The sequence below is a fragment of the Lynx rufus genome, unplaced genomic scaffold, assembly GCF_022079265.1.
Source record: "Lynx rufus isolate CCGP_SWC_20201006 ecotype Redwood Valley unplaced genomic scaffold, mLynRuf1.p SCAF_7, whole genome shotgun sequence".
NCBI lineage: Eukaryota > Metazoa > Chordata > Mammalia > Carnivora > Felidae > Lynx > Lynx rufus.
Window position 1 is genome coordinate 42,154,022 of NW_025814889.1, and position 72,089 is coordinate 42,226,110.

Genomic DNA, 72,089 nt, shown 5'->3' on the forward strand with positions numbered 1-72,089 from the left:
TTAAAATTCCTCAAGCAAAACTTGATAGAAATAATTACCATCATTAATTACCACCAAGTTAATTCCAAAGAATAAACCAGGGGAAAGGGAGACTAATAACTAGAGTGGAGAAATCCAATAAACACCACCTCAACCAAATAATCAAGGGTTACATCCCCTGCAATGACATGTATATATCATGTATCCCCTTGGTATTTCAGGATGAATAAGGCGACTCACTTCTTATTTTCTAAATACCGGTATAGTTAATATACAATGTTATATTACTTTCAGGCGTATAACAGAGTAATTCAACAATTCTATACATTCCTTAGTGCCCACATGATAAATGTACTCTTCATCCCCCTTCACCTACCTCATCTATCCCTTGCCTCATCTTCCCTCTGCTAACCACCGTTTTGTTCTCTATAGTTAAGAGTCTGTTTTTTGGTTTGACTCTTTTTTTCTTTGCTCACTTTTTTTGTTTCATAAATTCCACATATGAGTGAAATCGTGTGGTATTTTTCTTTCTCTAACTAACTTATTTCATTCATCATTATAACTTCTAGATCCATCCATGTGGTTGCAAGTGGCAAGAGTTCATTTTTTATGACTAATATTCCACTGTGTGTGTGTGTGTGTGTGTGTGTGTGTGTGTGTCAGGAAGGGACAGAGAGAGAGAGAGAGACCTCTTCTTTACCCATTTATCTATCGATAGACACTTGGGCTGCTTCCTTAGTTTGCCTATAGTATATAGTCCTGCAATAAACATAGGGGTGCGTGCATCTTTTTGAATTTATGTTTCCTTATTCTTTGGGTAAATACCCAGTAGTGGAATTGCTGAATCATATAGTAATTCTATTTTTAATTTTTTGAGGAACCTCCATATTGTCTTCCATAGTGGCTGCAACAGCTTGCACTCCCACCAACAGTGCACGAGGGTTTCTTTTGTCCACATCCTTGCCAACACTAGTTGTGTCTTGTGTTTTTGATTTTAGCCATTCTGACAGGTGTGAGGTGATATCTCCTTGTGGTTTTGGTTTTAATTTCCCTGATGATTAGTGATGTTGAGCATCTTTTCATGTGTCTGTTGGCCATCTGGATGTCTTCTTTGGAAAAATGTCTGTTCATGTCTTTTGCCCATTTTTAATTGGATTATTTGGGTCTGTGTGTGTGTGTGTGTTGAGTTGTATAAGTACTTTAAATATTTTAGATACTGGGGCACCTGGGTAGCTCAGTCAGTTAAACTTCCAACTCTTGATTTGGCTCAGGTCATGATCTCATGGTTTGTGAGATTGAGACTCACCTTGGGCTCTGTGCTGACAGTGCGGAGCCTGCTTGGGATTCTTTCTCTCCCTCTCTCTCTGCTCCTCTCGCACTTGCTCTCTCTCTCTCTCTCAAATAAATAAATAAACATTACTAAAATAAATGTTTTGGACACTAACCCTTATCAGATATGTCATTTGCAAATATACTCCCATTCAGTAGGTTGCCTTTTAGTTTTCTTGATTATTTCCTTTGCTTTGTAGAAGCTTTTTATTTTAATGTAATCCCAATAGTACATTTTTGCTTTTGTTTCCCTTGCCTCAGGAGACATATCTAGAAAAATGTTACAGCCAAGTCAAGGAAATTACTGCCTGTGTTCTCTTCCAGGATTTTTATGGCTTCAGATATCACATGGTAGGTCTTTAATCCGGTTTGGATTTATTTTTCTGCATGGTGTAAGATAGTAGTCCAGTTCCATCCTTTTGCATGTAGCCTTCCAGTTTTCCCAATTCCATTTGTTGAAGAGACTACACTTTTCTCATTGCATATTCTTGCCTCCTTTGGCAAAGATCGATTGACCAAATAATTGTGGGTTTATTTCTGGACTCTCTATTCTGTTCCATTGATCTATAGGTCTCTTTTTTTGTGTGCTGGGATCATACTGTTTGGATTACTATAGCTTTGTAGTATATCCTGAAATCTGGGATTGTGATACCTCCAGTTTAGTTCTTCTTTTAAAGATTGCTTTGGGGGCACCTGGGTGGCGCAGTCGGTTAAGCGTCCGACTTCAGCCAGGTCACGATCTCGCGGTCCGTGAGTTCGAGCCCCGCATCAGGCTCTGGGCTGATGGCTCGGAGCCTGGAGTCTGTTTCCGATTCTGTGTCTCCCTCTCTCTCTGCCCCTCCCCTGTTCATGCTCTGTCTCTCTCTGTCCCAAAAATAAATAAACGTTGAAAAAAAAAATTTTTAAAGATTGCTTTGGCTATTTGGGGTCTTTTGTGGTTCCATACAAATTTTAAGATTATTTGTTCTAGTTCTATAAAAAACACCTGTGGTATTTTGATAGGGATTGCCTTGAACGTATGGATTGCTATAGGTAGTATGGACACCTGAGCAATATTTGTTCCTCCAATCCATGAGGATTCCATTTCTTTGTATCATCTTCAATTTCCTTCATCAATGTCTTATAGTTTTCAGAGTACAGGTCTTCCACTTCCTTAGTTTATTCCTAGGTATTTTATTATTTTTTTAAGTTTATTTCTTTATTTACTTAGAGAGTGTGAGTGAATGGTGGGAAGGGACAGAGGGAGAGGGAGAGAGAATCCCACACAGACTTTGCGCTGCACAGTGCAGAGCTCAACACAGGGCTTGATTTCATGAACTGTGAGATCGTGACCTGAGCCAAGATAAAGAGTTGGATGCTTAACCAACTGAGGTACCCAGGTGCCCCTTTATTATTGGTGTAATTATAATTGGTGTAATTGTAAATGGGATCGTTTCTTAATTTCTCTTTCTGCTACTTTATTATTAGTGTGTAGAACACAACAGATTTCTGTATGATTTTGTATCCTGCAACCTTGATGAATTCATGTATCAGTTCTAGTGGCTTTTTTTGTAGACTCTTTAGGGTTTTCTGTGTATAGTATCATATTATCTGCAAATAGTGAAAGCTTTATTCCTTCCTCACCAATTTGGATGACTTTTATTTCTTTTCCTTATATGATGCTGTGGCTAGGACTTCCAGTACTATGTTGAATAAAAATGGCGAGGGTGTACGTCCTTGTCTTGTTCCTGATCTTAAGAGAAAAGCTCTCAGTTTTTCACCATTGTGTATGATGTTAGCTGTGGGTTTACATATATCATCATGAAAAATAACATTTTATTATGTTGATATATATTCTCTATAAACCTACTTTGTTGAGGGTTTTTTTTTATCATGAATGGATATTTTTCTTTGTCAAATGTTTTTTCTGTATCTATTGAGATGATTATCTGATTTTTATTCTTTCTTTTATTGGTGTGGTGTATCACGTTGATTTGTAAATATTGAACCATGCTTGCATCCCATAAAAAAAGTCCCACTCGATTGTGACAAATTATTCTTTTAACGTATTGTTAGATTTGGCTTGCTAATATTTTGTTGAGGATTTTTGCATCTATGTTCATCAGAGATATTGGCCCACAGTTCTCTTGTGTGTGTGTGTGTGTGTGTGTATGTGTGTGTGTGTGTTTTCTTTATCTGGTTTTGGTGTCAGGATAATGCTGGCCTCAAAGGATGATTGGAAATGTTCCTTTATCTTCTATGTTTTGGAAGAATTTGAGAAGAATAGGTATTAACTCCTTAAATGTTTGGTAGAATTCACTTGTGAAGCCATCTGGTCTTGGATTTTTGTTTCTTGGGAGTTTTTTGATTGCTGATTCAACTTCATTGCTGGTAGTTGGTCTGTTCAAATATTCTATTTTTTCTTGATTCAGTTTTGGGAGGTATATGTTTCTAGAAATTGATTCATTTCTAAATTGTCCAGTTTGTTGTCATATATTTTTTCATAATATTCTCTTATTATCTTTTATATTTCTGTGGCATTGTTTTTTGTTTGTTTATTTGTTTTCAGCTCTGATTTAATTTGAGTCCTCTCTGTTTTTGGGTGTATTTTTTGATGATGAGTCTGGCAAAAGGTTTAATCAATTTTGTTGATCTTTTCAAAGAACTAGCTCCTGTTTTCATTGATCTGTTCTATTGTTTTTTGGTTTTTTTTAGTTTCTATTTCATTTCTTTTTGCTCTGTGCTTTATTATTTTCTTCCTGCTGCTTCCCAAAGATTTTTAACTACTTTGTTTTCATTTTTATCTGTTTCCATGTATTTTTTATTTCCTCTTTGATTTCTTGGCTTACCCATTTGTTGTGTAGTAGCATGTTACTTGACCTCCATGTGTTTGTGGTCTTTCCAGATTTTTTCTTGCGGTTGATTTCTAGTTTTATGGCATTGTGGTCAAAAAAGATGCATGGTATGACTTCAATCTTTTTTAATTTGCTGAGACTTGTTTTGTGGACTGATATGTGATCTATTCTGGATAACGTTCCATGTGCACTTGAAAATAACGTGTATTCTACTGTTTGGGGGATGGGTTGTTCTGAATATGTCTGTCAAATCCATCTTGACCCAATGTCAAAGTCATTGTTTCCTTGTTGATTTTCTGTTTAGATGATCTGTTCAGTGATGTAAGTGGGGTGTTAAAATCCCCTACTGTTATTGTATTACTATCGATTATTTCCTTTATGTTTGTTATTAGCTGCTTTATGTATTTGATTGCTGTCATGTCAGGTGCATAAATACTTACAATTGTTATATCTTCTTGTTGGACTGTCCATTTGTGATTATAGAGTGTTCCTCTTTCTCTCGTATTATAATCTGTTTTAAAGTCTATTTTGTACAATATAAGTATTGCCGCCTCAGCTTTCTTTTCACTTTTATTTGCATGATAAATGCTTGTCTACCCTTTCACTTGCAATCAGCACGTGTCACTAGGTCTGAAATGACTCTCTTGTAGGCAGCATATGGATGTGGCTTGTTTTTTTTTAAATCATTCGGTCACCCTATGCCTTTTGATTGGAGCATTTAGTCCCATCTACAATCAAAGTAATTATTGATAGGTATGTATGTACTTATTGCCATTGGTTACTTGTTTTGTGGTTGTTTTTGTAGTTCTTCTCTGTTTCTTTCTCCTCTTGCTCTCTTCTGTTTGCTGGCTTTCTTTAGTGATATACTTGGATTCCTTTCTCTTTATTTTTTGCATATCTGTTAGTGGTTTTTGATTTGTGGTTACGACTCAGTTTGTATATAACATCGTATGCATATAGCAGTCTATGTTAAGTTGATGGTCGCTTAAGTTTGAATTTATTCTCTACTTCTCTCCCCACCATGTTTTAGGTATATTTTGTCATACTTCACATCATTTTATTTTGTGAATCTCTCGACTGATTTTTACAGATATACTTAACTTTACTACTTTTTCCTACTTGTGGTCTTTCTTTTCTGCTGAAAGAGTGTCCTTTAACATTTCTTGTGGGGCTAGTTTAGTGGTGATGAATTCTTTTAGCTTTTGTTTGTCTGGGAAACTTTATTTCTCCTTCTGTTCTGAATGATAGCCTTTCTGAATAGAGTATTCTTGGCTGCAGGTTTTTTCTTTCCTCTCTTTGAACATATCATGCCACTACCTTCTGGCCTGCAAACTTTGTGCTGAAAAATCATCTGGTAGCCTTGTGGGATTTCCTTTGTATATAACTTCTTTCTTGTCTCTTGCTGCTTTTAAAATTTAAAGCTTATTATTTTTTAAGGTGATTTAAGTGGCCGAGTAATATAGACATGAAAGATGAGAACATTTGAGACTCTCAAGAAAGTTAGACTTGGAGCAGAGAGACATAGGCAAAACTTTTGGTAATATAGATTTGGTCTTCTTTTCTGTTGAGGTGACCAGACTCTATTCTTGCCCTGTTTCATCAAAGTATCTAGGTTCTCTACAAATAGTATCACAAATTATGTGTAAGTGGGTATAAGACTATGAAAGTTGGAAATGTCTTCACTCCATATAAACTAAATTTCACTTTGAAAGTCAGTATATATCATATGATGGTTAAAAGCATGGCCTCAAGAACCAAAGTACTCGGCCTCAAATTTCAGCCCTATCACTTATTAGTTGCATATCTTTAGGCAAGTCATTTAACTGCTCTTTCAGTTTTCCCAAATCTAAAATGTGTATTAAAAAGTATGTAACTTGTCAGATTATTGTGAGGATTAAGTTGTTAACTAATGTAAAACATTAAAAGCAGTCCCGGCTGCATAGTAAGTACCACGTGTTAACTACTCTTACATGGAGTAGAATTTCACCATCCAGGGACATGTTGAGCAACAAAGGGGGCAGGACACATTACTATTAATACTCTCTCAAACAATTGCAATAACTCTAAAAGTACAATCTCAATTTTCATTTACCTCCTACTAGTGTATTAATAAGGAGGTGTTTTGTTTTAATTTTTTTAATGTTTACTTATTTTTGAGAGAGAGACAGAATCCGAGTGGGGGAGGGGCAGAGAGAGAGGGAGACACAGAATCCGAAGCAGGCTCCAGGCTCTGAGCTGTCAGCACAGAGCTCGATGTGGGGCTTGAACTTATGAACTGTGAGATCATGACCTGAGCTGAAGTCAGACACTTAACTGACTGAGCCACCCGAGTGCCCCTAAGGAGGTGTTTTAACAACTGATGTCTCATACATAATTTTGGTAAAATAAATCTAAATATAGGAAGAAACTCTTTTCGTATTATATATTATTCTAAAATATGTACATAAATATTTACGTTAATTATTACATAGGTGGGGCTCCTACAAGTGTATACTATAATTTGACATAGATATATACATTTATATATGTGTGTGTGTGTATATATATATATATATAAATTTCTTTTATTCACATATACAGTAATGGGGGAACAGTACATGACATATAATTGGGTATTTAATGTGCAATGCCTGCCCAAAAGTAGATACTTAGTAAATATTGTTTATTAAAAGATTAAATGATTAAATGATTTAATTAATTTATGTCCAATATATGTTTGAAATTGACAAGAGGAATGAAAACAATAGGAAGTGACCCAAATTTCATGATTCTACAAGATAGTGGCTTTGAAGCCCTAAATGCTAGAACAGAGTGTACTCAATACCAGAATACTGAGAAAGGATTAAAAATCTATTTGCAACTAACACTGGAATATTTAACAACAGACTCTAAGCTTAGTGTTGAGCTGTTATAAATCTTTCTTTAGATTTATCTTCTATGTTAATATGTAATATGGATACGTGATTTTTGGTAAAATATAAATTTTCCTTGTGATAACTTACACTTATATAGAAAAGACATAATTTGTATATTCATTTCAGTTTTAGTTACACTGTCTTAAGGAACAAGGAAGTGAACCATTCAGTCTTTGTACCTTTACTGGGTGTTGCTGTGCATATTTTATCAGGGACCAGAATTACATATTAGGAACCAATTAGGAACCAATAAGATTCATGTCTTGTAGAGATAACAATGGATTATTAACCTTTCGATAATCATTAACTTTCCCTTTCTTAAAAAAAGAGCTAAGAACTAATACATGAAATAATCAAAGTTGCAGGATATAAAATCAATGTACAAAAATCGGTTGCATTTCTATACACCAATAATGAAGCAGCAGAAAGAGAAAGCAAGGAATTGATCCCATTTATAAAAACAATAATATACCTAGGAATAAACCTAACCAAAGAAAGAAAAGATCTTCACTCCAAAAACTAAAGAATATTATGAAACAAATTAAAGAGGACACGAAGAAATGGGAAACATTCCATGCTCATGGATTGCAAGGGCAAATATCATTAAAATGTCTATACTGCCCAAAACAATCTACATATTTAATGCAATACCTATCAAAATACCACCAGAATTTTTCACAGAGCTAGAACAAACAATCCCAAAATTTGTATGGAACCACAAAAGACCCCAAATAGCCAAGGCAATCCTGAAAAAGAAAAACAAAGCTGGAGACATCACAATTCTGGACTTCAAACTACATAACAAAGCTGTAGTCATCAAGACAGTATGGTACTGGCACAAAACAGACACACAGATCAATGGAACAGAATAGAAAATCCAGATAGTTAGCCTTGTCGGAACGAAGGGTAAAAAAAAAAAAAAAAAAGAAAAGAAAATCCAGATGGGGACTCACAACTATATGGCCAAATCATCTTAAAAAAAGCAGGGAAGAATATCCAATGGAAAAAAGACAGTCTCTTCAGTAAATGATACCGGGAAAACTGGACAGCGACATGCAGAAGAATAAAACTGGACCACTTTCTCACACAATACACAAAAATAAATTCAAAATGGATGAAAGACGTAAATGTAAGACAGGAAACCATCAAAGTCCTAGAGGAGAACACAGGCAGCACCCCTTTTGACCTTGGCTACAGCAACTTCTTATTAGACACATCACTGAAGGCAAGGGAAACAAAAGCAAAAATGAACTATTGGCACGTCATGAAGATAAAAATCTTCCACACAGTGAAGGAAGTAATCTACAAAACTAAAAAGCAGCCTATGGAATGGGAGAAGATATTTGCAAATGACATATCTGATAAAGGGTTAGAATCCATAATCTAGAAAGAACTTATCAAATTCAACACTCAAAAACCAAATAATCCAATTAAAAATGGGCAGAACAGGTATTTCTCTAAAGAAGACGTACATATTACCAATAGACATGTAAAAAGATGCTCAACATCACTCATCATCAGGGAAATGCAAATCAAAAACCACAGTGAGGTACCACCTCACACCTGTCAGGATGGCTAACATTAACAACACAAGACACAACAGGTGTTGGCAAGGATGTGGAGAAAGGGGAACCTTTTTGCACTGCTGGTGGGAATGCAAACTGGTGCACCCACTCTGGAAAACAGTACAAAGGTTCCTCAAAAAGTTAACAATAGAAGCACCCTATGACCCAGCAATTGCACTAATAGGTATTTACCCAAATGATACAAAAGTACTGATTTGAAGGGGTACATGCACCCAAATGTTTATAGCATCATTATTAACAATAGCCAAACTATGAAGAGAGCCCAAATGTCAATTGACTGATGAATGGATAAAGAAGATGTGGTATCAATAGACAATGGAATATTACTCAGCCATCAAAAGGAATGAAATCTTGCCATTTACAACGATGTGGTTGGAACTAGAGTGTATTATGCTAAGTGAAATAAGTCAATAGAAAAAGACAAATAGAATATGATTCCACTCATATGTGGAATTTAGGAAACAAAACAGATGAACATATGGGAAGGGGGAAAAAAAGAGAGAGGGAATTATGTATAAATGATGAATCACTGAATTCTACTTCTGAAATCAATATTACACTATATGTTAACTAACTACAATTTAAATAAAAATTTGAAAAAAAAACTAAAGAAAAACAAATTTGTTTTGATTTGGTAATAAGAAGAAAATTATTATTTAAACCAAACTGGAAAAAACATATATGCAAATGAAAACATTTTCAAATGAAAAGACATTATGTTACATTTATCAAACCCCTAAAAAAATCAGAAAGCCTACTCAGAAATTCATAAAATCAAGACCAGGAAGTTAAGACAAATTCAAATTAGCAATATTCCTTTTTATTTAATCCCTTTGACAGTCTTATAAACAGCTTTGAATAGTTACATTCACCAATTTAATTTTTACAAATTCAGCAGCCTTCTTTGGGATACGAGGAGATACAGGAACGTACTGTAATCTTCAGTGGACGAGGGGGATTCTTGCTCTATTCAATAGTTCAGGTCTTCTTCATCAAGGTGTCTTAAAGGCTGAACACAAGCCATACATGGAAAAACTGTTATTTTCCTCTTCATACACACTTGTAAGGAATTCCATTATAATGTAATCTAATGTGTTCTATTACCACACGCATGTGTGCGTGCACAAAACACACACACACACACAAACTCACATGTATTAAACAGCATGCTACTTTCCTGAACAGAAAACTTAAATGCAGTGATCTGCAAACTTCAGTGTGCCCAAGAATGATGCCTTTTTCATAAAACTATGATGTATACCAAAATACCATTTTTACAAGCATCCCCATGTAATTCTGAAACAGTGCTTCAGCAGTGATTACGCTTTAAGGAAAAAGTAGTTTAATGATTATTCATTACATCAGAATAATATTCCTATGTTCAAGATTATAAATCAAAAGGCATTTGTAGTCTTAATCTAATAATGTTATTAGATTTTAATGTTTCTCTATACATATATACACATACATGTAATCTTATAGATGTAAACATATTTAATTATATTTGATAACATGAGCACATAAATGGAATGATATTGCACGTTTGTGGATGATTTTTCCTTTTTCAACTGGCTGCACCATAATTTTCTAGCCACTACGTCACTGTCATTCACTTTTTCCAGCTTTTTGCCATTATTAACAATGCTGTGGAAAGGAATCATTATATGTGAGCTCTTACATACTAGTGGCTTTATCTGCATGGATGAAGTTCTCAGTGGGAGAAGTTCTGTATGAAAGGATGTGAAGCGTTTAAAAAATGATTAAGAGACATTTTTTAGGTTGCTTTCGGCAAAAGCTACCACACCTCTCATTTCCAATAGCAGTGTCTAAAATTTTCTCTGTATTCCCACCAGCAATATTGGCGCTGTTTTAAATTTTTGGTGGCCTGTTTTATATAAAGTGATATCTCAGTGTTAATTGTAATTGGAACCTCCCAGACATACTGGTGAACTAGAGCATTTGTAAATGTCTAGGTGTCACTCAAAATTCATTCTGTGTGAGTTGTGTTTTCATAGCTTTGCCGAGTGATCTATCACATGCTATCCTTTAACAATTGTTAAGATATATGTATATAGATAGAGAGATCTCTCTATCTACTCTCTCTCTCTCTCTGTGTATATGTATACTACATATACTACATATATATATATATATATATATATATATATATATAGTTACACCTTGGTTTGCAAGCATAATTCGTTTTAGAAACATGCTTGTAATCCAAAGCACTCGTAGATCAAAGCGAATTTCATGAACCATTGGCTCATTGTGACCATGTGACTTTCGGCATCGCGTACTACTCATTGCAAGACATCGCTTGTTTATCAAGTTAAAACTTATTAGAAATGTTTGCTCAGCATAAGAGACTGTTAAAAACTGAGAACAAACTGAGGGTTGATGGGGGGTGGGAGGGAGGGGAGGGTGGGTGATGGGTATTGAGGAGGGCACCTTTTGGGATGAGCACTGGGTGTTGTATGGAAACCAATTTGTCAATAAATTTCATATATATAAAAAAAAAAGAATACACATCAGAATGAGCACTGAGAAATGTATGGAAGTGTTGAATCACTATATTGTACACCTGAAACTAACATAACACTGTATGTTAATAATGCTGGAATTAAAATAAAAATTTAATTTAAAAAAAAAAAAAGAAATGTTTGCTCATCTTGCGGAACACTCGCAGAACAAGTAACTTGCAATCCAAGGTTTTACTGTATATATATTTATCCTTTTAATGCTATATATAATTTATTAGCTTCTATGTGTATATATGTACATAAATGATTTGACACCTACATTTTTATACTTTTAAGAGTTCCGACTTTAATCCTGTGTCTCAGTCTGTATTTATTTCCACAACAAAACCATACTTTTGCTATATATAATTTCTAAATGTATAGTCCCCCCAAAATAGTTTTTTTTAAAGATAGAAATATCTCCACTATCTCATTTCACCATTTTTCTTTTTGATGTATAACTTAACAAATTTCTTGTCTATTCACTCTTTTCCCTTGTTACACTTCCTGCATGAAAAGCAAATTATAAAATGTAAACCTGATTGTGTCTTGCCCCAGCTTCATTTTTCAAAGTTCACTGCCTCCCTAACAGGAGCAGGCAAAGCCGCCCATTATAGGGGTCTATGCAACCTTTCTGCTTTGATTCTCACCACTTCCTCTCTCTCTCAGGTAGCCTGCAAGATTTGCATTAAACGATCCTGTCTTTGTCAACAGTATCTTTTAGTTATGTGTCTTCAGTGCTCAGAACACCATTTGTCACCATAAATACGTTCAATACATATGTTTTTTAAGATTTTTATTGTTAAGTAATCTCTACACCGAACATGGGGCACAAACTAACAACCCTGAGATCAAGAGTTGCATGCTCTACCGAATGAGCGGGCCAGATGCCCCTGTTCAATACATATTTTGGAAGGAAAAACTTCTTATTGCTCCCCAAAGATGTGGTTCTTTTTTATGCCTCCATATTTTGTACATGCTATGTCCTTGCCCTAAAGTTGTCGATCTTTCAATCATCTGATATTTCCCTTGAGTATCACATCTTCCTCAGAATCTCAAACTTTCTTAGGAAAACTTTCTGTATTCTTACAGGCATCTTATACTACCTTTACCATAACATGCATTATACAAGTGTTGACATAAGTCTTTTCTCTTTCCCCAAATGACCCTTATAATATCTTGAAAAGATTTTTTCATACTAATTTACACAGTTCTTCCTTAGCTCTATGATCTACCATTGTTATTGCTTAGAATATACAACTAAGAGTTGGCCAAGAGTCACATCGGGGCGCCTGAGTGGCTCAGTCGGTTGAGTGACCGACTTCGGCTCAGGTCATGACCTCATGGTTTGTGAGTTCGAGTCCTGTGTCAGGCTCTGTGCTGACAGCTCAGAGCCTGGAGCCTGCTTCTGATTCTCTGTCTCCCTCTGTCTCTGCCCCTCCCCCACTCATGCTCTGTCTCTGTCTCAGAAATAAATAAACATAAAAAAAATGAGTCACATCTGTAAAGAGCTGTTATATATTCTGAAAGTGGATATACATATATATTAATATATATGGAAACATGTGTATATATATTCTTTTTTCCTAATACCAGAGGAGTTCTCAACTTTCAAAAAAAAAAAAATGTACCTGTTTTGAACAACATTGAATAAATTCTCCTCACTCACCTCCCTGGGTTATAATTCCCATTTTCCTTTTCAGTGCACCTCAGAATGGTCTTCTTTTTCATCCAGAAACAGGAAGAGATTTAGACACAGAAATTAGCCCAGCATCACTAAAATCATCTGACTCATTGGGATTTTCTGAAAGGAAGAAAATAATTACTGGGAAATAAATCAGACCTCCCCTCAAGTGCCTTAGCAGCTCTTTGAACATCTAAACACATTGCCCACAATTAGGAAGGCAACCAAGTGTGATTTAATGGGCACAGAAAGTCTTTCCCAGGCCTTGTACATGTTTTCCTGACACAGCTGCAGCAAATACCAAGTCCCTGGGATTGCAGAAGTGATGTGGGCCCTTGTCAGATGGTAAGGAATACTGAGAAGGTGTTGAGCGTTTGTGGAGAAAGTGGGTGTTGAGAGATTTCTTCCAACCCAGCAGAATTCTGCTGCCCAGAGACAGAATTCATGCACTGTCGCTAAGCAGAAGTTGGAGGACAAAGAAAGAAGAATCATGTAATGGGAAATCAGAATAATCCTGTGAATAGTGATGGCTTCTATGGGATAAAGATACAGAAATATTAAGCTTTCAGACTTTTAGGGGGAAATATAATAAGTAGCAAGTAAGAGAAAGGAAAGCAGCAGGAGGTAAGAAGGCAAGAAATTATGAGAGACGTGACGAGTGAAACCACCCTTTAGAAGATTAGTTTCTGTTTCAAGAAAATGAGGTCCAAGTCATAATATGCTTCTTGCATGGTTCCCTGTCCCTCCATCAGACATAATCATAGATCTCTAAGCCAGATCGCATGGTTGCAATTCTTATGTTCTCCAAGAGTAATCTGTCGTTCATTTCTGCCTCTCTTCCTTATGTGCATCATAACTTCCTATTCCATGTTCGAGATTCCTCCCCCTGCTGTGCACAGTGGAATGCCTCCACTGTAATTGTAGCTACCCGTCTGAACCCCAGGGCTACAGACCCTCAAAGAACCCTCAAAGAACCCACAGACCTGAGGCAGTCAGCACGTCCAGATCATCGGCTTTCAGACAAGAATTCATCTCCCGGTATTGAATTTGGTGGACAGAATTCTCTCCTCTCAAGGAAACTGACAACAGAGGCCCTAGGTTAGGGATCAGCTCGTAATAAAAGTCGCCCTCCTTACCAGTGCTTTTCCGCAGCAATGCAAACATACTGAATCTTTACCCATGCCCTTGTCTTGTTTCTATCCGTTCTACTACCAAGCTTTTCCCTTACAAGGCCATGATTAAAGTCAATAGGAGGAGGCGAAACCTCCCCTATTGCCATCGTCTGACTTCCCAGTTTCTTCCCCTAAGGCAGGCAGTGGTCTTCTCTAACTCATAAGAGCTTAAAAAAAAAAATCTCTCTAAAATCTCTCCTCTTCTCTCCATTCTCACTAAAGCCCCTGTCATTTTCCATCTGAACGATTTCGAAATGCTACCCTGGTCAATAACGTGGTCTTCCTTCAACCCCTCATACATCCTGTCATCAAACAGAACTTTCTGAAAAACAGCTTGACTACTTCCCCCCCTCACACACACACACATAGTATTCTTTGACTATTAATCTTCTTACCATGGAGTACACGACTACATACTCTGTTCCTCCTCCTTCTACCGACTTACCGGCAGCTTCTCTCCTGCAACCTAACTTTTACTTCCCCTCAAAACAGCATATATGCCCATCCTTTAAGCTTCTCCACCCTTGTACATATTTTTTCTCTTTCCCTATAAAGCACCTGACCCAGTTCTTTGAACTTGATTTTCAGAATGAGCCTCTTAGAAGCCTCCGATTCTCCCCTTGCCCCTCCAGTTAATTACTGCCTTTTCTGTGCCACTTTTTTCCTTATCCATCTTAGTGTGCACTATCACACTGCACCTTATTTGTCTGCATGAATATCTCTTCTACTAGACTTGAGATGCCATGGAGACAAAAACACTTGACTATCGATGTCTGTATCTCCAGAGCCTAGCACGTTGCTTCACTGAACAGTAAAATTAATAAGAACTACATAGTGACAGCAAATAAGTATTTGGGCAAGAAAGGATTCCTCCTAAGCCATATAAGCATATTCATCCCAAACTATTGATTCTAGAATGTCCCAATTAGCATACAGACAGAGTGCAGAAATCATCAAACAGCCCAAACCCCTGTCTCCTCTGAAATCTTGTTCCCTCTTTTTGAGAAGCTGCCTAAATCTCTTCTAGATTCCATCCTTTTGGCTGTTTTATACTTGAGTCTAATATGCATATCCTTGTGTCTACTATGGATATATACTGAGATAATACGTATTTTATCCCAAGAAGCTTCAATCCCATAGAGACATGAGAAAGACGATAATTTGGCTGATACCTGTGAGCCGCTGTCGCCGTCTTCGCTTCTGAATCCACAAGAGGAGAGCAACGAGACAGGCCAACAGAATGAGGCCAAGGATCCCAAATACGACAAGCGATGAGCGACCTAAGGGCAAGGAAGTATCACAAGAGACGATCGTGTCTTAGCTGGAGGACCCAGATCTCTAGTACCATCCTTCTCTGAAATACAGGATTGCCGAAGTACACCTCAGATCCTCAGAACTACCTCTGACCTAAAGTCTCTTGGCAGAAAAGATTCTAAATAACACAGGCAATTGGACCCAGGCTCATAAACCCCACGATATACCTGCAGCCGTTGATGATCTCTGGGCCACGGCGATTTCTGCAGGAGAAAAGAGAAGACTCACTTTGGGGAGTAATATGTAGAACAAATATTTCTATTTCCTATGTGAGCCTTTGGTGCCCGGCAACCAAGTAAATTACTCCTTCCCACCTAATACCAGGGTCCCCTTGTTTTCATTCCTTCCATACAGAGATACATATAGTTACATGCTCTTCCTTTGGTGAAGCCAATGTACAACCACAAACGTTTTCTTCATTCCTTCAGATTGGAAGCATCATGATTCTCTTCCTACTAGATTCCCTGGGTTGATGCGTCTAGTCTTTGCACAGTGCGCTTCACTGCCCACCCCCTTTTTGCTGCCAGGGATTCCACGCTTAGTCCAGGCTCCAGATACTCACCTGAGCACCTCACAGCAGCATCTTCTTTGTGCCCACAGTCGCTGTGCCCCCAGGCTTTGGCAGGACAATCCCACAAGGAAGATTCATTTCCTTTGCACTTGACTTCATTGAGCCATATGGGCCCCGTCCCCTGACCACATGCTGCCTCTTTTAGGGCCTCTAAAGCTGGGCCACAGCCCAACTGTCGACACACCACCTGCGCATCTTCAAGGTCCCAGGAGTCATCACACACCGTCCCCCAGGAACCTCCATGCCAGAGCTCCACGCGTCCGGAACAATTAGAGCTTCCTTCCTGCAGTCTTATCTTGTCTGAAAAGTCAGAGACACCCAGATCATTTCTGAGAACACAAAAACTTCCAAGAGGTCACAGGCGAAAAGAGAGATTTTAAATTCTTTTTAAATCTCTATTTGAATACTTTACTTATTTAATCTGCATTTAAAAATATATTTTAACAAAACCTATCCTTTTTGAAACTCTGTGTCTTTTCAGCAAACTGGGTGCATTTCATGCCTGCCACTCAGGAAATGTGAAATGAACAAAATGAACATTGCATAATGTTAATTTCTCTCAAGGAGAAAGGGTTTAGGAGACAGGTACATAAAAAAAAAAAAAATCTCTTCCAGTTTAAGTAGATAGAGAATGGCAAAATACCTCAGCCCTGGTCTTTTTGACGGCTTCCCTTCTTACATGAGTAGAGCAAGAAAATATTTGAAAGAAAAGTGGGAAAGGGAAGGTAGACTGTTCACGAGTCAAATACTGAATTATATATTCCGTGCTCCTCATTCATTCTCAGAGAAAGCAACCGAATAAACTTTCAAGAAGACCACAGGGCGTGTCACGCTTTTTGGAAAAATAATCCCCGATCCTGAATACCTATCGGCCAAATGAAATGAAACCGATTACACCATCCGGGTAGAATTGTCACCAGAGGTCATTCAGGCCTACTTCATGAGATCTGAAGAGGCGAGTGGGAATTAGAAAATAGAGTTTTCATCCAGGCTGGCAGGTACTCACTAGCACACGTGATCCAGGTCTCCTCTGAAGGGCTGGCCGGTCTCTGTTTCCATGGAGAAGACGGGCACTGCCATAATGTGTCGGGTCCTTTCGGACACTGAATGTTGTCCACCCACATGTGCCTGGACGACGTGTCCAGAGATGCAGGGCTGATGGTCCCTCTGTCCGCACAGCCCAGTTGTCTGCATACCACCGCCACAGTAGTTGCCGACATATTACTCTTGCCAACGCTGCCCCACGCTCCATTGTAGAAAACTTCCAGACGCCCCGCACAGGGGTCTCTGCTGGTTTCATCCGTCAGTCTCAGAGACATGAACTCTGGGGTGAAACACAAGAGTTAGTAGTTTCACGTTTTCTCTGAAGGCTCAGAAGACTCCCTCCCTTTACTCTAAGGCGAGCACGGCTTTAAAAATAGGTAGGAAATGTCAACTACCAGTAATTCTTTCGTAACTTCTGGATGCTTCAGTCGATTTTGGTAAAATACAGTATTTTCTAGACTAAATACAGTATAGTTAGGTATACGGCTTACGGTTTTTCTAGTATGGAGTTTTGTACTTAAGGAACTCTTTAGAATGCCTCCGACGATTCGAAATTGATTTCTCAGTCTTAATCAAGAGCTCAGAGACGTCTCTATCCGTTACACAGTTTGGATTTTTCTCCCTAAATGACTGCAATGTTAGCCCGAAGACTTTATTTCATTAGCGTTCTTTTTGCAGCTCTCTTGGCAAATTTTAGGGAGACACTCAGGCACTACAGCGATGTTGTGTACATGACCCTGAAATGAAATATTTCCTTTTCTGACTCTTCACAGTCGGCTGTGTATGTCCTCTACCAGGTTATGTCATTAAACGCGTATAGGACTTTTCACTTCCCTAAGTGAGTCATAGTTTTGTTTTCCCCAATACATTACAACAGACTCCGTTTTTCTACTTCACAGTAGTTTCTAAGGCTCGCCATGTATATGCAACAAAGGCAGTGGCCTCTTATGATAATTTTTGCTCCTGTGACAAGTAAAGTTCATTTGACTATCATGAAAAATTACTTGGGTATATAATAATTATCTTTTGCTCTGTAGAACGGAGTGCTGGGTGTATTTCTTCCTGTCCCTTTTAATCAATTTCTTTAGACAGTGATAGGAAGCTCCATATATACTTATAAAAGGGCTTCTCGATAATAGTTTTGGGGTCATGTTCATGATGGGCAAGCTTATTTCTGTATTCTTCGATTCTGAGGTTATACTACCTTGCCTCTGAACCTACTTTTCAGGATTCCCTCAGATTAATATCCCTCACTAAACTTTGCTCCCCCCCGTCCTTTCTTATGTAATTGTGACCAGAGCTTATGTGCAGAACTCACCCGAGCAGATAACCCCTGCATCTTCCTTATGCCTGCAGTTATGGTGTCCCCAGCCGTGTGAACGACACTGCCAAATATGAGTTTCTTTTCCATTACAGTTCACCTCGTCCAGCAAGATGGGCCCCGTTCCTTCCCCAAAATGAGCAGAGCCAGTTGCGTTAATGGCCACTCCGCAGCCCAGCTGCTTGCACACCACGTGGGCGTCACTCAGGTCCCAGCTGTCATCACAGATTGTGCCCCAGGAGCCCTGGTGGTAGATCTCTATTCTCCCAGCACAGCGACCGCTTCCATTTGCCAGGCGAAGTTGACCGCTCCCTGGAAAGGGAAAATAAAGTATTAATAAAACACATTCTTAAGGATTGAGATCATTTTTTATAGCTTGGTCACTCATTCTCACCTATGCAAGCAACAGCACTGGGGTCTGGAATGGTCGGTCTCGTTGGGTCCGGAGATGATGAATTGCACGGGGATAGTGTCTGACTTTGATTTCCTGCAAACACCAAACTGCTCAGTTATACAAGATACAAAAAGGGTAAGGAAGGGAGGGGACAGATGAGCTGAGAACAAATAGGAAGGTGGTGGGCCAACGGGCGGGGGGGGAATGAATCAGGTGCTTTGAAAAAGCCAGCACATGGTAGGCGCTGGGTGATGATGAGGTCTGTGAAAATTAAGTTTACTTTCTTTCTAAAAAGACACAGGAGAGGGGCGCCTGGGTGGCTCAGTCGGTTAAGCGTCCGACTTCCGCTCAGGTCATGATCTCGCGGTCTGTGAGTTTGAGCCCCACATCGGGCTCTGGGCTGACAGCTCAGAGCCTGGAGCGTGCTTCTGATTCTGTGTCTCCCTCCCTCCCTGCCCCTTCCCTGCTTGTGATCTCTCTCTCTCTCTCAAAAATAAAATAAAAACATAAAAAATATATATTTTTAAAAAAAATTTTTTTTTCAACGTTTATTTATTTTTGGGACAGAGAGAGACAGAGCATGAACGGGGGAGGGGCAGAGAGAGAGGGAGACACAGAATCGGAAACAGGCTCCAGGCTCCGAGCCATCAGCCCAGAGCCTGATGCGGGGCTCGAACTCAGGGACCGCGAGATCGTGACCTGGCTGAAGTCGGACGCTCAACCGACTGCGCCACCCAGGCGCCCCAAAAAATATATTTTTTAAAAGACACAGGAGATTAATATTCTGGCACACTTCTCATGATCCTTTGAAATAGTTCATGCCCTGTTATTTTTGTCCTTTTCCCCTACAGGTACACCTGCCTCTAAGGCACGCAGCCACGGGAAAAGCTCGTCACCAGCTGTCCATCCTCTTACCTGAGCAGATTACAGAGGCCACTTGCCCTGCAGAACAGAGCGATGCACCCAGAGCAGTTACCGGACAATCTCCCATGTGCTGCTCGGTCCCGGTGCAGTGAAACATGTGCCGCCAGATCTGACCACTTCCTTTCCCAAACTGTGCTCCTCTTGGAGTAGAAAGGGCAACTCCACATTTGAGCTGCTGGCAAAAAACGTGGGCATCTTCCATGTCCCAGTGAGAGTTGCAGAGGGATCCCCAGGTCCCAAGTATCTTGAGCTCCACTCTTCCCTCACATGGGGACTTGCCATTCACCAAGCGGATCTCCGTGTATCCTGGAAGGAGACGGGACTTTTAAAAAGATGTCTGTGATGACCTCATCCCACCCTCTTGGCAGTATGGGAACAAACTGAACATGTCCTCTGGGTCTCACTCGAGCAGACGACTCCAACATCCCTGCTGTGGCTGCAAGTCCCATCTGGACGGGAGGCTACTGAGCAGAGTGAAAGATGGGACTCGTGTCCCTCACACTGGAATTCTTCAGCCCAGATCTGTCCGTTGCCTTCTCCAAAATGAGCTCCCCCTAAGATTGAGGTGACTGTTCCACATTGTAATTCTCTGCACAGCACACTGGCAGCTTCCAGAGAGAAGTCAGAATCGCAGACGGTGCCCCATGTGTCGCCATGTTTCACTTCAACACGACCGGAGCAGGGAATATCCCCTCCAACTAGTCTGGGTTCCCTGTGGGCTGAAAAATAATGGTATTTCAGTGAGAAATGACATCACTCCCAGATTTTCCTTCATGATGGGGGTAGAAAAGGGAGGCTAGGGTGTTTAATGATTTTACCATACTTGTCCCCCTTGGCTGTTCTGCCTACAGTTGGGCATAGTGAATTCTAGATCTCCCCATTCCTCATTGGACCAATGTACCTGAGAGAAGTTTTAGAACTTTGTCTCTTGGAATCAACCATTCCCAGAAGCATGATAGCTCTTTCCTTTCAATATTTTATATACATTATTCATAACACTGGAGACCATAGATACTGTGTATCTTCTTTTTGTATTATTTAGCGTATACTCAGTTCTCTACCCACTGCAGTCTGGTGGTGGCCTGATCTCTCTGAATGGTTCTATGTAAAGTGTTGCAATACACTTCCTGTTTTCAAACTGATCGTGGGATTTCTTCTTCCCTTTGCTATATGTTACACTTGACACATGAGATACTCCTTTCTCCTGTTTTCTTTCCTGCCTGACCTGCTTTATCAGAACCTTTCACGCATTCCCTGGCCAAGGTTCTATCCTCGATTCTCTCACCTTCCCTTAACTGCCCATACATATGTTTTCATCCGTATGTTTCTCTTTAAATTTATGTTCATAAACATATCTTCTTGGACATCAGAACATAATGGGTTCAAAAGTGAATGAATTACTGCACTGACAGGAACACAGTTAAGTATTCTTTGCTCAATTAATGCGATCCAAACCAAGTTAGAATCACTGAAGGGGCACCTGGGTGGCTCAGTTGGTTAAGTGTCTGACTCTTGATTTTGGCTCAGGTCACGATCTCATGGTTCATGAGTTTAAGCCCAGTGTTCAGTCTACTTGGAATTCTCTGTCTCCCTCTCTCTCTGCCCCTCCCTGCTCACTCTCTCTCTCTTTCAAAATAAATAAATAAACTTAAAAAAAAAAAGAGAGCATCACCTAAAATCCAACCACTTCTTTATCTAATTTATCTCATAAACAATGGTCACAGTGATAGTACTGAACATTAAACGAGAGCCTTCCTATGTAGCACTTTACTAAGTACTGAACAAACACCACTCCATATAATCCTTAAGGATTAATCCCTAAGGGGATAATTATTAATATCATCCCAATTTTACAAACAACGTAACTGAAACAGAGACGTGTAGTAATTTGCGACAGTCACGTAAGGAGCTAGTGAAAGGCCAGGATTTGATCCAGGCAGTATGTTCCAGAGCCTAGAATATGGACCCTCACGGTATGCTGCACACGTGGAAAATCATTGAGGTCTGTCAGTCCTCCACATCTGTTGCTACTACTTTGACATAATTTGTTATCATGTCACGTAGACCTTTGCAATGGCTTCCTGAATAATCTCCTTTTTCCGAGCCCTCTTTCTAATACATTTATGCCACGATCACAGGTGCGTTCTAACATTTCAAGTATTTTCACATGATTTCTTTGTCTTCAAGACCATGTTTCTTTGCTACTTATACAACAGTTTATCCTTTCAACAAATAGTGTTAAGTCCCTACAATGTTTTAGGCATTTGTGTGGCCTAAACAGTCGGTCACAGTTCAGTCCGTCAGTGCGAATAAATACTATTACTACCTACTACTACTAATCATAACCACAGCAGTTAACACGTGTTGATCACTCCCTGGGTAATTCCTGTGAAGTAAGTAGCATTAATTACTAATCACTTTTCTTTTGAGGGAATGGAAGTACAGAGAGCTTTGGGAGATTCCCTAATGGCAGCCATCTGCTAAAATTAAAGAGAGATGATAAATACCAATTTCTTCACAAACTTTAAAATACTTTATGATGTCACCTTGAAGTCTTTCATATCTATTACTCTATCAATCATACCTGTTGCCCCAGCCTTAAAGAAGCCTGGTCATGCCACGCTTCTGTGCCTCTGCAGAAACTTCTCCGTCTGTATTTCCCAACCTATGTACCTGGGAAAAAGCTACTTCTTTTCAAGGCTGCTCAGTTTCTTACCGATCGCCCTCACCCCCAAGAACACACAGTTTAGCAGAAGATATACGTATACATGTTCATAGAATGATGGGTCCAAAACTAAAAATATATCTTAGTACAAAACTAGCAAATGAAGGTGTCATCAGCTCTGTTTGGGGACCGGTAGGAAAACTATAGAGCGTGCCATAAGTCAGAACTGAGTTTTGAAATAAGAAGATACGAATTTAACAAGTAAACAGTGTGCGAATCTGCATCTAAAAGATACAGTCATGAAACAGCATGGTGTAATTGAGGAATTATGAATAATTCAGTATGAGTGGGATTTAAAAACGTAAAGAAAAGATACACCAGAAATTAAGCTAAAGAAATGGAGCTCAGGCTTTAAGGATTCTCTTTGCCAAGTTGAGGAGTCCAATCATCAAGGTAGGAGTTTCTTTTGGCACACTCAAAACCGATTCAAATTATTTGGGAGATACAAACTATTCCCTTTATTTTTTTTATTTAAAAAAAAATTTTTTTTAACGTTTATTTTTGAGACAGAGAGAGACAGAGCATGAACGGGGGAGGGTCAGAGAGAGAGGGAGACACAGAATCTGAAACAGGCTCCAGGCTCTGAGCTGTCAGCACAGAGCCCGACACAGGGCTTGAACTCACTGACTGCGAGATCATGACCTGAGCCGAAGTCGGCCGCTTAACCGACTGAGCCACCTAGGCGCCCCTTAATTTATTTATTTATTTATTTTTTTTTTTTAAATTTTTTTTTTCAACGTTTATTTATTTTTGGGACAGAGAGAGACAGAGCATGAACGGGGGAGGGGCAGAGAGAGAAGGAGACACAGAATCGGAAACAGGCTCCAGGCTCTGAGCCATCAGCCCAGAGCCTGACGCGGGGCTCGAACTCACAGACCGCGAGATCGTGACCTGGCTGAAGTCGGACGCTTAACCGACTGCGCCACCCAGGCGCCCCTTAAAGAAAGGAAGTGTATTTGAAATTGGACCTTCTAAAGAGCATACTTCTTTTAGAAATGCCTGCTGTCAAAGATCACTAATTCTTGTGACCCGTTGACATCACTCTCAGTGTGACACAGATATCCTAACAGCACTTGCCAATTTCCTAAAATGTTTCAGATCTGACTATATTCTGTATTGTGGCAGTATAAAACACCCCAACATGTTAAAATTTCACCACTTATCCATTAAATCTGTACAAGGCGAGTTTCTATCCTAATGTGAGTGGAAGAACATGTTGCTTTCTAAACACAGTTCCCAAGTATAAAGCAAATAGTGGTTCTACGCCACAAATAATGAGAGACTCTGGAGCTGAGTCCTTAATTTCCTCTTGTTAAATCATTACCTGAGTGTGAAATTCCTCTAAGGTATCATTAGCTGGTATTCATCTGATCCCATCCCACTTTTGGACAGACCTAAACCTTTAAATAAAATCAGTTTCCTAGATTGAGCCAAATTCAGCTTTTTTTTTTTTTTTTCAACGTTTATTTATTTTTGGGACAGAGAGAGACAGAGCATGAACGGGGGAGGGGCAGAGAGAGAGGGAGACACAGAATCGGAAACAGGCTCCAGGCTCTGAGCCATCAGCCCAGAGCCTGACGCGGGGCTTGAACTCACAGACCGCGAGATCGTGACCTGGCTGAAGTCGGACGCTCAACCGACTGCGCCACCCAGGCGCCCCAAATTCAGCTTTCTTATAACCTCTTGCTCTCTCACCTGGATCCATCTCGAACAAAATAAAATAACAACGAATGCAAAAACAAACCAAAACATGAAACGAAACGAAACAATTTTCTCTTTCATGGCGAAAACTTGCTAAGCAAGTCCCTTCTTTAAATATCCTCTTTTCCTTTTTCCTAAAATTTTGAATTCTGGACAAAGGGAAATTCTCCCATGCTGAAATGACTTGGAGATTCCATTCTAGCTTTTTTCCCCCATAAATCTGATAGTAACACATTGATCTACACCATGAGTTGGCTTCCTTATATTATTTATCTGCATACAAGGTTAGAATATTCAAGGTTTACTCCTTTAAGAGATTTCTTATCTGCTGAACCTGTGATTGCATTTTAACATAAAAGCCGTTAATTGGATTTTTGTGCCTGAATTTAGCTCCTTTGATCAATAATTTAAACTTTCCCCTGGCATAAGTAACTGAATCTGTATTCAAATGAAAACATGTAGAACAAATATCAGAAAGAATTTGTTAGAAATACTTCCTTTTGTGTAATAATAGGTAAATGCACAATATGATTTTAAGAAGCATTAATACATTTTTATCATTTATTCCTTTCCAGACTCTGAAGAAGTTTAAATCACTCTAGTATCAAAACTATTTCTCCTATAGCACACAAACCGCTGTCGCAGACAAAATGTTTAGGATTCAAAGTAGTTTTGTAGCAAAATTTCCTAGACCTGTTTGTGACTGCTTTGCTAAACTGTGCATCAGAGATAAATTGTTGCTTTATCTATCTAGTCTTCCTACCCTGTTGAGTTCTTTGGCCCTTTTCAGCCCTAAAGCCCTGTGCTCTACAAAACTAAGAACTCTTAAGCATGTAAACAGATAATGGAATTTGTAGTTTGAACTTGGCAGGCAGAGACATAGTGTTTCCATGATGTTCCCCCTGGAAATCTTCTGGAAGAATCAAGAAATCAAGACACAAAATTACAAATTCTGTTTCTAGCAAAACCAGAAGAGAGCTAAAGACCTATGCCCCCAAGCCAGTAGAAGAGGTTGCAAAAGCTACATGATTATGACAAAAGAATTTACAAAAGAGAGCAGTGAACACACCTGGCACCGAGCAAAAAGAAAGGAAGAAAGAAAGAAAGAAAGAAAGAAGAAAGAAAGAAAGAAGAAAGAAAGAAAGAAAGAAGAAAGAAAGAAAGAGAAAGAAAGAAAAAAGAAGAAAGAAAGAGAAAGAAAGAAAGAAAGAGAAAGAAAGAGAAAGAAAAAAGAAGAAAGAAAGAAGGAAGAAAGAGAAAGAAAGAAAAAAGAAAGAAAGAGAAAGAAAGAAGAAAGAAAGAAAGAGAAAGAAAGAAAAAAGAAGAAAGAAGAAAGAAAGAGAAAGAAAGAGAAAGAAAAAAGAAGAAAGAAAGAAGGAAGAAAGAGAAAGAAAGAAAGAAAGAAGAAAGAGAAAGAAAGAAAGAAAGAAAAAAAAGAAGAAAGAAAGAAAGAAGAAAGAAAGAGAAAGAAAGAAAGAAAGAAAGAAAGAAAGAAAGAAAGAAAGAAAGTCCTGGAAACAAAGAGGTCCACTTCACGCTGCAAATTTATGCTACTCAGGATTTTTATCACATGCAGTTGCATAGAACCTTAACTAATTCAGAATATGTTACCGTAAGTGAGGTAAATTTTGGATGCAGTTGAATGGAATCGATGGACAAAATATATAATAACCCAGATGTTATAGGCTGGAAAGCTAATGTCTTGTTATCCTAGGGGAGATATTTGGACAAATGTCACCTTGAAAAGAAAACCACATCCTTGCTGAAGCCGAAAACTCAGAGAACGTAATCAGAGAACAACAAAAAACAAAAAAACAAACAAACAAAAAAAAAACAAAATCAGAATGTTGGCATGACATAAATCCTCCTTGCCACTTTTTCCGCATTTTATGGGAGAGATAAACTCAAGACTAGACGTAGCCAGACAGCAAGGCAGAAACAGAAAGAAAAATACCAATTTTGTGAAGGAGGCATGCTCTCATTGCAGCTACTAATGCATAATTAATTGACGGACCTATCATTTGGAACTTGCAAGATTGGGAAAAAAAAAAACCCAAATAAACCCTAAGTATCCTGTCCCCCAAACTGAGGTGGTGATAAAACTGTAGGCTTAGCAGAAAATAGAATTGATTCTCCACATACATAGACAATGAGCCTATCAGCAAAGATAAGATTTAAGTCCTGTTTTTCCTCCCAGACCCCTGGTTTCAAATGACCTTAGGGCAGTGGCCAATAAATCAAGGGGAACGGGCTGCTCACAGCATAGTTCAAAGTTTGTAAATATATTCCTTGACTGTGGGTATTTCACGTAGCATTAGATGAAAGAAAACAGACCAGAAGCATACTAAGTTTGGGGAGAGTTGTTTTGCTGACTTTGAGGACAGCTGACCTCTGTGAACGATAACCCATAAAGCAATCCAAGGGCCCCTGAGCCAATATCAGCAGAAAGCGGATTGTGAAAGGTGTTCAGCCTTCAAACCGCACTCAGCAATGACCGTGGAGAGCTCCAGTAGGAGAGACTGCAGAGAAGAGCACCTGGGCCCTGGAAGGACAGTGGACAGAGGACAACTTTTCAGAGGGCAGAACCTGACCTATGAGATTCGCTTACCAGGGAACTCAGTGAGTTGCAGGGCAACTCATTCTTCTTGACCAATAAGGTTTAGTAATTACTGCAGCAAAACAACTCTCGCTATTTCTTGGTGACCACAGAACCACCCAAACAGCCTTAAGCTGCTTACCTACTTGACTTATTTAAAAATTTTTTAATGTTTATTTTGAGAAAGCGGGGGAGGGGCAGAAAGAGAGAGGGAGACACAGAATCCAAAGCAGGCTCCAGGCTCTGAGCTGTCAGCACAGGGCCCGACTCGGGGCTCGAACTTACACACTGCGAGGTCATGACCTGAGCCAAAGTCGGACGCTTGACCAGCTGAGCCACCCAGGTGCCACCTATTTGACTTATTTTAATGAAAAAAAAGTAAACTTTTCTTTAGCCACTCTTATTTGGCTTTCTTTCGGCCAAGTTGGATGGTGCCCAACTTAATTCTAATTAATATAAAATACAATTATAGGAAAATATTTAGAAGAAAATTATCAGGGGCGCCTGGTGACTCAGTCGGTGGAGTGTCCAATGCTTGGTTTTGGCTCAGGACAAGATCTCATGGTTCATGAGTTTGAACCGCATGTTGGGCTCTGTGCTGACATCTCAGAGCCTGGATGGAGTCTGCTTCGGATTCTGTGTCTCCCTCTCTCTCTGTCCCTCCCCTGCTCCCTCTCTCTCTCTCTCAAAAATAAACATAAAAGAATTTAAAAATTAAATAGAAGAAAATAATCAGACATACGAGTATGCTTACACATGCTCAAACACAGGCAAAGTCCCCCCAAAAAGTTATATAGAGAAATATAGTTCATAGTTAGTTGTAGCATAATGCATGATGACAATAAATATTATGTATACATCATATGACAACATAAAAATGCATAATATGACTAAAGTTAAAGTCAAATATATCTCCCATCTCTAAAAAGTAATCCAATCAGAGTTTTTTTGGAAAATAAATCATTCTATGATGAATACAAGTGATGCACCTAGAACAAAATGATTCATAAAGGTTGAAAATAAATAAAGCAATAGTTGTGGTAATAACATCAGACAAGTCTGATGTTCAACCATAGAAAAGGGGAGGGGTGCCTGGGTGGCTCAGCCAGTTAAGCGTCCAACTTTGGCTCAGGCCATGATCTCATGGTTCATGGGTTTGAGTCCCACGTGGGGTTCTGGGCTGACAGCTCAGTGCCTGGAGCCTGCTTCGGATTCTGTGTCTCCCTCTCCCTCTGCCCCTCCCCCACTCGTGCTCTGTCTCTGTCTCAGAAATAAATAAACATAAAAAAAATGAGTCACATCTGTAAAGAGCTGTTATATATTCTGAAAGTGGATATACATATATATTAATATATATGGAAACATGTGTATATATATATATTTATATTAATAAATAGGAAAAAATCAACATTAGTCAAGCCCTGAACTCAAGAAGTTAAGTTAGTAGGAAATCAGAAAGGAATTATAGAAAGAAAAGCAACCTGTAATGACTTAGAAAACAAAAATAGGATTAATTAAAAAAAATCTAAATGCTAGTTCATTAAAAAAAAAACGCTAAATAAACCACACTCACTTTCTCTAATAAAAGAAATTAAAAGCATAAATAAAATCATATAATAATAAATGATCAGAAGAGAAATGTCTTGGATAGAGAAGTAATTTCAGAAAAGTCTCTAAATATTGATACAAAATTGTGGTCAAAATACTTTATGAAGTGAATACTAAGGCACAGAACAATTTACCTAATATGCCACCATTTGAACAACAAAATGGGGTGAAACTTATACATGGATTTGTTTGTATTTACATAAAATATCTCCTAAAGAATATATAAATACCCCAACCACATGACTTGTTTGTGTACAGTAGAATTGGACAGCTGGGGATAGCATTTGGGAAGAGCTTACACTTTAATTTTGAAGTGTAAACCATGTGAATATATATTAAAAAAAAATTTTTTTTAATGTTTATTTTTGAGAGAGAGAGACAGAGAGACAGAGTCTGAGCAGGGGAGGGGCAGAGAGACAGAGGGAGACACAGAATCTGAAACAGGCTTCAGGCTCTGAGCTGTCAGCACAGAGCCTAATGCGGGGCTGAATCTTGAACTCAAGAACTGTGAGATCATGATCTGACCTGAAGTTGTACCCTTGACCAACTGAGCCGCCCAGGCACCCTACAGAAATCTTTTTTAAAAATGAAAAGAAGCATGATTGAAAAGCAGATATGTATACTCAAATTTGCATCTTAAAAATTGTCTTTTTACAGTCAGAGGATAATTTCTATGTAAGTAGAAGTAGACAATTCTACCTTGTAACATCAGGGAATGCACCCAGGGGCACAACTAGGTTAGGATGTATCTGGAATAAAGCCATTGGTTCATGGACATACAGCACCGTATGACTTGATCTCCATGTGTTCAATGGTTTTGCTCTTACATTGCTTTCTCTGAAGTCTTTCTTTTACCATATCTGCAATATGTTACCTTACAGTTGTTAAAAAGGCACCACTTTTCAACAATGTTAGCATTCGTATAAATGTGATTAGCATAAAATACTAGAGATTATCCATAAGCCAGGCCAACTCACAGCTCATTTTGGAACATTTAAAAGAGGTTGCAGGGAAACACACAAAAATATTCAGAAAGAAGAAAATCCTTCTTTTACTTTTTAAAATCACATACTTTTCACATACTTTTAAAAATCATTTGGTTGACATTCCCATGAAAGACACTTTTAAGGTCTACCTTAAAAATTTTGATCCTTCTTAATTTTTCATATTTCTACGGATTTAAAAATGACTCAATTGTTTTGTTTTGTTTCTTAACCAAAAAACAAAGGAAAAGAAGAGAGAGAGAGAGAGAGAGAGAGGAAAACCAAGAAACAGACTCTTAACTATAGAGAACAAATGAATGGTTACCAGAGAGGAGGTGGGCAGGGGGATGGGTTAAATGGATGATGGGTATTAAGGAGGGCACTTGTGATGAGCACCAGGTGTTGTATGTAAGTATTTTTTTTAATGTTTTAATTTATTTTTGAGAGAGAGAGACAGAGACTGAGAATGAGTGGGGGAGGGGCAGAGAGAGAGGGAGACACAGAGTCAGAAGCAGGCTCCAGGCTCTGAGCTGTCAGCACAGAATCCAACGTGGGGCTCAAACTTGAACTCGTGAACTGTGAGATCATGACCTGAGCCAAAGTTGGACACTTAACTGACTGAGCCACCCAGGCATACCTGTGAGTATTGAATCACTGATTTGTACATTTGAAACTAATATTACACTGTATGTTAACTAATCAGAATTTAAATCAAAACAGAAGCAAAAAAAAGAAAAAGAAACAAAAAGAAAAATTACTGAAAAGCTAAAATGGACAAAAAGCAAACACAAAAATAAAACAAAACAAACCTGCGACCAAGGTACAAAATGAATGACAAGTTTCTCTGAAATTTGCACAATGGGATAGATATTTTCTGGTTGCTTGAGTGATGTCTAGTCCTAGGGACCGATGTCTCTCATCAGTTTCAAGGCTGTTACTGGAAATTTACACTCTTGGAATTCACGTTCTTCACATGTTGCTAGAAAGTCTTACCTGAGCAAGTAACTTTAGCTTCCTCGTAGTGATCACAGCTAAGTCCACCCCATTGCCAATTCTTGCAGTCCCAGAAAGAAGTTTCATTTCCATTACAGCTGCCTAAGAACAGCCATGTTGTTGTTGCCTTGGTTTTGGAATAACTCTGATAGGATGTTTTGAGAGCAGATCCACATCCCAGCTGCCGGCAAACCACATCAGCTTCTTTCAGTCCCCAGTTTCTGTCACACACTTTCCCTACCAGTTTCTGAATTTCCACCTCCACTGTCCCAGCACAGCGGCTGCCTCCACCTACAAGTCTTAGCTCCAGATCTGTTCCATCTGCAAAAGAAGCACACACTTAGGCCACAGATACACATGGGGGTTAGCTCCCAAAGGATATATTCTTTACCTTGCTCCTTCCCAGATACTGAGGCATTTGGAAATTATGGCTTATCCATCCCCTGGCTTTTTTAATGGCCAGTAGAGGCCATGACTTTGGTTAAAAACAGGATTATAGGTTCAAAGTTTAAGAAAAATTGTCAATGGGGGGCGCCTGGGTGGCTCAGTCAGTTGAGGGTCTGACCTTGGCTCAAGTCATGATCTCACGGTTTGTGAGTTCGAGCCCTGCATCGGACACTCTGAGGTCAACATAGAGCCTGCTTTGGATCTTCTGTCCCCCTCTCTGCCTCTCCCCAGCTTGTTCTATAAATAAATAAATAAATAAATGAAAAAAAAAAAAAAGAAAAAATTGTCAATGGCAGCATGTCAGAGATATTTGAAAAAGACATAACATTTTGTGTCTCGGAGCTCCAGGGAGATTTAGAATCTTAAATGTGGTCCCTAAGAGCAGCCTGAATAATTACTGCACAAAATAGTCAGACAACCCTCCAAACCAGCCAAATAAAGACTATGTTTAAGATTACTCACGACTGTGAAAGAATCCCCAACAAGGACATTGGCAGACATTTCTATCGCTCACGTCTCCCCCGCATGCCTACTCCTAAAGAACACAAGTCCTTCCTTCTCTGTTTTTTCTCTTAACTTACCGGAACATGTGACACCAGCGTCTTCATTATGGTTGCAATAATGCTTTCCCCATTCATGGTGTCTGCACTGCCAGAGGGCAGACTCGTGTCCGTGGCAGGAAACACTGTCAAGCCAAATGTGTCCACTTCCTTCACTGGCATTAACTCGACCAATGGCGGTGATGGCAGTTGGGCATCCCAGGTGCTTACATGTCACAGCAGCATCACTGCTATCCCAGCCATCATCACACACTGTCCCCCATTCCCCTTGGAATCTCACTTCTAATCTTCCTGAACATGCAGTGACTCCTCCCACCAGTCTCAGGCTCAGATCCGCTCCATCTGTAAGAGGGACACAAAACAAATCAGTGATAAAGAAACAAGAATAAGGGGCAAATATAAATAGAGACAGAAAAGAGTGATATAATGCCACTAAAAATCACTGGATGTGAAGAAGGAGTGCCTTGGGCAAGAAGACAGGACTTTTCAGAATAGCCAGTATCACAAAGACAAGAAGAAACAAGTGTTGGCAAGGATGTGGAGAAAAGGGGACCCTTGTGCACCGTTGGTGGGAATGCAAACTGGTCCACTGTGGAAAACAGTACGGAGGTTCCTCAAAAAACAAAAAGAACTACCCTATGATTCAGTAATTGCACTACTAGGTATTATCCCCAAAATACAAAAACTCTGATTCAAAAGGACACGTGAACCCCTATGTTTATTGCAGTATTATTTATAATAGCCAAATTATGGAAGCAGCCCAAGTGTCCATTGATAGATGGACCTGATAGATGGACCAGCTCCTCAGTCCAAAAGTGAGCAAAGAGAAAAGGGACCTCATCATGACTACTTTCACCTTCCCCCCAATCAATATCCTCAAAGAACAGAACGTGATTCTGAGTGGTATCTTACAATAAAACAATAAACCACCTTTTCCTCTGGTGGTTTTAGCATTTGCTGCCACAATGCTGTTTATTATGATTCCTCAGCATTGAGAAGAAATGTACTGGTCGAGGACCTAGAAGGATTTTGGTGGGTAAATGGTAATGGGAGGTACCATTGTGGTTTTTTTCTCTCCCATATCCCTTTCGCTTTCTTCAGCTAACAAAATCTATCTTCTCTGTAGGAGTCCCATTTTTTATGGTTCGAACAATAGATGGTCATGTTTTTCAACAACAACAAAAAAGCCAATTTAAGAAGGAAAAAACCAAAACCCCCATGGCATTGGTTCAGTGTTTGGATCCAGCCATACATGAAGCCAACTGTACCTCGTGGATTCCCCAGTTTCCTGAGTCAGTATTCTCTTTCCTTAAAGTTGGTTTGATTTGAGTTTCCTCATTTGAAAAAAAAAAGGGGGGGGTCGGGAGGGGGGAGGTATCTGGTGAATACAGGGACATCTTCACTCTATTATATTTCTAAATGTTCTCTGGGGTTCAAGACCTACTAGGTCTGCCTCCACATAAGAACTCAAGTGACAAAAGGAGAGTGTCATTCCTGTACACGCAAATCCAATGTCCCTTTGCCCTGAGTAAACATGGAACATGAAAGTCTCCAGATAGACACAGAACCTATTTGTACCGTAGCACTAGCATCAAGGAGGTCTTAATAGGAAACCAAATTAATTTTTATCATTTGATTCTGTGAATTTGAACTAATATTTGGGAAGGGGTGGGTTTTAATGTGGCTAAACCCTCTGCAGGTAGAGGACGATAAGGGGTGTGATTTCTTTTCAAAACTCATCCACAAAGCACAAGTTGCTAATTAAGCTGGTTTTTTTCCCTTAATTCTTTTTCTTCTTTTTTTTTTTTTTTTGGCAGGGGTGGGGGGTGGTACAGGGGAAGAGGGAGGATGATTGGATTATTCTCTAAACACCTCCTTCTAGCTTCATGACTTGGATCTCGGGTTCACTGTTCATCCTTCCCCGCTAACGCAGGGAGCCTCATTTCAGCTGCGGTAAAAACTCCACAGGTATCAGATCAGGAACCAGAAATTAGGCAATAAAGTGATCAAGGAAGCAGGCTTCATTATGGTTTTAAGAGTTCAAGCTTTTGAGACTCTCACCCCCTTTCTTTTGTCCTCTCATGAAGAACAGAACAGACCCGGATCAGTCCTTACCTAAGCAAATCACTCCAACATCCTCAGCGTGATCACAGTTATGCTTTCCCCATCCTTCATGTTTGCAGTTCCAGAGAGCTGACTCATTTCCACTGCATACGAGATCATCAAACCAGATTGGTCCCGAACCTTCTCCAAAATTAGCTGAACCAGAGAAACTGACAGCACTTCCACATTCAAGTTGTTTACAAACCACAGAAGCATGATCTATGTTGAAGTTATCATCACACACTGTTCCCCACTGTCCTTGGAACTTGACCTCTATTCTTCCAGAACACTGGTTGCCTCCATTCATCAGCCGCATCTCCAAATTGGACCCATCTGGAGCAGAGAAAAGAACCAGAGTTCAGAAGTGATTTGAGGAAATGAGCTTCCTCTGGATACTTGAGATTTGATGCTGTTTTTGAAAATAGTGCCTCATTTTGCATGCTGCCCATCTTTACACAGTGGGGAATTTTAATCTTTTAAAGATCAACCGACAACTAGGATTTTCATCTATACCTACTTACCAAGGAGGATGCTCTACAGATTAAAATCTGCTTTCTGTTTTGTTTTGTTTCCCTCCAGGATTAAGACAGAACACACACTCTTTTATGTAGAAATAGACAAATTTGACTCCAAACACCTATTTAAAAGACTAGAAACAATAAAATTGGTCCATACAACAAAGTAGCAAAAAATGGCAAGCTGGTCATTTGTTGAACATTTGAAATCTTGATTTTAATCTTGCTTTATCAGCAACAGTTGAGAGCATGAAGATTAGAAACAGGAAAAAGTGAAAAATAAAAATGCATGAGCATACACAACGGTTTGCGAAAGCATCCTCTGGTATACCAAATTAATAAAAGTTGAGGAAAAATAAATCAAAATAATTCATTTCCTACCAATATCCTGTTTGAATCAAAGCTTTTTTACCCCCTTCCCCAACGCATCTGGTACCATTTTTAGCAAAGAACAGCTTTCTCATAAAGAAAATTCTCTCTATACACTCTTCCCTAGATTTTTCTGTGAGAACTAAAATACCCAAGAAAAGGAGATTTGGGATGAAATTCGGGGACATCCGAAAAACAAAATCTGTGCTTAAACAAACTGTTTAGATCCGCTTTTTTTTTTTTTTTTGAGAAAGTAACCCACTTTTAAAAGCTCTAAATACCAGGCAAAGACCTCTGCTTAGCAGGATTTTTTTATCCTGACAATTTATAGTAAGAAAAATAATAATTCGCAATTAAAATAAGCATGTGGTGTCCCGGATGTATCATATATGCTAACTTCTTCACAACATTAGGCATTATATATTATTTCCACTACCCCTCCTTCACAGATTCTCAATTTGCCTAATTGTCACAGGAAACAAAACAAAACAGAAAGCAAATTTTAATCTGTAAAACATCGTCTTTGGCAAGCAGGTGTAGATGAAAATCCTAGTTGTTAGTTGGTCTTTAAAAGATTAAAATCCCCCACTATGTAAGGATCCTAATTGTCCATTATCCCTACTTAGAACATTCTCAATTTGCCTAATTGTCACAGGATCCCACACCCAGAAGAGAGTAGAGTCAGGATGTGAAAAGAAAAAGCAGTCTAACACCAGCGTTTATTGTCTTCACTGTTATACTCTGTTGTCCCAGTGCGTGTGATAATAGCAAAATCTCCCAAGAGGCAGAGCATTGAGGATTGAGCATTAGTCAGGGTGGGGAAATCTCAGAAATACGGGTTCTGAAAACTTGTGAAACTAGGGAGTCATTGAGTGGCTAGGCGTGCACCAGTTGGAGCTTTAGCTGTGTAAACTTCCAAAAGCAAATTTGATTAGTTCTATCCTTAAGTATAAAAAACTGAAAACAAGAGTTAAAAGCTGCACTGGGGTCTCAGCTTAAACACTCAGCTCTGTATTGCAATATAGTGAGAGCCTGGCAAAATTTATTATGATTTTTAACTTTGCTGTAGATGCTCGATGTAGATGTTACTATTGTTGTTCCGAATCTTCCCCCATAATGATTAATGATAGCAGACAAGGAGGAGGAGGGGGGGGGAGGGAAGAAGAGAAGGAAGGAAGGAAGGAAGGAAGGAAGGAAGGAAGGAAGGAAGGAAAAGAAAGAGAACTGAGTTGTCAAGTAATGAGAAACAGTGAGCTATGCAGAAACTAAAGTTAATTTTTACCACTTACTATACCAGTAGCTCCACATGTTTTAAGCACTGAGTTTCCAGAAACTGAAGCTCAGAAAGGTTTAACAAAATAACATTAACGAGTGTCTGAGTTGGAATTTTGTCCCTCACTTTTCTAGATCCTAGCCTGTCTTGCTCACGTACACCACAATGTCTGCATAGGGATTAGTCCTTTTTAAAACCAGTCCCATGGAGGAGATGGTCTCTAAGAAAGAGGCTAGGAGGTGAGAGAGTTGATAAAAGCCAGTGAAATGAGCAAGGAGAAATGGGAAGCCCAGGAATCTGAATTGGGTCATAAATATGACCTTGGGATCTGTCAGCAGAAAGGTCTGACCCATAACTTTCTGAGTTATTGTACGGTCAACTGAGATAAAATTTACCAAATGTTTTGTAAATTAAAACCACCATGTAAATGAAATGAACAGCACTGTGCACCGGAGAAAGCAATAGTACTTTGCAAAACATCCTTCCTCCAGGATTAGCGCTAGGAATATTTATTTCTTGATCCAATAAGTCGATTAGCAGTTAATGGACAAAAAGGTGAATGCATGAAAGCAGCGTGTCACTGAGAAAGGGGACAAGGAATGAACTTAGATATCATGATATTTTTATGTAAGGAGTAGAAACTCATAGGAGGTTTACTGACCATAAAATTAAAACTGGTCACTTCCTTGTCGATTGCAGTATTCAGAATCTTTTGATTTTTTTTTTTAGGGGGTTTGTCATGCATTTTCTGGTCTATTGGCAATGGATTGGGTAGTTTTATACATGGACTGGAGGACTTACAGCGAACTGGCCCCTTTTCGTTTTCAACCCATCTACATATTGGTTCCTCCCACAAAGCATTTCATGTCAAGGTTTTGACTTTTTAAAAATGTTTATTTATTTATTTTGAGAGAGAGAGTGTGTGTGCATGCGTGCAAGCTGAGGAGGGGCAGAGATTGAGAGAGAGAGAGAGAGAGGATCCCAAGCAGGCTCCCCTGTCAGCACAGAGCCAAACACAGCGCTCAAACTCATGAATCTCTAGATCATGACCTGAGATGAAACCTAGAGTCGGTTGCTTAACTGACTGAGCCACCCAGGCACCGGAGGCTTGGACTTTTTCCAAGTCTTACCTGAGCAGGTCACACCAGCATCCTGTTGGTGAGTGCAGTTATGTTTTCCCCATCCTTCATGTTTGCAGTCCCAGAGAGCGGACTCATTCCCTCGGCAAGAAACATGATCCATCCAAATGCGTCCAGAGCCTGGCCTGGAATTAGCCCATCCAGTGGCTTTGATAGCAGTGGGACAACCCAGCTGCCTACAAATCACGGAGACCTCATCCATGCCCCAGTCATTATTACACACAGTTCCCCATTCCTCCTGGACTTTCACCTCCACTCTCCCAGTGCACCTGTCTTCACCGTCCGCCAGCCTCAGCTCCTTCTCTGCTTCTCCTGCAACAATGCATAAAGGCAGCAGTTGGTCAGGATCCAAAGAGCAAGTTGAAAATTAGTATTCTTTCGATTACTATTCATTTTTCAAAGCCAAATTGGAGAAACATGCCTGGCCTCATCCACGGTACGATAGGAGAATGCTATTTGGGAATACACATACCAGCATCACAGGTTTCAGATAAAGTAATGACCTAAAACCAGTAAAGCTAAGTAACACAATTCTGATATTCTTTATAATGTCAACTTGCATAATCTCCACGGAAGGTTTACTATTAAAAGAACATACTTCAGAATTGTATAGGGATGAGCCATGTAAGTTTCTCCAATTTCCTAAGATGGCAAAGATGAAGAGACCAGTCATAAGGAATTTAACACCCATTGTATACATATATGTAAAACACCATGAATTTTTAAAATACTACGCGCAATCTGATCAAAACTTTTCTACTTAAATGGAAATTGAGATGGAGATATTTTCCTACTGTCTCCTACCATAAAATAATCCCTTCTCCCTCCCAACCCCTCCCAAATGTCTCAGCTCCCATCCTATGATTATTTTAAATAACCTAAGAATCTGTGCTCTCACGCATATATATCTGACCTCCCTCAGTACATTTTTAGGTAAACTTTGGCATTTGAATTTATTGAAGTGTTCCGAAAATTCCATTTCATCCCAATAATTCTGAGGTTTTTCTCCAGAAAAACCCTATTCCCTCTTTTTTTAAGTAGACATTATTTCAAATCTTTAAACAAAATGCACTGCCCCCCCCCCCCGTGTAACAGTTTGTTTTATTGGGGGGGAAAGTGTGCTAATATTTTGTTCCTTTTTTGATGTCACGTGGTTAGGATCTTACTTTGTACTTTTAATATCTGATCCTTTGAAATCGTGAAGTGTGTTTTTTAGATGCTGTTCAGCCTTCAGGAGAATTGTTTGCTTTTCAATAATTTTTGTCAAACTGGCTAAGACTGCAAGTAAATTTGACAAAGCACTCACCAAGAGAATTGGTGATCAAGCAGGAACTGAGAACTGAGACCACAGCCACAGTGGAGGGACTCAAGAGAACAAACCATCTTCTAAAGTCTATGGGGGGAAAAAAAAGGACAACAGTATTGTCTTCCCAAAGAGACTCTGGAGAATTTTGAGATTAACAAGGAAAGTCCAACCAAGACAAAGAACCTTTCCTTCAAAATGGCAAGGCGGAATGGACACATTCACACCCAGAATCATACAGTCTCAATGAAATAGCTTTGAAACTGTTCATGTTGGTAGGCAACCCAGAGGTGAGGAATTAGAAGCAAGTTGAGGATGGAGAAGAATTTCAAAAGCAGACTTTAAGACCTGGAAAATCAAAACAGCATCTGTGAAATTTAGCAGGGAGCAGTTCCCTCCACAGGCACAAAACAATATTCAACTACAGAGGTCCCCGTCTCCAAGCCCACTTGATCCAGATGGTTAGGTGGAAAGTTCCATGAGGGAATGGATTGTACCTATCAAGTTCAGCGCCGTTTCACCAATACCTGGTATACTGCCTGCTAAAGAGTAGCTGAACATTGATGGAATAAAGTGACCATGTTTCTTTGTGAAAAACCAAAATATTGTATAGAGTGTAAAACTCTAAAGCTTTTATCACTCTCACTTCTTAGTCTTACTCTAACCCAACACTTGCGTAAAAGTCCGAATGCTTTGGTAACCACACAGGAGCACCCACTTTGGGATAAGTCACTGAACTGTAAGCTTATGACTCAGGCTTTCATGTGGCATGCTAGCCTTCGATAAAAAAGCTCTGAAAAAAAATTAAAAGTGCTAAATGAGTTTAGCACATTCATAGAAATCAGAAAGCAGATTTCAACACGCAGGGATGCTATTGTAAAGTTCCTCTAGGTGATCAACTTTCAATCAATATTCATTCCAGCGCGTTCTATCTTTTCTAACCATTGTTTCCAGACTCAATACTGTTCAGTTCATTTCAGCCCCTTTCTGAGTCTCACCTCAGCGGTTTGACGAAATGGATGCCAAATCTAATCTTTATCTCCCACCTTCAATTTTGAATCTATGGCAGACACAAGTTACTGCCATGGAAGCTTCATGTCCGTTTCCCATCCCTCACTGATGCCAACCACTATTATGTAAGACCCATTGACTGCCAGAATCATTTCATGCTACATTAAAAGGTAAATGGGGAATAAATAAGAAATGTTACCAGTAGGTCCAGAGTTTCCATGTAGCACCATTCTGAGTTTGTCCAGTCCAAAGTTTGAACGCTTTCTGAATCCTCTTGTGTTATTCCCTAGGAGTGTTCTGCTAAAGAAGAGGACCGCTAAAAATTCTAAAACATTATCTCACTTCTGCACACACACACATACAAATCCAGAAAGGCTACATAACAGGAGGTGGAGTCAATCAGAAAAGGGAAGTCATTCAAAAGACTGAGGTTCCCTTTCATACTCATGTTTTCTGCAGTATGGGACATGAAACAACCAAAGGAAATTGAGAAATATTTACTACGGATTTACAAAAATTAAGGGGAAATATTAACTCATGGACTGTTGTTATTGAAACGAATATTTATATTTCTGTACTTTGTTTTGGACAAATACAGTAGAAACAAAAAGGATAGGGGCGCCAGGGTGGTTCAGTCAGTTGAGCGTCCGACTTCAGCTCAGATCACGATTTCGCCCTTTGTGGGTTGGAGCCCCGTGTCAGGCTCTGTGCTGACAGCTCAGAGCCTGGCACCTGCTTCGGATTCTGTGTCTCCCTCTCTCTCTGCCCCTTCCCTGCTCGTGCTCTGTCTCTCTGTCTCAAAAACAAACAAACATAAAAAGAAAAAAGAAACTAAAAGGACAATCATGCAGTCAAGTTGTGCCAAAAAGCTAAAGGGAAACAAGCAAAGTGCAAATAATTTTTTATCATTATAAGCCCTTTGAATACTATTACCATAATCAAATGTGGTATGAATGAATAATTTTGTGTAGATTGTGTATACAACGGCACTTGTATTTCTTTTCTGATGAAATGAAGAGCAACAATAAAATCAGCCATGACCATTGCAGATCCTAAAAATGGTGAAATGAAAATTTACAAGACATAATTTTAGCCCCAAGTAACGCAAACTCGAGGGACAGGAACACACACGTTAACGATGATAAACATAGGTTCAAAGCGCAGGGTGAAAAATAGAGAAAAAAAGAGGTCATACCAAGTGGGATACAGGAATAAACAGTCAGAAAACCCTTTTCCGTGAGGACATGCTTAAGTTGTGTCCTAAAATATGAGGAGGACTTTGCCCAAAAGAAGAAAAGCTACAAGGATTCAAAGCGTAAGAAACAACCCATATGAAACAATACAGGTGTGTGAAAACATGGAAATTTGATGGTTCATGATGGCATAAATATTCTCAGGTATTAGTGGGGGACCAGAACAGGTGAGTTAAAGAAGCATCCCCAGTCTTCCAAGGAGACACTCACTACAATCCAGTTCCTCAAGGGCATACTGACATCTATCCATTTCTTGGACATACCTAACCTCTCACCCACGTTGTTCCTTCTATGTGTACTTTCACCGGGCTAACTCTTACTCATCTATCTTTTATGTCTCAGTTAAACGCCACTTCACTAGGAAAAATAACTTTAACCTTGAATTACTCCAGAAAATGTGCACTCATGGTAACCTGCCCTTTGAAGATGATAACTCATACTTTTTATAGTTATTTGTGGTTCATCTTACTTGCTACTCTTAATACCCCAAGGATAGGAACTGTGTCTTCTTTTTCAACAAGACACCCGCCAGCCTTTGCCAAATGGTAGGCTCTTGATAACATCTATATTTTGTTACAGTAATAGGTGTTGTTGATAATGTTATTATGGCTGCAGAGGTAAACAAAGGTTACATGAGGAAGGACATCATGGGCCACGCTAAAGAATTTGAACTTTATATTATAAAGGTCTATTCCATGGAGTGGAAACTCAGGGCAGTAAACTAGAGCAATCATGGGATTTACCTTGTTAGTTTCTCATCTCTTACAGATTACTGTCCTTTGTTGCCTGATATTCAGTGTCTTAAAAATTTTTGTTTCATATGTTTTGTCTGTTTTTCACTTGTTTCAAGTGGGAGGATAAAGGTACTTCTTTTTTCTTCATCTTTAATGGAAGCAAAAATTTTTTGTTCACTAAGATTTTTATCTTTTTAATTTTCCAGTGGTCTATTCATTTCATTCCTCTACTATTTTTTTTTAATTAGGCCCTTCTTATACTGTTAGTAGATTTAAAAAATTGGGGCACCTGGGTGTCTCAGTCGGTTAAGTGTCTGACTCTTGAGTTTGGCTCAGGTCATGATCTCTCGGTTTGTGAGTTCAAGCCCCACATCGGGCTCTGTGCTGGCAGAGCAGAGCCTGCTTGGGATTCTCTCTCTTTCTTCCTCTTTCTCTGCCCCTTCCCCGCTCACTCTGTCTCTGTCTCTCTGAAAATAAATAAACTTAATAAAACATTAAAAAAAAATAAAAAATAACATTCTACCTTCACTGCATTTACTCTTGTTCTCATTTCTTTCCATTACCACGCTTGCCTCCGGTCACCCTCAATATTGCTACAAGATAAAATGTAAAACCAAAGCATCTTTCTGATACTCCAATTTTGAAAACCGTTTACCGTCATTATTTGTCTATCATATAACCTGTACTTTGAAGATTGTAACTCATACTTTTTATAATTATTTATTGCTCATCTTACTTGCTAGTCTTAATATAGCAAGCATAAGAAATGTGTCTTCTTTTTTAAAAAGTTGAATATATGACTCCTCTATTTGTTATTTCTTGTCACTTTCATTTTTTTTTACCCTTTTCTGTCCCCAGCCTGCACCCTCTTCTCTCCCCAGCCCTTGTCATGGGGCAGCACTCCAGTATATTTGATGCAGATCCTCAAATATGCGTATGTGCAGACTTGTAAAATGAATTTTGCCTGTTTGTGTTTTTAAATTACATAAATGACATGTTATAATTAAAAGGTAAGAAGAATTAATAATAATAACAATAATAACACAAAGGGTAAGTAGACAAATGGAAGAATATGATAAAAAAATTTAGGTACTATATATAAAGTGGCAAAATATCTTTTCAAGGTGGACCACGATGAGATAAATTGTATAGTATAAAACTAAATCAGCTACTAGAATAACAAAACAAAGAGTTATAGCTATTAAGCCAATAAAATAGCTATTATAGCTATTATAGTTCTTAAGCCAATAAAATAGATAAAGTGGAATCATTAAAGATAATTAATGCAAAGGAAGCCATAAAGAGAGAAAAAAGAAAGAATAGATTAGACAAATAGAAAACAAAGAGCAAGATAATAATTTTGGACTCAACTATATCTATAATCACACTAAATGTAAATGGTCTAAATACACCCAATTAAAAGGCAGAAATTAGCAGCCTGGTTTAAAAAGCAAAATTCAACTATATGATGCCTAAATCATATAAAGGAAAAAGGTTAAAAGTAAAAGGATGGAAAAAGAAGCTGTGCTGACATCAATGAAAAGAAAGGCAGAATGGCTATATTAAAATCAGTGAACATGGATTTCAGAGCAAAAGATATTTCCAGGGACAAAGAAAATCATTTCATAATGGTAAATGGGTCCATTTATCAAGAGTACATATGAATGCTAAATGTTTATGAAATTGACATGAGACCTTCAAAACCCATGAAGCAAAAACTTATAGAATTGCAAGGAAAAATAGCAAATCCATAATTATGATAGGAGATTTCAATCTCTGTCTCTCAATAATTGATAGAACAATTAGGCAGAAAATCAGTAAGAGTATAGTAGAATGAAACAAAATTATCAATCAACTTAACCTGATCAACATGTACAGAACATTTCATTCAATAACAAGAGAATATACATTCTTTTCAAGTGCATTCAAAACATTTCCTAAGATATTTCTGGACATATAAAAATTCTCAATATATTAAAGTAATTTGAATCATACAAAATATCTTCTCTGATCATTTCTGGAATGAAATTAGAAATCAACAACAAACATATCTCTGGAAAACTTCAAATATCTGGAGACTAAATAGCTCACTTTTAATAATCCAACGGTCAAAGAAGAAATAAAAAAGGAATTAAAAATATTAAGAACATATAAAAATGAAAATAAAACACATCAAAATTTGTGGGATGTCACTAAAATAGTATGCAAGGGGAAATTTATAGCACTAAACTCCTATATTAAACAAGAAATGAAAAATAAAGGTCACCACAAAACAGAAGAGACTCATAACTATGGAGAACAAACTGAGGGTTGCTGGAGGGGTTGTGGGAGGGGGGATGGGCTAAATGGGTAAGGGGCACTAAGGAATCTACTCCTGAAATCATTGCTTCACTATATCCTAACTAACTTGGATGTAAATTTTAAAAAATTAAATTAAAAATAAACAAATAAATAAATAAATGTCACCAATTGTCACCTTAGAAAAAGAAGAGGACTGGCAGATCTCTCTCCAACCTGTAGCTCTGATGTATTCTGGATCAGCTTTTAACTCTTGATAGTATATCACTGTCCTCTAAACCCCTTCTCCTTCAGTGCTGCCATATGGTTCTGGCTTCTTCCCAGTGCAGCACACTTACCCCCAAAGCATCATACAGTTCTAATATCTGGAGGCTGGCAGCTTGACTTGGCACTTTAGGCCCTTAGCAGGGTGAGCCGTTAAAACAATACACCTACCTCTCTCACTCATCCCCATTTCCTCCATTCCCTGCTGGGTTTTGGAAAGGAAGGATTTGTGGAGACCACCTCCCTCCTCTGTGACCCCAGAACTTCGGTCCCCTCCCAACACCTCCATCTAGTTAGTGGTACTCGCTTGGAGGCAGACTCCCAACAGGGAGAGGGCTACCCTCCTCTAATGGTTTCTCTGAACATAATAAGATAAGGGCTCTGTATCAGTGAGAAAAGTCCCAGACTAATGGCAGAAATTTGCATTTTGAATATGTGTGTTTTGTGTTGTGAAACCTGAAACTCCTTATTTATTAATGGAAAGTCTGACTTCTCTTCTTTCTTTTCTTTCTTTTCCTTTTTCTTTCTTTTTTCTTTTCTTTCTTTCTTCTTTTTCTTTTTCTTTCTTTTTTCTTTTCTTTTCTTTTCTTTTCTTTCATTCTTTCTTTTCTTTTCTTTTCTTTTCTTTTCTTTTCTTTTCTTTTCTTTCTGGCCTTCATTGCCATATTTTGTGGGGCTGTGAGAGGTTACATTATTTTAGATTATTCTGACCTAGGGTTCTTTCCATAAAAGGTACTTCTGAAGGCGAGATATAGGGTTGAAGAAGCCCAACAAGCCTCTAAAATCATAGCTCTCCAGTGTCCTTTAAAGAGAGGTGATTCTCAGCACTAGCAAAATCACTATAGTAGCTTAGTGTGTTTTCAAAAGCAGTTTTAGGGAAGGATGTTGGTTTTCAGTACTTAGTGCTCTTTGAGTTTTAGAGCATTGAGATTTAGGAATTTTGAGGGGATGAGAAGGATTATTTAGGGTCTGACTTACAAATAAAAGATTTTCTCTTGTGAATCTATATTCTTTCTTCTTTCTTTCTTTCTTTCTTTTTTTCTTTCTTTCTTCCTTCCTTTATACTTCCCCCCCACCCATCATTTCTTTCCGTGTGCCTTCCTATTGGCCCAACTCGCGCCCTTTGCTTGGTTTTTGGTTTTGCTTTGCTTTATCATTGGTTCATTCCAGGCCTCAATTATTGAAGGACACTGCCATTAGTGAAAGAATAGTCCATGAGTCATATAGTTTTAAGACAAAGAAAATTTCTCTGTATGGTTTTTCTTTTTTTTTTTTTTAAATTTTTTTTTTCAACGTTTATTTATTTTTGGGACAGAGAGAGACAGAGCATGAACGGGGGATGGGCAGAGAGAGGAGACGCAGAATCGGAAACAGTCTCCAGGCTCTGAGCCATCAGCCCAGAGCCTGACGCGGGGCTCGAACTCACGGACCGCGAGATCGTGACCTGGCTGAAGTCGGACGCTTAACCGACTGTGCCACCCAGGCGCCCCTGTATGGTTTCTCTTTTAATCACACTTCAGAAAAGGAAAGACTTACATAGACAAAATTAATAATCTGTATAATAATAATGGCTTTGGCTTTCACCTGAAAATCCAAGAATTACCATTTTCATTGAGATAAGGATTTTCTTGGTGTGGATTGCTTATTACTGTCCATGGGAGAGACAGGTGGTGTTTTTGCAGAAGTTCTTAAGTCCCAAAAGACTAAAAACCTATTTTGTCTCATATTTATGTGTATTTTGAATTTATTTATTTATTTATTTATTTATTTTGAGAGAGAGAGACAGAGACAGAGAGAGAGAGAGAACAAGCAGGGGAGGGGAAGGTAGAGAGAGAGAAAGAGAATCCTTTTTTTTTTTTTTTTTTTTTTTTTTTTTTTTCAACGTTTATTTATTTTTTGGGACAGAGAGAGACAGAGCATGAACAGGGGAAGGGCAGAGAGAGAGGGAGACACAGAATCGGAAACATGCTCCAGGCTCTGAGCCATCAGCCCAGAGCCCGACGCGGGGCTCGAACTCATGGACCGCGAGATCGTGACCTGGCTGAAGTCGGACGCTTAACCGACTGCGCCACCCAGGCGCCCCGAGAGAAAGAGAATCCTAAGCAGGCTCCATACGGTCAGCACAGAGCCTGATGTGGGGCTTGAACTCACAAATTGTGAGATCATGCATGACCTGAGCTGAAATCAAGAGTCAAGTTGTCAACCAACTGAGCCACCCAGGTGTCCCTTGGCTCATTTTTAGAGAATGAGAAGCATAGTTTCTGTCCTTCTGTGTACCTCATAAGCTGGAGTTAAAGGCTTGTCCTAGTCATTGTCAGAAATGTGGGATGACTGCTGGAAAGAATGAAGCTTTACTGACCTCAAAATAAGAAACAACTTGTTTTTCACAAACACTAAAACTACAAATTTTCTCTTTGATTTATTTTTCTCCAAAAAGAGAGGTAACAAAATATCAATTTTGAAAGTGGTGCCAGTGGTAGGGACCACAAGGAATAGGGTGTCAGACACCTACCTACAGTGAATGGTCTTAAATGCACTTTTTTTTTATTGTTTCTTTTCAGAGTGTTACAAATTTGCCATCCTGTATTCCATAGAAAATGGAATAAAGACAGAGAGATGTAGAATATGCTTTCCTGCCCACAGCAAGGATTTGGAATTGACTTTCATATGTTGAGTACATTAGAAAAAATAATCAGATAGATTGAGTGGGTTTCCAACAAAATTGTTCCACTCCCAGTTTAAGACCGTTTCTTACTGTTTCATTCCTTAGCATCTATACCCCACACTTACGTTTTGTCTTCATCACATTTATCTTCTCCTTTATCTCTGTAAGTTAGTCATCAGATATTTTAATCACTCACACAAAAGCAAACTGCATTAAAAAACTTTATGAGATAGAGGGAAAATATGGTCTTTCTTATATCACACTCCTCCCCTCCAAAAGCAACAAGCTATTTCTAATTAGAAACTTTCTGTTCCTTCTCCTCTTTTGTCCTCTGCACAAATACCATTTGCCTACAGTTTGCTTCAGTAAATTTTTATAGCAGTTTGCAATCAATTTTAAAATATTGTCCTTGGGGTTAAGATGGCAGAGGAGTAGGGGGACCCCAAGCTTGCCTCATCCCTTGAACACAGCTAGAAAAATACCACATCATTCTGAAAACCCAAGAAATCAATCTGAGGACTGAGAGAACAAAACTTTACATCTACAAGTAGAAAAATGAGCACCTTGTAGAAGGTAGGAGCTGCAGAAAGTTGATTTGAGGGCGAAAAGAACATCAGGTGCTACAGAAAGAAGGGAGCCTTGATCGCAGAAAGAGGAGTGAGAGAGAAAGAGAGAAAGAAAGAGTGAAGCAGCAGGCAGGAGAATGCACAAGAAAAGCTCTTCCCTAAAACCATTGACTGGGAAAGGATAGGGGCTAACTATTACAAGCTATTATAACCAGCAGAGTGCAAAGTCTGAAGTTTTAGAAGTCCATGCCATCACCTGGCAGGCTTGGCAGTCCTCCACTGGGGAAGGAGGGTAGACACCAGGGTGTGGGTAGCATGATCTGAGGATCCCGGGGCTGTGAGGGGGAAAGCAGTACCCCTTCCTGGAATGCATATGGGAATGGTAGCATGGCATCTCAGGGAACAAGAGAACCAGCAGTGCCAACGTGATGCCCTATTCCCAAGGATAGGAACAAAGACACTGACTGAGGGCAGCAAATCTTGGTACCAGCTTTCTGTTGCACTTTACCATAAACTCCCAACCATTGTGTAGTTGTGCAACTACTTTTCTGGGACCAACTGGCAAATGGCAAAAGCATGGCAAGATCCTCCCCTAGAGGATCCCACAAATCAACACTGGGCAGGTCCCTAAAATTACGAGTTTTGAAACTCAGCCACGTGCCTGAGATAAAACACAGGAGTACTGTGCCACCTGGCAGATGGACAGCTAGGAGGCAGACATGAAGGCAGGGATCTGACAGAAGCCAGAGACACAAGAGGGGTGATTGCTCTTCTATGAGGGCTTCCTGAACAATGGTGGGAGGGAACTCCCTACTTCTGGCTCCAGGGAGGAGACAGCACCCCCCAGTGGAGACTGGAGCTGCATATACCAAGCCCCACCCCCCTTCATCCTACAGTTGCATCTCCACTAGGGCAAGTCGGCCCCAGAATCAGTGCAGCAAAAGACCAGCACAAACCCTTCTCATGCACCAAGTCTATTGATCCAAGAGTGCTGTAAAGCTTCAGCTCTAGGGGAAATGGGATCTAGCTGCTGCTGCTTCTTCTTCTTGATCTAGTTTCTTTTAACAAGCAGACCAAAACACACCTGGTTAAAACTTGCCACATGTGAACAAGGTCCAAACAACCCCACTGCAGGCAAGGAGAAACCCTGCAGAGGACTGACCTGAGGGTAGGAGCATCCAAAACACAACAGAAGTGTGCATATAGCACACCTCCTCCCCACTCTTTTGGAGCTCTTCATATAGCCATTACTCTCAGGAGCAGGTATATAACAGTCTTTCTTAACAATCACACACACAATAAAAACAGTGATCTAGACAAAAATGACAAGACTGAAGAATTCATCCCCTCCCAACCTCCCCCCCCAAAAAAGAACAGGATGAAGTAACAACCACGGATTTAATCAATAAATATAAGTAAGATGTCTGAACTGGAGTGTAAACAACAATTATACACCTGGCCTTGAGAAAATCATAGAAGACACTAAAGAATCCCTTACTGCAGAGATAAAAGAACTAAAAACTAGCCAGATGCAAAAAACTGAGATGCAAACCCAACTAATGCCATGACAACAAGGATAGATGAAGTAGATGAACAAATCAGCTACATAGAAGATAAAATTATGGAAAATAATGAGGCTGAAAAGGAGAGGGAAAGAAAGGTGTTGGATCATAAATATACACTTAGGGAACTCAGTGACTCCTTAAAGCACAGTAACATTCATATCATAAGAGTCCTAGAAGATGAAGAGAGAGAAAAAGGGGCAGAAGGCTTATTTGAACAAATAAATTACAAACCTCCCTAATCTAGAGAAGGGCACAGACATCAATATCCAAGAAGCACAGAGAGCTTCCACTGAATTCTTCAAAAGCCAGCCATCACTGACATATCATAGTCAAATTTATAAAATACACAGACAAGAAAAAAATCCTCAAAGCAACAAGGGAAAAAAGTCCTTAACCACAATGGAAGACAGATCAGGTTCACAGATATGTCCATAGAAACTTGGCAAGCCAGAAGGGAGTGGCAGGATATATTCAAACGTACTGAATGGGAAAACTATGCAGCCAAGAATATTCTATCCAGCAAGGCTGTCATTCAGAATAGGACAGACAAACAAAAACTAAAGGAGCTAATGACAACTAAACCAGCCCTGCAAGAAATATTAAAGGGTTCACTTTGAGGGGGGGGAGACAAAAACAACAAATATGAGAAAGAAACAGAGAATATCACCAGAAACACCAACTTAGCAGGTAATACAATGGCACTAAATTCATATCTATCAATAATCACTCTGAATGGACTAAATGGTCCAATCAAAAGACATAGGGTATCAGAATGGATTAAAAAAAATAAGACAAATCTATATTCTGCCCACAAGAGACTCATTTTAGACCTAAAGACACCTGCAGAAAGTGACGGGATGGAGAACCATCTATCATGCTAATGGACATTGAAAGACAGCCAAAATAGACATACTTATATCAGACAAACTAGATTTTAAAACATTGTAACAAGAGATGAATAAGGGCATTATATCATACTTAAGGGATTTATCCATCAAGAAGATCTAACAATTGTAAATATTTATGCCCTCAATGTGAAAGCACCCAAATATATAAATCAATTAATCACAAACATAAAGAAACTCACTGATAATAATACAAAATAGTAGGAGACTTTAACATCCACTTACAACAACGGACAAATCATCTAAGCAGAAAATCAACAAGGAACAATGGTTTTGAATGACACACTGGACCAGATGGACTTAACAGATATATTCAGAACATTTCATCCTAAAGCAGAAGAATACACATTCTTTTGGGTGCACATAGGACATTCTCCAGAATAGATCACATACTGGGTCACCAATTAACCCTCAACAAATACAAAAAGATTGGGATCATACCATGCATATTTTTAGACCACAATGCTATGAAACTTGAAGTCAATCACAAGAAAAAATTTGGAAATACCACAAATACAAGGAGATTAAAGAACATTAAAGAATGAAGGGTTAACCAGGAAATTGAAGAAATAAAAAGTACATGGAAGTCAATGAAAATGAAAACACAATATCCAAAACCTTTGGGATGCAGCAAATGGGGTCATAAGAGGGAAGTATATAGCACTACAGGCCTTTATCAAGAAGCAAGAATGGCACAAAAACAGATATTCAGATCAATGGAACAGAATAGAGAACCCACAAATGGACCCACAAACGTATGGCCAACTAATCTTTGACAAAGCAGGAAAGAATATCCAATGGAATAAAGACAGTGTCTTCAGCAAGTGATGCTGGGAAAACTGGACAGCAACATGTAGAAGAATGAACTTGGACCACTTTCTTACACCATACACAAAAATAAGCTCAAAATGGATGAAAGACCTCAATGTAAGACAGGAAGCCATCAAAATTCTCAAGGAGAAAGCTGGCAAAAACTTCTTTAACCTTGGCCACAGTAACTTCTTACTCAACACGTCTCCGGAGGCAAGGGAAACAAAAGCAAAAATTAACTATTGGGACCTCATCAAAATAAAAAGCTTCTGCACGGCAAAGGAAACAACCAGCAAAACTAAAAGGCAACCGAAGGAATCGGAGAAGGTATTTGCAAACAACATAACAGATAAAGGGTTAGTATCCAAAATCTATGAAGAACTTATCAAACTGAACATCCAAAAAACAATCCAGTGAAGAAATGGGCAAAAGACATGAAAAGACGCTTCTCCAAAGAAGACATCCAGATGGCCAACCGACATATGAAAAAATGTTCAACATCACTCATCATCAGGGAAATACAAATCAAAACCACAATGAGATACCACCTCATACCTGTCAGAATGGCTAACATTACCAACTCAGGCAACAACAGATGTTGGTGAGGATGCGGAGAAAGAGGATCTTTTTTGCACTGCTGGTGGGAATGCAAGCTGTGCAGCTGTTCTGGAAAACAGTATGGAGGTTCCTCAAAAAATTAAAAATAGAACTACCCTACGACCCAGCAATTGCACTACTAGGTATTTATCCAAGGGATACTGGTGTGTGGTTTCGAAGGAGTACATGTACCCCAATGTTTATAGTAGCACTATCAACAATAGCCAAAGTATGGAAAGAGCCCAAATGTCCATTGATGGATGGTATATGTATACAATGGAGTATTACTGAGCAATCAAAAAGAATGAAATCTTGCCATTTGCAACTACATGGATGGAATTGGAGGGTATTATGCTAAGTGAAATTAGTCAGTCAGAGAAAGACAAATATCATGTGACTTTATTCATAGGAGGACTTTAAGACACAGAACAGGTGAACATAAGGGAAGGGAAGCAAAAATAATATAAAAACAGGGATAGGGACAAAACATAGGAGACTCTTAAATATGGAAAACAAACAGAGGGTAACTGGAAGGGGTGCGGGGCGGGATGGGCTAAATGGGTAAGGGGCATTAAGGAATCTATTCCTGAAATCACTGTTGAACTGTATGCTAACTAATTTGGATGTAAATTTAAAGAATAAAATTAAAGTAAAATAAAATAAAATGAACCACACACACACACACACACACACACACACACACACACAAAGAAGCAAGAACAGCCTCAAATACACAACCTCATCTTATATCTAAAGAAGCTGGAAAAAGAATGGCAAATAGAGCCTAAAACCAGCAGAAGAAGGGAAATAATAAAGATTATAACAGAAATAAATGATACAGAAATAAAAAAAGCAACAGTAGAACAGATCAATGAAACTAGGAGCTAGTTCTTGAAAGAATTAACAAAACTGATAAACTCCTAGCCAGAATTATCAAAAAGAAAAGAGAAAGGATCCAAAGAAATAAACTTACAAATGAAAGAGGAGAGATGACAACACGACAGAAGTAGAAATAATTATAAGAGAATATTATGAGCAATGATATGTCAACAAATTGGGCAATCTGGAAGAAATAGATAAATTCCTAGAAAGTTATAAACTACCAAAACCGAAACAGGAAGAAATAGAAAATTTGAGCAGACCTGTAACCAGCAAAGAAATTGAATCAGTAATCAAAAATCTCCCAACAAACAAGAGTCCAGAAATTGACCCACAACTATATGGTCAGCTAATCTTCAACAAAGCAGGAAGGAATATCCAATGGAAAAATGATGTTGGGAAAAACTGGATGACAACATGCAGAAGAATGAAACTGGACCACTTTCTTACACTGTACACAAAAATACATTCAAAATGGATGAAAGACCTAAATGTGAGACAAAAAACCATCAAAATCCTAGAGAAGAACACAGGCAGCAACCTCCTTGACCTCAGCCATAGCAACTTCTTACTAGACACATCACCGAAGGCAAGGGAAACAAAAGCAAAAATGAACAATTGGGACTTCCTAAAGATAAAAACTTCTGCACAGCAAAGGAAAAAATCAACAAAACTAAAAGGCATCCTACAGAATGGGAGAAGATATTTTCAAAGGACATATCTGATAAAAGAGTTAGTATCTAAAATCTATAAAGAATTTACCAATCTCAACACTCAAAAAACAAAGAATCCAGTGAAGAAATGGGCAAAAGATATGAACAGACAGTTTTCCAAAGAAGACATTCAGATGGTCAACAGACACATGAAAAGATGCTCAACATCATTCATCATCAGGGAAATACAAATCAAAACCACAATGAGACACCACTCACACCTGTCAGAATGGCTAAAATGAACAACTCAGGCAACAACAAATGTTGGCGAGGCTGCAGAGGATGGGGAATCCTCTTACAGTATTGGTGGGAATGGAAACTGGTGCAGCTGTTTTGGAAAACATATGGAGGCTCCTCAAAAAGTTAAAAATATGATCCAACAATTGCACTATTAGGTATTTATCCAAAGGACACAAAAATGCTGATTCAAAGGAGTACATGTACCCCAATGTTTATAGCAGCATTATCAACAATAACCAAACTATGGAAAGAGCCCAGATGTCCATAGACTGAAGAATGGATGAAGAAGATGTGGTATATATATATATATATATATATATATATATATACATATATATATATGATGGATATATATATATATGATGGAAAATTGCTTACCCATAAAAAAGAATGATATTTAGCTATTTGCAACAATATGGATGGAGGTAGAGTGTATGTATTATGTTTAGCGAAATAAGTCAGTCAAAGACAAATATATTATTTCACTCATATGTGGGAATTTAGGAAACAAAACAGATGAAAATGTGGGAAAGTGAAAAAAAGAGAGAGAGGGAAGCAAACCATAAGAGACTCTTAACAATAGAGAAAAACTGAGGGCTGCTAGAGGGGAGGTAGGCAGGGGATGGGTTAAATGGGTGATGGGTATTAAGAAGGGCACTTATTGTGATGAGCACTGAGTGTAATGCAAGTGATGAATCACTGAATTCTACTCCTGAAATCAATATTGCAGTGTATGTTAACCGATTAGAATTTAAATAAAAATTTGAAAAGAGGGGAAAAAAAGAAAAAGATATGATCAAAGACAATCAAACAACTGATCCACCAAAAAAAAATAATAATAAATTATGAACTGCCTCAGCATTATTCTTTCAGAATTTGGATACTTGGGCCAATATCCAAATGAAGTAATTTTGTAGTTATATAAAGTGATCAAATTAAAACAGTCCCCTTTCACTGTACTAGAAGTATAATTCGTTTTATTTAAAGTTGTAAAAGAGTAAAGGAACAGTGCACGGTAATACACTGCAGGCTGAGTGAACTGAGAATGCATTTTCTTTTGCTTTCTCCATCAAGAAAATATTCACTTGGAGACTGACTCACAGTGAAAAGACATAATCTAGGTGCATATCCTCAAAGTATGGGTCCCAGCTCCTCATCTGAATCACCTTGTGCCCGTTGGCAATGGAGAGTCTCAGGCCCCATCTCAGTGCTAGTAAATCAGAATCTATCTCTTATTAGTGTTCCCCGGTGGTTCATAAGTACATCAAAGTTTCCAAAGCCTAATCTAGGTGACTATTAAAAACCCCTGTTAAAAACTGAGAACAAACTGAGGGTTGATGGGGGGTGGGAGGGAGGGGAGGGTGGGTGATGGGTATTGAGGAGGGCACCTTTTGGGATGAGCACTGGGTGTTGTATGGAAACCAATTTGTCAATAAATTTCATATATATAAAAAATAAATAAATAAATAAAAATAAAAACCCCTAAAAGAAAAATAAATGACACAACGAAACTTGTAAAAATGAGATACACATGCCCATTAGTCATGCTTCTAAATTTTTTTAATGGTTATCTATTTATCTATTTATTTATTTATTTATTTTAATATGGAATTTATTGTCAAATTGGTTTCCATACAACACCCAGTGCTCATTCCAACAGGGGCGGGGGGGGGGCAGAGAAAGAGAGGGAGACACAGAAACGGAAGTAGGCTCTAGGCTCTGAGCTGCCTGCACAGAGCCCGACACAGGGCTCGAACCCACGACCTGTGAGATCATGACCTGAGCCAAAGTTCGACACTTATGTGACTGAGCCACCCAGGTGCCCCTGTTAGTCATACTTCTAAAAAAACTTAATCACACAAGTAATAAAGGTAAATAAAATAATAAATTTATATTGTAAGTCTGTGAAGGTATATAGTAAAGGAGGCTTCAATTTTCTTCTCAAAGAAAAAAAATATTGTCCATGGACTTTATCTTTTTTCTTTTGAGAAAGGGATGCTAGCACAGAAGAGTGTAAGTAAAAACTGTCTTATGTGAGGCTTTCTTCCCTTTCCCTGTCTGCTTCTCATGATGTTTACTTCAGTGTCCTTCCAAGGAGGTCTCTTAATCTTAAAATTTTGCATTTCCTACTCTTAGTCAAATTGTATTACTGTTTTAATAACTCTTCCCACTGCATATTCTCCATCTTGAATTGGCACTTCTGAATTCGGAAAATGTAGTTGAGATCTAAGGATTACTTCTGGGAGATGTGCTTCTCCCTTGTTTGTGGTTGCATATTATTCTGCATCATTGAGACGGTTATTCTGCATAATTGAGACATACTATGCTTCAGAGAGTTTGCATAAACACTAGCCAGGATTACTGGGAGTTAAAACACAAAATTCAGGTATGGAAAAGCAACTACATAGAGCACTTGAACCTCCTTTGTACCTGTTGGAAGAAATATAAAGACTGTAGTAAACCCAGCTAAGGTTATTACAGTCTGGTTCTTTGAAGTACCATTTTTCTCTCCTTCTGTCTTTTTCCCACTTTCCAAGGTACTCAGGAAAATAGGAGAAGTTTCCAATTGGATTAACTGGATTAATTTAAATTAAATTGGATTAATTTAAAATATTTTATTCCCTAATGCCCTTTTTGTACCTGTCGTAATGTACAGGATCCTTCTCTTTTGATGGGAAAGACAGGTAGTTATCTGAATCTAGGTTGAAAAAGTTATATATAAAGAAATTATAATAAAAGGGATATTGTGCTTTTCAAATCTGTGTTTTTTCTTAATCTAGGTAAGGCATATCCAAAATAAATATGTAAAGAAGAAAAGAGTTTATCTTCATGAAAAAAAAGAAAAGAAAAGAAAAGAAAAAAGAAAATCCAACCCAAAGTAGAAGACAGGAAATACTAAAGAGAATACAAAAAAATGGATAAAACTAAAGCCAGAATGATCAGTATTAAGAATACTGATATTAAGAATGGGAATATTAAGAATGGGAATCACTGTAAAGTCTACAGAATTAAAAAGGAGAAGAGGGAAATATAAAAAATTTTGCCAATAAATTGACAACTTATATGAAATGGAAAAATTCCTTAAAAGACAGACTATGAAAGTCCACTAAAGGAGAAATAGCCTGTAAAAAATCCTAAAAAAAAATCTTCCCACATTGAAAATTCCAAGCCCCATTGGCTTCATTGGTAAATCCTAACAAATATTTAAGGAAAAAAATAATACCAATTCTAAACAAACATTTTCAGAAAATAAAGATTGGTCACTACTTTCCAACATGCCCTTTGAAGCCAGTGTACCTTGATATTGAAACCAGAAAAAGACATTAAAAGGAAAGAAAATCGCAAATGAATATGTTTCACAAGTGTACATGCAAAAATCTAAGCAAAATGTTAGCAAATGAAATCCAACAATATATAAATAACCATCTATGTCATGACCAAGCAGGGTTTATCCCAGGAATATAAGGTTAATTTAACATTCAAAAGTCAATTAACATAACTCATTGTTACAACACTTACACAGAAAAAATAATTTGTTCAACTTGACGGATGTAAAGAGTCTTTCACAAGATGCAATTTCAGTTTCCAATAAAAACTCTCAGAAAACTAAATATTTAAAGGGCACCTATAAAAAACTTACAGTCAAAATCATATTTAATGTTGCAAGACTAAATGCTTTCTCTCTAGATTAAGAGCAAGACAAGACACTTTCAACATTTCTATTCAACACTGTATTGGAGGTGCTGTCCAGTTTAATAAGACAAGGAAAGTAAATAAAAGGCATTCATACTGAAAAGGAAGAAGTAAAATAGTCTTTTTTTTTCTTTTGAAGGAATATGATTATCTCTGTAGTATATCTGGTGGAATCTACGAAAAAGACTGATAGAACAAATAGTTGAGTTTAGCAAATTTACAGGATACAAGATCAACACACAAAATAAATCAGAAATTGAAACTGAAAAAGTAAATCCCATTTGTAATAGTATCAAAATTACCCAAAAAATTTTGTGATAGATATGACAAAACGTGAAAATCATATACATTCTAAACTACACAACATTATGGAGAGAAGTTAAGAAAAACTTAAATAAGTGGAGAGATGTATTGTGTTCTTGGGTTAGAAGACAGTATTATTGAAATGTCAATGCTCTCCAAATTGATTTATAAATTAAATTTAACCAAAGTCAATACCCCAACCAAATCAAGGATAGAAATTGGCAAATAAATTTTAAAATTTATCTGAAAACGCGAAAGGTCTAGAATAACCAAAACAAATTTGAAAATGATGAACAAGTTGGAAGGTTAACATTATCCTATTTCAAGATTTTTTAATAAAGCTACCATAATAAAGGGAGTGTTGTATTAGTATAATCAACACATATATGAATAACTGATTTTTAACAAAGAATATATTTTTCAACCAATGATGCTGGAACAACTGGCTATCCATATGCAGTAAGATGAATTTCAATCCTTACATCATATAATACAAAAATTAACTCAAAATGGGTCATAAACATACATTGAAAACCTGAAACTACATAATTTTTCAACAAAAAAAAAAAAAACAGGAGAAAATCTCTGTGACCTTAGGTTCCGCAAAGATTTTCTAACACCAAAAGCATGAGTTATAAAACAACAATTTGATAAATTGGATATCATCAAAATGAAAAAGCTCTGCTCTTCAAAAATCACAAAAGAATGAAAGACAAGCCATAGACTGGGAGAAAATACTTGCAAATCATGTATTTGATAAACGACTTGTATTCAAATTTTATAAAGAATTCTCAGGGTGCCTGGGTGGCTCAGTCCACGAAGCATCTGACTCTTGGTTTTGGCTCAGGTCATGATCTTGTGATTTGTGAGTTCAAGCCCCATGTCGGGCTCCACACTGACAATGTGGAGCCTGCTTGGGATTCTCTGTCTCCCTCTCTCTCTGCCCCTCCCCTGCTTACTCTCCATCTCTGTCTCTCAAAACAAATAAATAAACTTTAAAAAAATACAATAATTTCGTACAGAATTTCACCAAGGAATTTCCAGGATGGTGAATAAGCACATGGAGTAATTCTCAACATCATTAGTCCTTAAGAAAACACATATTGAGAAATCCACAAGGAGATACAACTTACATACCTATTAGAATGTCTAAAATTACAAAGACTGACTACACCAAATGTTGTTGAGAATGAGGAACTGGAACTCTCATATAGTCTTGTGTGTGTGTGTGTGTGTGTGTGTGTGTGTATTATTTTTTTTTAATTTTTTTAAATTTATTGTTAAATTGGTTTCCATACAACACCTAGTGCTCATCCCAAAAGGTGCCCTCCTCAATACCCATCACCCACTCTCCCCTCCCTCCCACCCCCCATCATATAGTCTTAATGGGAATTTAAATAATGTAACCACTTTTAAAACCAGTTTGACTGTTTTTTTTAAATATTAAACAAACTCTTAAGTTTACTTAAGAGAAATGGTAACATATGTCCCTTTAATGACTTGAATATTTCTGCCAGTTTTATTTGTAATAGACAAAACTAAAAAGAAATGAAAAGTCTTTCAACTGGTGAATGGGTAAACAAGCAGTGGAATATTACTCAACATTAAAAAGGAATAAACTATTGGGGCACCTGGGTGGCTCAGTCGGTTAAGCATCTGACTTCAGCTCAGGTCATGGCTTCGCATTTTGTGAGTTCGAGCCCCGTGTCAGGCTCTGTGCTGACAGCTCAGAGCCTGGAGCCTGTTTCAGATTCTCTCTCTCTCTCTCTCTCTCTCTCTCTCTCTCTCTCTCTGCCCTTTCCTGCTCATGCTCTGTATCTCTCTCCTTCAAAAATAAATAAACATTTAAAAAAATTAAAAAAGGAATAAACTACTGATATACCCTACAAGAGGAAGGAATCATACTTTATGATTCTATTTACATAGAATTCTGGAAAATGCAAACCAATTTATTGTGACTGGAAGCAGTGCTTGCTTAGGGATAGATCGGGAAGAGTGGAAAGGAAGGATTACAGCAGGGGGTAATTATGATGAAAGTTTTTGGGGTAAGTGATATGTTCATTGTCTTGACTGTGTTGATGGCTTCACAGGCATACACCTTCATCAAACTAAAAAATTGAACACTTTAAGTGTGCACAGCTTAGCGTATATCAATTATTCCTCAATAAAGCTGTTAATTAAAGTTTTAGTGAGCAATTACTAGTGGGAGGTAAAAGAAAGGGAGAAGTCAGCTCCATCTTTCAGGTTTACAACAGCTCAAGGCGCAAGGCAAACCGTCCAGTGAGAGTTGGTTTTGGAGGAACTGTGTAAAAAAAAGACATTTAGGTGGCCCTGGAAGTTAGAACATAATTTCGTTGGCAATCTGTGACCTTTTTATATGGGCCTGTGCATGGCAGATGGAAGAAGGAAGAGAAATAGAGAAGTAGGGTAGTACCAGATTTTGGAACTTCTTTGGAGTTTTGAAACAGATTTGGGGCTTGTTAGTAAAGTCACTGTGCCCATATTCTCATTGTATCCCTTCTAGAATGAAGCCCTTCGCTGTGTCAGAATCACCTAGTGTTTTATGCTGTTTCAAATCTCTACATATCAGTTGCAGGTTTATAGTATTATTATACAAATCAGGAACAAACGTATGCTTTTTCTTTAGTCCTCCATCACCCACCCCTAGAGAATATCTGTGTTCTCTTCCTAATTTGCCTAAGACAGTCTCCGTAGCACTGAGCAAGTTCAAGTTCCACTTTTCCTTTCCTCAGGTAATTGTCTAGTCTTCCATTGCAGTTCATGGAGAATGGCCATCTACATCTGATTATCCTTGTGATAGGTGCCAAAAGTCCCTTGTTTTCAGATTTTTCAACTATTATTATTTTAGCCTTTCTGGATAGTTCTTCATCCCTTCCTTGTATCTGATTTCCCTTCCCCTCAAAACCCCAGAGTGCAATGTCTTCTGAATCCTTTATGCTCTTGGCCCTCACTCAGTGCTGCCCTTGTTCTCAGAGTATTTTCCCTTCATATTCTAGCATACTGAGCACAAATTTAAGCTATACATTTGCAAACTCATCATTTACATTGAACATACAAAGTGTGTACGTTGCATATGAAGAGTTCATTGCAGGAGGCTGATGACTAATGGCTGACTCTGATTCCATCAAACTCTGATTTCTTTCCCCCCAATTCTAGTAAATGGACTTCTGCTTTGCCCCTGCCTTGTGACAGTCTTTGTCATGTATCAATATGCTTTATTTATGCTTCACTTACTAACTTGATTATCTCTCCAAATTGATGAGTGTTTCAAGATGAGGGGTCCTGCTTTCCAACCAATATGTAGGAGACAGAATCAAGATCTTTTCTTCATACTGTTTTACTACCAGCCAGAGATTGGATAGCTTTCTCTTATATTGAGTCTAAATTGTTTTTCTCTACAAAGCAACATTGTAAATACCCTTATGCATTTATAGCCCCAGAAAATTATCATTTTCTTAGCCTTCATTTAGTTATTTCAGCTAGTCAAACTCAACTGCACCATATATATACAATAGCTATTGAATTACATATTATGGATAATCCCACACTGACCTTTCTCCTTGTTCTTAATCTTTTCTTGCTCTTTCTCCACATTGCCTACAATATAAGCTTTTTGCTCCTAAATCTGGACTCTGATTTTATCCTTGGGAGCTTAGATTTCATGTTGTTTTCAACACCCTCAGCATTTGATTGTTCGTTTCCCAGTGTTCTTCATCATAGACTTGCAAGTCAAGCTTTTCCCTTTTAAAATTTATTTGTGAAAAAGCAGTTTATACTCACAATTTGCTTTCCTTTCATCCAACTTAACTCAATGCAATATGGTTTCTACTCCATATATTTTTGCATTTAATAAACAAATATATTCATATGTTATTTGTATCAAGTACTCTGTTTCTTGGAATACATTAGAAATTAATTCATTCAAGGCTTCCAATCTCATTGAGCATTCCTCATTAGGAGGAATGACAGACATAAATATTAGCTAATAAAGTGTTCTATGTAATATACAGGGCAGGAGCATAACAAGGGTACTTAACACCCTGCAAACAATTCTAAAGGATTTGTATGACATCCAAGAAAAATGTCCTTTAAGTTGAGCTCCGAAGGATGAGTTAGACGGCTACAATGGAAAAGTGGAAGACTTTCCAGGTAGAAGGAAAAACATGTTTAAAGTCCAAGAGATAAGAAACAGCCTTGGTACACTGAAGGAGCTAAAAATCCAGTATATTTGCAACATAGAAACAGGATAAGATTAGCATTTGTTGAGTTCAGAGGCAGGGCAGAAATAGTTCTCATAGAACACTTAAGGCCATGTTAAGAATTTTCCATTAAGGGGCGCCTGGGAGGCTCAGTCGGTTGAGTGTCTGACTTCAGCTCAGGTCATGATCTCACGGTCCATGAGTTCGAGCCCCACATCGGGCTCTGTGCTGACAGCTCAGAGCCTGGAGCCTGCTTCGGATTCTGTGTCTCCTTCTCTCTCTGCCCCTCCCCTGCTCAAACTCTGTCTCTCTCTCTCAAAAATAAATAAGCATTAAAAAAAATTAAAAAAAAAAAAGAATTTTCCATTAAGAGCATAAAGAAGATCCTGAGTGGTTGCAAACAGAGTAGTAATATAATCAGATTTCTGTTTCCAACAATTACTCGAGCTATGTTATAAAAAGAGCTTGCAAAAGGGCAAAAGTAGGGGTAATAATGCCAGACAAGAGACTCTTAGAGTTTTCAGTAAGAAAGGACATATGGTGTGGATGATGGGATGTAGCGGTGGGTTCATCTGCGATTAATTATTCATATAAATAAATGACTCACTGACTGAATAAATAAATAAGGTGTATTCATGTACCAATAATGACAAAGTGCCGTAGCCCAAAGATTATCATTGATTCAACTGTACCTACTTGAGACCCAGGAATAGAGAAAGAAGAAAACAGCAGATATGGGCAAAGTACACTCTCATAGTCTAAAAGATAAACTTTGGTAGTTGATGATGAGGGATGAGAGAATTCAAGATGATGGATTGAACCACCAGTAAGGTTGTCATGAACTATGGTAAGGAATACTGGAGGAAGGACAGATTGGAACGAAAGACAGTGAGCTAGAACCAGACATGTGACAGTTGAAGTCTCTTTGAGACATCCAAGAGGAAGCAATGAGAAAACAATACACTTGCAACTAAGAATTGTAGAGGAGCCAACTAGACCAGAGATGTAAGTTTAGAAGTGTTTAGATGGCAATTAAAGACGTGAAAATCGAAGAGATCATTTACCATGAGAGCCTCGGTAATGATGAACATTGAAGAAACTCCAGCATAGAATGGTGGGATGGAGGAGAAATGGTTTTCCAAAGAAACAGAGAAAGAATGCTCAGATACATTGAGAAAACCCTCGAGAGTGGGGCTCCATAGTCAAGAAAAGAAAATATTAGGAACAAAAAAAGAGAAGAGTTGCTGTGTCAAATGATCTGAGGACTAAAGAGAGTTTTTTTGGATTTGTGATGTGGAGGTCAATATTGAGTTGATGTAGAGTTTCAGTGAAGTAATTTTTATTTTTGTGTAGGAAATATGAATAAGTGACATAGCACAGGTTGTGGTAGAGTGCATGACAAAACGGAAGACCCAGATGAGGACTGAGGTGTTTATTTAAAATTGTTCCTATCTGCTCAGTTGTGCCATTTTTTTTTTTTTTTTTCCAGCAGTGATCGCAGCCAGGGGAGATACACAAGATAAACAACAGGAACAGAGCAAAATCCAGCCTCAATGTCTCTCTGGGTCACCCACTCAGAACTTCCCTGTCATTGTGTAACAATTCATCACTATTACTAATTCCAGAAACAATTACACTGCAATTCTACCAAGAAAAGTCTACTTCCCATTCTTTCCATCCCAGTTTTTTTTTTTTTTTTTTAAACCGGACCACTGCATTAATAACTTCTAGTCCCTGTGAAAGCATTCTAAAGAAACACTACAGATGACAAGATCTTGGTCACTGCAATTTCCAGGAACAGACACAGTCAAGGGCTAGTGGTTTCAGAAAGGGGAATAATATTCACAATAATATTGTGAACATCAAAAGGTTCAGCTTGTGTGGTCTTAGAAATTAAGGCAGGGCAGATCATTTTTAACTTAACTTATCATCAGACAAGTGACAAGAAACACAAGAACCTAGAGCAGATGAAAGGCCCTACCTAGTTGCACTGATTTGGGTCCTCTATCGCCATAGCATGTATAAAGTTCCAATGGGACCATGTAGAAAGAAGAAAGGGTTTACAGATTTAACCGGTGCCCTTTGCTGAGAAATAAATGGAATCGCCATGAATGGGAGTTTGAATTCTTGATCTGCTAGGTTGAACTGGAAAGAGGGGGAGGGAGAAATGTGAGTTCTGTTACTTGCCACAATACTGGAGGATCATTCAAGTTACTTGCATCCTGAGAAGACACTTTTGAAATATGTATGCATATTTGAGGTTTATAGTTTGTTTCACAACACTCTAAATCTTACTTCTCAGTCTTTAGGAAACATTATATTTTAGAATCTTGCCTGTTTACTATTTTTGATTTAGAAAAATAGTTCCACAGATTTTTTTATTTGCTTTTTCCCTTATTTGACTCCCTTTCAAAAGTTGTCCAATCAAACATGACTTTTACCTTTTAGTCACTCTCTTAGCAAACATTTCCTCCAATTTACTTTGCGATTATGTAAAAATGAATGTCAACAGTTTTTACTGCAATCACTTTCAGATATTGACGATTTCACCTTTGGGTGAGAAGATATTATATTCAACCATCTGGATTAAACAATTTTTGAAATATGTGTCATATTTTACCTTTTCATACATAAGGTTAAAGTGTGTACAAAGCAATTTTATGTTGGGAAAAACTTTATATCAATCAGAAAATATTAGGGGGAAAAATGTAATGAGCTGATTCTGAGATAAAAACACAAATATTTTGCCATAGAGTAATAACATATGAATTCATTAGTATCTGTTAATAATCTAACAGAAATTTCTTTACCAAATTAGCAGCTAATAGCATGTAAAAACTCAGGGAATGTAAAGAAAAACACAGTTCTAAAAAAGACAAGTTTGGAATAAAATACAGAGGAAGGTAGGAGTGTGTCATTAAGGTCTGTAAAGAAAATTGCAAGGGATAGACAATATCAATAGACATGTAGAATATGATCTCCAGAACAAAATTATCAAAAACAAAATCTAGGTTTACAAAACTGGTCACAGGATACAGTTAAAAGCCACTCATATATCAGCAATTTTTTTGAGTCTGGTACAAAATATTAAGCCCTAAACAAAAATAAGTTTACTGAATAAATGATTAGAAGAATGATTGAAGTTTCAAAGTATTTTGTTAAAAACATTTTTTATATAAGAGTGCCTGGGTGGCTCAGTCGGTTAAGCATCCAGCTGTTTATCGTGGCTCAGGTCATGATCTCACAGTCCTTGAGTTCAAGTCCTGCATCCGGCACTGTGCCGACAGCTCAGAGCCTGGAGCCTGCTTCCAGTTCTGTGCCTCCCTCTCTCTCTCCCCTCTCTTGCTCGCACTCTGTTTCTCTCTCAAAAATAAATAAAACATTTTTAAAATTTGTAAAAACTAAAAAAACATTTTTTATACATTTCCTCATTGGATCTTGTTCTGAGATAATGTCTGAGATAAAGGAGAAAATTTTCACTTCAAGGATCTGTTAGTACATTCATTCTGTAACTTAATTAATGCAACTCCGTCTATGCCAGCAGCTTTGGTAAGTGCAAGGAATAAAGTAAACACGATCCCTATCCTCAAAGAATTTACAGTCTAATTTAGAGCTTACCAATTACAATGTCATAATTTTATATACAAAAATCATATAAGACCATCTTTTTTTTAAAATTTTTTAAATGTTTTTTATTTATTTTTGAGACAGAGAGAGAGAGAGCATGAACGGGGGAGGGTCAGAGAGAGGGAGACACAGAATCTGAAACAGGCTCCAGGCTCTGAGCGGTCAGCACAGAGCCCGACGCGGGGCTCGAACTCACGGACCACGAGATCATGACCTGAGTTGAAGTTGGCCGCTTAACGGACTGAGCCACCCAGGCGCCCCGAGAGCATCTTTTTAAAAAGGAAAATCTATTAACTCTGCTCTTGGTACTTTACTTAAGGGCTCAAAACAAATTCTGGTTCAATAACGACAGATGACCTTATTTTTAAATAATTATGTGAATAAATAAGTAATTAAATGAAAGAAAACTAGAAAATATTTAAGCTGAGGATAGTATTACATTGGAAGTTGCCCCTGGAGACCATCCTAAATGGTTCCTTTCCAAAAGCACCTTTTGAGCTAGAGGCTTTGGCTTTTCAGCTGCATTTTTTCCTGGCCAAATTTGCACACAATAATAAGTTAATTTTCAATGTAGTCATCTATGATTTAAAGCGAAAAGAAAAAAAAAAAGCAGGATATAAAAGTAAGTCATTTAAAAATTTTTTTTTCAATGTTTATTTATTTTTGGGACAGAGAGAGACAGAGCATGAACGGGGGAGGGGCAGAGAGAGAGGGAGACACAGAATCGGAAACAGGCTCCAGGCTCCGAGCCATCAGCCCGGAGCCTGACGCGGGGCTCGAACTCACGGACCGCGAGATCGTGACCTGGCTGAAGTCGGACGCTCAACCGACTGCGCCACCCAGGCGCCCCAAAAGTAAGTCATTTTAAAGTTAGGTCCAGTAAATAGTGAAGGGGTAGGAATGACTGAAGTGGGGGAAATTAGTCTGACCAAATAAGAATGACCACTTAGGACATAGGACAGAGCAAGTGTTCCTTTGAGTATCAGAAACAGAAACTTAGAATATGAGGTGAGGTGGAAACCAGTTGTAGCCGTCAGGCAAGACTGCAGGATTGAGGGCACTTCCCTTGTTCATCAAAATATGCTGATGCTCTACGAGACTCTTAAAAACTGAGAACAAACTGAGGGTTGATGGGGGGTGGGAGGGAGGGGAGGGTGGGTGATGGGTATCGAGGAGGGCACCTTTTGGGATGAGCATTGGGTGTTGTATGGAAACCAATTTGACAATAAATTTCATATATTGAAAAAAAATAAAAAAATTAAAAAAAATTAAAAAAAATTCATACAACTAAAAGAAAAAAAAAATGCTGATGCTCTATGTGTGCAAGAAGGCAGGATTGCCGGTGTGAGTGGCTTACAGAGTAAGATATCCAGATGAGAAAACAGGCATTTGCAAAGTCATTTTTACTTCCTGCCAAACCATAAGGTCTGGAAGATGGGTACGAAAATTGGAAAGAATTAGACCTTTTCTTTTAAAATTAAGAAAAAGTGACTTTCAAAGTCAGATATTGCACATGAGGAAGCAAAACATTCCCAGGGACAACGAGGAATAGTAAATACTGAATTCCGATAAGTCACAGACAAAGAGAAGGAAACTAAGCCAATCTTGACTACCAACAATTGCAGGTGACCCACTCTTATTTTTTTGTTTTAATTTTTAAGGTTAATTTATTTATTTTGAAAGAGAGAGAGAGAGAGAGCATTAGCAGGGGTGAGGCAAAGAGAGTGAGAAAGAAAGAATCCCAAGCAGGCTCTGTAGTGTCAGCGTGGAGCCCGATTGGGGACTCAAACTCAAAAACCATGAGGTCATGACCTGATCCAAAATCAAGAGTTGGAGGGTTAACTGACTGAGCCACCCACAGGCATCCCAATGACTCAGATGACTCATTCTTTACTCAGGTAAAGCATGGTCCATTTACAGGCAGGTTGCCTCATTTCATCTCACCAACTACCTTGTGAAACAATAATTTCTTCACCTTGCAGATAAGAATACTGAAGCTTGTAAGTTAAGTGGCTTACCCAACAACGATTATTATGTAGAAGAATAAGAACTGAAACTGACATTTTTGACTCCAGGCTTGTTTTCCTTTCCACTTAAACATATTCTCCTCAGAGTTAAAACACTTTTTGAACTCTCTCTAAAAAGATCCCCAATTCCATCAACTGATGAATGGATAAAGAAATTGTGGTTTATATACACAATGGAGTACCACGTGGCAATGAGAAGGAATGAAATATGGCCCTTTGTAGCAACGTGGATGGAACTGGAGAGTGTGATGCTAAGTGAAATAAACCATACAGAGAAAGACAGATACCATATGGTTTCACTCTTATGTGGATCCTGAGAAACTTAACAGAAACCCATAGGGGAGGGGAAGGAAAAAAAAAAGAGGTTAGAGTGGGAGAGAGCCAAAGCATAAGAGACTCTTAAAAACTGAGAACAAACTGAGGGTTGGTTGATGAGGGGTGGGAGGGAGGGGTGGGTGGGTGATGGGTATTGAGGAGGGCACCTTTTGGGATGAGCACTGGGTGTTGTATGGAAACCAATTTGACAATAAACTTCATATATTGAAAAAATAAATAAATAAATAAACATTAAAAAAATAAAAAATAAATTAAAAATAAAAAAATAAAAAAATAAAAAATAAAAAGATCCCCAAATCCTTAAGACAAAGAGAAAGTGAATCACACAATTTTCCATCATGATGAACACCGTCCCAGAGACCAGAAATTTTCATGTAGGAGGAAGGAGTTGGAAAGAAGGGAAAATCTCCATTTCAAGCAAAACTTAAATCCTTAGGAGAGTGCCAGTTCAAATGGGCAAATTATAACTTGGCGGGGTTCTGAGGTATTTGTATTTTTTTCTTATCGTTAGTACTCTTGATATAAGGATGTTGTCACTTATTTGTGATAAAACTAATCTTTCCTCTTATTGTCTCTAGAAAAAAAAAAAAGTTAGGCGAGAACCAAACTTAGTTTTCCTATTGAATTCCAAAAGTGGTATGTGAGTTCTCCGTTTGTCTTTGTACAATTGCCTTATATTTTGTCAGCAGAGAGATGAATATTTTCATAAATGGATTCTCTAGGAGTGTAATGTTCTTCCCTTTTTGAAAACAGCTGTTTGCAAAAACCAGGAACATCACACCCAGTTATTTGCCGAAAACCTCAGCCTTTTATTCCATAATAAGAATTGGGTACAAAATGTACACAGCACAGACTTTCCCCCCACCTCGTGTTTACTATTGAATCCTTAAGTCCAAGAAATTTAAGATTTCACTCATAGACACAGATTTTAAGGAAGCAAGTGGACAAGTATGCAAATACAAATATTCAGAGTCATGTGGTATCACAAAACTTTTGAAACAAGCATGTGTCCAGTAAGAGGAGAAAGTTGTCAGCAAAATTTAGAATATCCATTCGATGGAATACTATGCAGCTGTTAAAAATAATATTGGCATGTTTTATGTATGGATTTGCAAAATCCATGCTATTTTATTAGTGAGAAAACCAGAACACAGAATATTATAGTATGATTACATTATATAAATGTCTGCAAATATTTGTCTGTATATATATATATATATACCTATGCATATACTAAAAGTTCTGAAGTAATCAAACAAAAATTGTACTTTATTTATGACTAGTGTATCATAGAGTTTATTTGTATATTAAAAGTAAAGGAGTATCTTTAAAAAAAAATTTTTAATGTTTATTTTTAAGAGACAGAGAGACAGAGAGAGACAGAGTGTGAGTTGGGAAGGGGCAGAAAGAGAGGGAGACACAGAATCCAAAGCAGTCTCTAGGCTCTGAACTGTCAGCACAGAGCCCAACATGGGGCTCGAACTCATGAGCTGTGAGATCATGACCTGAGCCAAAGTCAGATGCTTAACTGACTGAGCCACCCAGGGACCCCAAAAAGGGTATCTTTTAAAAATAATATGTGGCTCCCTAATCTATTTATATCTTCAATCACTTACTTAGGAAATATTTACTGATCACCCAGTAGATGCTAACTATCTCTGGGATAGTTGGTATGGATTCACAGGTGAACAAGGCACCATAAACAAGAAAATCAACACCTACAACAGAGTTTGGCATAAGTTTGGATGGCAGTGTGTATGGGTACTTTAAGAGCATGGATAGATGTCTCTTAACATCAATGGAGCCCAGAAAGCTCTGTCCTCTGCTAAATCTGAAACTGCATCAATAGTCATATAGATAGAGGAGGAAATATTCCAGCCATAGATATAAGTAGTACAAAGGCTTTGAGGCATGTGAAAATATGACAACCTTGGGAATTTGGAAGTTGTACGAATAAAGTGTAAGTTATCTAAAGATGTGGAAGGATTTATATTTGAAAGTTAGGAAATAAAAGAAAAGCAAGGAATATTGACTGTATGGAAGGGGAGAATGTAATGAAAGAGTTTAGTCAGGGAAATATGTTTATATTTGAAAGATAGATAATTCAGAAAGGGAATGAAGAACAACATGGAAAACCAGATGTGTATCTCAAGTGGACACAAAAGATGCACACATCTAAAGTCAACTTTTTCCTTAATTCTTAAACATCTATGATCTGAGCCTTTACCTTGTGGTCACGCAAGGAATTTAGTCCCCGTGCCTAAAATTTCTGAAACTCTTCAGTGCATGTTTCGATTACTTCTCAAGTCACTTCTCGAACTTTCTTTAGGATCGCCTCTATTCTCTTGCCGTGTTTCTTCCTAATATTTTTGCTAATCATTCTTAATGAAGATTTAATGAAATCAAGGGAAAACAAAATGGAAATTTAAAATTGAATATCGGGGCATCTGGGCGGCTCAGTTGGTTAAGCGCTGGACTCTTGATTTCAGCTCAGGTCATGATCTCAGTTAGTGATTTAGAGCCCGCATTGACTGATTGGGATTCTCTCTCTCTCCTCTCTCTGCCCCTCCTTCCCTCTCTCTCAAAATAAACAAACACGATAAGATAAGATAAGATAAGATAAGATAAGATAAGATAAGATAAGATAAGATACAATAATTCTTGCCCTTGTGTCCATTACCCTTGCCAAGTCACAGGGATTCCCTGTGCCATGTTTCTCGAACTTGTTTCTATTCAGATCAGAGGCCACTCTCTAATAGTACTTCTTCACCAGGTCTCAGTACTCCTAAGAGTAGAAAAAAGAAAGATAATAATCTAAAATCATTTCACCAAAGAACAATCTTGACACCCATTGAAGAGAATTCTTTTGTTTATTTGCAGAGCTTTCCCTACAAGTTTTAGCTAAGTGTTTTTAGCGTTCATAATCAGAGGGCAATGGGTTTTTCTAAATAAATGAGCTCCTGGGGCGCCTGGGTGGCTCAGTCGGTTAAGCAGCCAACTTTGGCTCAGGTCATAATCTCACGGTCAGTGAGTTCAAGCCCTGCGTTGGGCTCTGTGCTGACCGCTCAGAGCCTGGAGCCTGTTTCAGATTCTGTGTCTCCCTCTCTCTGACCCTCCCCTGTTCATGCTCTGTCTCTCTCTGTCTCAAAAATAAATAAACGTTAAAAAAAAAATTAAAAAAATAAATAAATAAGTGAGCTCCTAAAATGACTTCTACAATTCCTGGAATGTTGAAGTAACTATAGACAGCTTTTAAATGAGTAATTTTTACTGTATTTGCCACACAAGTAATTCAATAAAGAAATACTAAGAGTGAGTTAAAGCTGGGGGAGGGGGTACACATTGAGACGAGACTGACAGATAGTGAATTAAAGAAAATAAACTTGGTTAATGGATGAGAGTGCTAATGGAGTGATGTGGATAACTTCTAGCTTTTCTGCCGAGCAACTGGGCTTGAGGGATCTTCTACATGACTTCAATTACTGCTACAAGAATTTCATTATGTGTTTTAGAGTCCCATATGAGATTCAGCTTATTCTGGGAAAGTTAAGTCCCGAGGGGTCTGGTATTATAGGGAGAATACCGAAAAAGAAAGTGAAAATTTTCAGAGCATGGATAAAAAGACAAGAATCACTCATTGGTTCATGACCTGTCAATCAATTCAATTTAGAACTGCACAAACAAGTGCTCGAACAGTTAACAGGTTCGAGCAGGTATCAAAGGTTGATACCTTTGATAAAAGGGTAAGATTAAAAAGTTGGTAAAAAGTAAAAGTGTGATGGATATGTCATTTGCAGATATGTCAAATACAAAATGATTTCATTCATACGTGGAATTTAAGAAACAAAACAAACAAGCAAAGGGGAAAAAAGAGAGAGAGAGACAAGCCAAGAAACAGACTCTGAAGTACAGAGAGCAAACTGATGGTTACCGGAGAGGAGGTGGGTAGGGGAATGAGTGAGATAGGTGATGGGGTTTAAAGAGTGTCCATACTGCGAGGAGCACCGGGTGTTTTATGGAAGCGTGGAATGACTATATTGTACACCTGAAACTAACATTACAATGTAAGTTAACTAACTGGAATTTAAATAAAAACTTTAAAAAAGAAAAAAATGCGATGGAAAGCTTAAAGAGACTTGACTTTATATTGAACAAAAGTAAATCATTGTAATTATTCTGTGACAGCTTTTCTGATCAAGATAAATGGCATCCATTATGTTGACTACCAAATAAAGAAATTGATTTATATGCCAGAATTGTTAGAGAACCAGGATGAACAGCCACATAGGAAATGTACCAGCGGACTGCTGTGTATGTCTGAACAGAATATTTCTTGAAGCTGGTGGTGATTCAGATTAAAACTCAGTTCTAATTCTTTGTGCATAGCCAACTCCTACGCAATTAAAAGAGCAATCTGAAATAGGCATTAAAATTTTCCACTGGAACTTTCCTAAGTATTATTAGACATTACAGGATGCGGGAGGTACACAGAGGAAATCCATGGGTTACCAACATGGATCCTAGGTTTTCACTGTCACGTGAATGACGGGCATGTTGATAGCACCACCAATTTTCAGTTCTTTGGATAAAAATTTTTGAGATTATCGATTCCTCTCTTTCTCTCACATCGTATATCCAATTCTTTGGAAAATCTGATTTGTATCATTTAAAAGTTGATCTGTATCTTATAATCACCCTGGTCAGATTCACCATCATCTCATGACTATCCTGCCTCAGCCTCCTAACTCCCTTTACCCCTTCCGAGTATCTATTGCTCAACAAGCCAACTGGGGTAAATCTTTTCATTTCAAATCAGATCATAACATTCTTTTATTCAAAATTCTCCAAAAGCTCCCTATCTCACTCAGGAAAAGCTGAACCACTTACAATGGTCTATAAAGGACAAACAAGCTCCCACCACGTCCACTGTCTTCACTTCTCTGAATTGACTTTGACTCTCTCCCTACTCATTAATCTCCTCCCCTACTGGCCATCTTGCTGTCCCTCAAGAACATCAAGCATAGTCCTGCCTTGGGGCTATTGCACCAGTTGTTTCCTTTGTCTAGAACATTAAATTACCTCACCTTCAAATCTCAGCTGAGCTTCTCAGGGAGTCTTTCCCATAATTATTTTAAAAAATAATTACTTAGGGGTGCCTGGGAGGCTCAGTCAATTAGGCATCTGACTCTTGATTTTGGCTCAGGTCATGATCCAAAGTCATCTCATGGTTCATCCATGAGTCCAAAGTCATCTCAGGTCATCTCATGGTTCATGGGTTTGAGCCCTGTGTCAGACTCTGTGCTGACATTATGTTTCTAATATACAATATAATTTACTTATTTATTTGATTTTTTTTTTCCTGAGTATCAGTCTTTACCCTTCCCAATTAGCCACATCTGTATATATGCCCCATATGGGGATGGAATTTGTTCTCTGATACATTCCAAGCACTTAGTAAACTACTTGGTACTTTTTTTAA

General features: G+C 38.3%; 1 protein-coding gene across 1 annotated transcript; it reads right to left on the reverse strand.

The window, feature by feature from the left end:
• Nucleotides 1-9,441: 9,441 nt before the first annotated feature.
• CD163 (CD163 molecule) lies at nt 9,442-39,274 on the reverse strand. The gene is given in 18 exon segments (XM_047065213.1): nt 9,442-9,652; nt 12,835-12,895; nt 12,898-12,969; nt 13,833-13,928; nt 15,194-15,301; nt 15,503-15,538; nt 15,898-16,206; nt 16,913-17,230; nt 18,269-18,583; nt 18,666-18,758; nt 19,581-19,895; nt 19,994-20,308; nt 30,196-30,516; nt 31,224-31,544; nt 33,318-33,638; nt 36,593-36,913; nt 37,908-37,994; nt 39,115-39,274. Coding segments are annotated over 18 exon segments (3,447 nt in total). The 5' UTR covers nt 39,146-39,274; the 3' UTR covers nt 9,442-9,645.
• Nucleotides 39,275-72,089: the final 32,815 nt, after the last annotated feature.